Source organism: Pelobates fuscus, chromosome 6 (assembly GCF_036172605.1).
Source record: "Pelobates fuscus isolate aPelFus1 chromosome 6, aPelFus1.pri, whole genome shotgun sequence".
NCBI lineage: Eukaryota > Metazoa > Chordata > Amphibia > Anura > Pelobatidae > Pelobates > Pelobates fuscus.
Genome location: NC_086322.1, coordinates 36,294,033 through 36,366,121, shown reverse-complemented (window position 1 = coordinate 36,366,121; position 72,089 = coordinate 36,294,033). Strand labels below are relative to the sequence as shown.

The 72,089-nt window shown below is 36.7% G+C and overlaps 1 protein-coding gene across 2 annotated transcripts; it reads right to left on the bottom strand.

Annotated features, from left to right (window-relative positions):
• Window positions 1-22,799: 22,799 nt before the first annotated feature.
• On the bottom strand, window positions 22,800-44,942 carry PANK2 (pantothenate kinase 2). 2 transcript variants are annotated; one of them, XM_063457604.1, is made up of 7 exons: window positions 44,716-44,942; window positions 36,332-36,678; window positions 32,786-33,039; window positions 32,182-32,358; window positions 28,209-28,332; window positions 26,102-26,227; window positions 22,800-24,904 (listed from the first exon to the last, which is right to left on the bottom strand). In XM_063457604.1, the coding sequence occupies exons 1-7, from the start codon at window positions 44,891-44,893 to the stop codon at window positions 24,854-24,856; spliced, it is 1,257 nt and encodes a 418-aa protein (XP_063313674.1). In that variant the 5' UTR covers window positions 44,894-44,942; the 3' UTR covers window positions 22,800-24,853. The 2 variants fall into 2 exon arrangements, with proteins under 2 accessions (XP_063313674.1, XP_063313676.1); XM_063457606.1 differs by having other exon boundaries at window positions 36,332-36,614; window positions 44,716-44,793.
• Between the last annotated feature and the right edge of the window lie 27,147 nt (window positions 44,943-72,089).

Genomic DNA, 72,089 nt, shown 5'->3' with positions numbered 1-72,089 from the left:
AAGGTCTTATTGACCTCTTCAGGTTTTAAAACAATTCAATATAGCCTAGGCCGTATGATTTGCAATAATTACTGTTTAGATGGGAATCAGCCTTACAGGTGATACTCAAAAAATTTGAATATTGTGCAAAAGTTCATTTATTTCAGTAATGCAACGTAAAAGGGGAAACTAATATGAGACACATTACATGCAAAGCAAGATTGTTCAAGCCATGATTTGTCATAAGTGCGATGATTATGGCTTACAGCTCATGAAAACCCCAAATCCACAATCTCAGTAAATTAGAATATTGTGAAAAGGTGCAATATTCTAGGCTCACAGTGTCCCACTCTAATCAGCTAAGTAAGTCATAACACCTGCAAAGGGTTTCTGAGCCTTTAAATGGTCTCTCAGTCTGGTTCAGTAGGAATCACAATCATGGGGAAGACTGCTGACCTGACAGTTGTGCAGAAAACCATCATTGATACCCTCTATAAGGAGGGAAAGCCTTAAAAGGTAATTGCGAAGGAAGTTGGATGTTCCCAAAGTGCTGTATCAAAGCACATTAATAAGAAGTTATGTGGAAGGGAAAAGTATAGAAGAAGAATGTGCACAAGCAGCAGGGATGACCGCAGCCTGGAGAGGATTGTAAGGAAAAGGCCATTCAAATGTGTTGGGGACTTTCACAAGGAGTGGACTGAGACTGGAGTCAGTGCATCAAGAGCCACCACACACAGACAGATCCTGGACATGGGCTTCAGATGTCGTATTCCTCTTGTCAAGCTGCTCCTGAACAACAAACAACGTCAGAAGCGTCTTACCGGGGCTAAAAAAAAACAGACTTTGTCTGTTGCTCAGTGGTCCAAAGTCCTCTTTTCTGATGAGAGCAACTTTTGCATCTCATTTGGAAACCAAGGACCCAGAGTCTGGAGGAAGAATGGAGAGGCACACACTGCAAGATGCTTGAAGTCCAGTGTGAAGTTTCCACAGTCTGTGTTGATTTGGGGAGCCATGTCATCTGCTGGTGTTGGTCCACTGTGCTTCATTAAGTCCAGGGTCAACGCAGCCGTCTACCAGGAGATTTTGGAGCACTTCATGCTTCCTTCCACAGATGAGCTTTATGGGGATGCTGACTTCATTTTCCAGCAGGACTTGGCACCTGCCCACACTGCCAAAAGCACCAAAGCCTGGTTCAATGACCGTGGGATTACTGTGCTTGATTGGCCTGCAAACTCGCCTGACCTGAACCCCATAGAGAATCTATGGGGCATTGCCAAGAGAAAGAGTGAGTAAGGTGGGCTGTGTGTATGTGTGTGAGGGCGGTGTGTGTTTGTGTGTGAAAGTTGCATAGGGTCTATGCTGTGTGTAGGTGGGTGAAATGTGAAAATATAGTATAATGGCTCTCTCCCTTCTTCTTACCTTTTACCAGGGAGATGGGACATATTTCTGCAAGCCCTGGTGGCCAAGTTGTGGCATGTTTACTTTAGCCTGCAGCTCCTCCGGCTGCAGGCTGACTCTCCTGTCCTCTTGTGAGTACAGCACTGTATCGGAGCATTGCAATGGTAATATGCTGCAACACTCTGACCAGCCTGCTCGCGGGAGGAACACAAAGTCTCCCAGGTCCTTCCCTCCCTCTGCTGGAAGTGCCAGCGGGCTATTGAGGGAGATATTTGATCTCCTCACCAGCTTGAGAGGGCTTACAGCAAGGCTAACTATGCATGGACTGGCAGGGGAGATGAAAGGATCTCCCCTGCTGGCCTTGGCCCACAGCCATCGAGGCTCACCGGACATTTTCCGTAGAACCCACCACCACTCACCTGAAATCCCAAACCGCCCTGGTGGGCGGTAGGGACCAGGTTGACTACTCCTGCTCTAGAACATGGAAATAATTATACACGGATAAGGGTACTATATAAAAAGAGTAAAATAAACAAATACACATTTCCAATACATTTTAAAAACAATAAAGTCCGGAAACTGCCAACACGTCATAATAATCATTTGTAAATTTATGGAAGATTTTTTTTTTTTTATGTTATGAAACTTACTTGAAAGATAAAATGAAGCGGCTGATATGGACTTCCCGCTGTCTGGATCATTATCAAGTTGAGGTGTGACCAGGGCTGGTGCAAGGATTTTTGGGTACACAGGCAAAGATGGTTTTTGCGCCCCCCCTTCCCCCAAAAGCATCTTCACCTGTGTTCCCCATAATCCGCCTTTTGCTTCTTATCCCCTTTTTTAAATGTCTTAACCCCTTTAGTGAATCTTATCCCCTATTTTTCACCATTGTGTCTTACACCTCCCTTGTGTATCTCTTACAACCCCCCTTTGTGTGTCTTACTCCCCCCAGCCCGTTTGTACGTCTCCTTGTCTCCCAGCCACTTAGTGTCTTTTACTCTTACCAGCTCCTTGGTGTGTTTCTCTTTAACCACCAGCCAGTCTATCTCCCCCTGTCCCTCTGTGTCTCTTTTTCCTTTTCACCAGCCCCTCTGTGTCTCTTTCACCCCAACCCCTTTGTATTTCCACCCCAAGGCCCTTCTGTGTGTTGCTTTCATCCCCAGCCCCTCTGTGAACTTTCTCACCTCCAGGCCCATCTGTGTGTCTTTCTCCCCATTCAGGCCCGCAGTGTGCCACTCTCCCCTCCATGTCCCTTAGTGTTCCTCTCTTCTCCCCTCCATGTCCATAAGTGGTCCTCCCCCACCACCCCCCCTCTGTTCATTAGTGGTACTATTCCCTGTCCCTTAGTGTTCCTCTCCCCTTCATGCCCTCTAGTGTTCCTCTCCTCTCCCTTCCCTGTCCTTTAGTGTTCATTTTACCCCCCATTCCTCTTAATGTTCCTCCCACCCCTTCTTAGTGTTCCTCTCCCTTCTCTTTTAGTGGTTCCCCCACCCCATTGTTCCTTTTCCCTTCCCTCCCCTGTACCTTAGTGCCCTCTCTTCATTTTCCACCCCGTCCCATGTAACATAGTGTTCTTTGCCCCCTCCCCTGTCCCATAGTGTTCTTCCCCCCCTTCCCTGTCCCATAGTGTTCTTTCCCTCTTTTCCTGTTCCATAGTGTTATTTCCTCCCTGTCCCCTGTCCCATAGTGTTCTTTCCTTCCTCCCCTGTCCCATAGTGTTCTTTCCTCCCCTCCCCAATCCCATAGTGTTTTTCCTCCCCCACCCCTGTCCTATAGTGTTCTTTCCCTCCTCCCCTCCCCTATCCCATAGTGTTCTTTCTTTCCCTTCCCTGTCCTGTAGTCTTCTTTCCCCCTTCCCTGTCCCGCAGTGTTCTTCGCCCCATCCCTGTCCCATAGTGTTCTTTCCCACCCCTCCCATCTTATAGTATTATCCCCCCGACCCCGAGTGTTCTTTCCCCACCCTCCACTGTCCCATAGTGTTCTTTCCACCCCCTACCCTGTCCCATAGTGTTCTTTGCCCCCCTCCCCTGTCTCATAGTATTCTTTCCCACACCATCCCATCCCATAGTGTTATTTCCCACCCCTTCCCTGTCTTATAGTGTTCTCCCCCCTCCCATGTCCCAGAGTGTTCTTCCCCCTCTCCCCTGTCCCCTAGTGTTATTTCCACCCCCTCCCCTGTCCCATAGTGTTCTTTCATCACCCCTCCCCTGTCCCATAGTGTTCTTTCCCCTCCATAACCTGTCCCATAGTGTTCTCACCCCCCCATCCCATAGTATTCTTAACCCCACCCTCGCCTGTCCCATAGTGTTCCGTCCCCCTGTCTCTTAGTGCCCCTCTCTCCCCCTCTTGGCCCCCGGTGTGTCTCCTACCTTTCTGGTAGCGTGGTCGAGTGGAGCAGTGCGCACCGCAGTACAGGAGCTTCAGTTTCCTGTACCCGGCCAGACTGACAGGAAGTGCTCTCTCAGTGAGCACTTCTTTTCAGTCTGGCCAGGTACAGGAAACATAAATTCCTGTACCGCGGTGCGCTCTGCTCGGTCTGCCCTGGGCCAGTGCGCCCTAAGGTGGACGCTTGTGCCGCCTTATGGAAGCTCCCGCCCTGGGTGTGACATCTAGGGCTTAAACAGTTCCAAGTGTCAAGGAGCCAAATTTTATTGTCTGCTGGCATCACATGATCTTACTAGCTTTTTATTCATTAGCAACCATCTTAAAGGCTCAGAATAGTGATGCAATTCAAAGATGGCTACCTTCATTTCTTAAATGTAAATATTTATAATAATTGTTAATTTTGATTCAATAGTTTATCTTGGTAATATGGTGTAAATGGGTTATTGGGACTGTTTGGGACATTTCTTTATATTGTTAAGGGTTTTAATATTTGGAATGTCTTTGGAAATGTCCAACAAGTAGAAGCCAAAAACAAAAAATCAGAACATGTCGGCTTAGCAAACAAGATCGATATACAGTATTCAACACACAATATTCTGAGCATGAAAGACATCTCTTTTTCATGTTTCATGGCAAACTCAAGCAAGGTAATCATAATATCAATGACTATGCCAGGTTTTAGAAAAATAGGGTAAGGCTAACGAGATACAGGCTAATCAAGAGACAATATTTCTCTTGACTAGAAATATCAACCAACTCCCTCAGTATGCCGAGTATGTGGAAGTCTGCAGGGGAGGGCATCAGGAGGGTGTCAAGTTGGGTTCTCGCTTCTATAACAGGTTTGGTCAGATCCACAATACGAACCCAAAATTGGACACAAAGTTCTGCTCATTAGTTTCCTTGGCTTACTCTGTCTCTTTGCTGTTGCGGCAGGCGGGGTGTGACGCCTTGCTCTTGGGGCAGATGAAATGCGGCAGATACGTTGCCAGTCTCCTCTGTTTCTTTGAAGACAAACCGTGCTAATCAGACAATGTGATGTCTCATCAGCTGAAATGGCATCTGCTTTTAGTATGAGCTATCCTCTTTAATGAGGAAAATGATACTTGAACACAATAGTGTTAGCTTAATAGGAGACATGCCCATCATTAGAACATGGCCTGTCGTATTTTGTAAATCATAGCTAAAATACACTGACCAGATGCTTTGTATCTGACAGGCTTTTATTAGGTTCTTATAATTATTTTCTGAGACTTTATTTTCCATGCTGCCAAAATGTAAAATAATAATGCTTCATGGGTTCCAATATTGAACAGAAAAGATTAGGATGGCTAGTTTTTTAGTTTATTCAAAATCAACTAGTCTAGATTGCTGCCACAACTAACACTTTATCAGTGGTTGGTTCCTTGGCCGCCAAAACTGCATTTACCAGCATTCGTTCTGCTTATGAGTGCTTTGGGTGTTAACCAGTCCCTGAAAATATACATTACATGTATCCCAAAACATACTTTTTTACATGATGATTACATTTATAAATTTAAATTAGTTTGTCTTTTCTGTTTTGTCTATGGTCCCTTTGGAAAAGGCACGCCACCTATTATTTACAACCATAACAGAATGTTGTAATTGGTTGTAAAATTATGCACAAAAAATACCCACCTCTATGTCGTCTGGCAACTTGCCATACTCTCTTGAACTAGACCAAAAAAAAAAAAAAAAAATTGACACAAGTTGTCTGTGTGGTGGTCAGGAAATTCAATATTCACAAATGCATCCACTCCGAGGCCGCTCTAACATAGATAGAAATACTAAATGTTTCTTTTTTCTTTTTCAGAATTGGAAAATAGACATCAATGCACTGGACATCTTTGTATGTATTAAAGGACAAATGGCATTTGAATATACTAATTGGTAGCTTAATAAACAGGCATGGATAAGGAAATGTCATTGTAAACAAGGTTACATCTTAGAGAACATATTTTTTTGTACATATTTTTGTGCATTTTTGGATTAAATAGCTGAATTAGATTAATTCATTGCTGCTATTTCACAGGTAGATGGGCTAATAGAGCGCTGGTTCTATATGTTCAGTTCACCCTCTATTTTCTAATGGAAACAGCCAAGAATGTCAAGAAGAAATGACTTAAATGAACAGAGAACTTTACCAGAACCTATATACTGTACTTCCCTGATCCAGACATGTAAATCTTCTGGGAAACATTGAGAAAGAGTTTTAACCTTGGGATGAATCGTGTGAATTCACTACCTGTGATAAAGAACTTACCTGGAATGTGATCATGTCATATTATTTTCTAAAGCTTGTCTTTTAAAATGACTATCAAAACGGTAAATGCCTCAGTAAATAAGTACGTACAGACCTGGCACCTTTGAGGTTTTAATTGGGTTAGTCTGCTACAAATCCTTGCAACTACTTGAATGTCTGTGTTCCGTTGCACTGGTATCTCCTGTTAGTTTCGCCCCTTGATTCTACTCAGGTAGCTCTGTGCTCCTGAGGAGAAATATCAGAAAGAAGCCCATGGTTTGATTGATTTACCTTTTGTCACTGATCCCTGCCTGTACAGAACCAGGATGCTGGAAAAGAAAGACCAGCAGAGAGATCCTGGCCTAGTGTCACCACGGGTCAAAAGTCACCATTCACTGATGTGTGTAGAGCTTCACCCATATTCCCCTCTAATATCATGTGTATGCTTCCATTCAGGAAGCATTGCAAGCATCTGTTGAAGATATCTTACGAGAAATGGCCGAACTGACAGTTTTACAACCAAACAGAATAAACAGGCAGTATCTACCTCCATGGAAGATCTAATGCATCGCATATCCAGAACTTGTTTCAAATCCATTGAGTCTTATCCAGTGGACAGTACACCAAGCCAAGATCCTCACTTCCTGAACTGGCCAGTAGGAGACACCTGTATTACCAAAACCTGGATATGTGACAACATTTAACTACTGTGTCCTGAGAATGATTCTGGTATATTATTAGCCTGCCATTCTCAGTGGCCACTGGTACCTTCTTCAATTGTGTACAGGTGGAAAGTAATTAGTCCCCTCTTTTCAATACAGGTTCTCGTGAGCTACACAAAAACAGGAAAACCATGTCCTCACTAATAACCAGTAATATTTTTAATGGTACAGCTGCCACGCCACACAGTCCCATGTCTGCAAAACTGGTTGCTCATCAATGCTGAACACCTGATAAGACTGCTATTTTATTGACAGTGAGGGTTAAAGAATGTAAAACATGAAAATCACAGTGTATTTAGCAGCAAAACTTTCTCATGGGGATCTATAGATGAATAACGCTATATGACACTTGAAATCTTAACATTTACAAGTAGATCTGGCCACTACACCTCAACAGAAGTATGCGCACTCAGGTTTTCAACACTTTTTTTTCTTCTCAATTCTTTATTTTTGGTCGCAAAATAGCATAACAGTGGTACAAAATTCAGAATTCTAATCATTAGTGACAACACTAGTGATAAGGTAATGTTATAGAATACCAATCGCAACTTCTGGTGTAAGAATCATAGTCGTTTTATCTATGTATTTCTCTATGTGAGCTGTTTTATCCACTTTGTTGAATATTCACATAACGAAAACAATTTATTTTAAGATAGGAAAGAATAAAGATTGAAAGAATCCATTGACTCAGGCCATAGATATTATATTGCCCATTGACTCTGGCCATTCAACATATTTTAACTAACTTGTGGATTATATGTGGAACCTATTCCCTTTGCATATCAAAGTGAACCCACTCGCAGTCCTGTCAACACAAGAGATAAATCAACTTCAGATAGTTGTTTCAGCCCTCTTTGGGCATCATCAGTGATGTGTAGCTGGAACCCATCTAGTGTTTAGTTTACTTGTTTTGACCCTACTTATATGCAAATAAGCCATAACAGAGTGAAAGAGAATGGACAAAACTCAATTATTACCAACTCGATCTCAGCCATGTCCTATGTAATGACAATAGTAAAGCTGGTAATGTAGTTGTTCCTGGAAGTTGCAGGTTTTCGCTAATGTGGGTGTGCTGACCTTCAAGTTGATAAACACACTATTCTTGCTTGCAAAATTAGGTAATGTTTATTGTAATGGAAAAAAACAGAAGTGAGAGGGCATGACAGAGGGCTCTCTGCACACAGTGTGATGAGCTGATAGTCATCCTCTGAGCCCATGAAGATTTTGCAATGAGGTGGCGGTGAGGCAGAAATCATGTGTTATATACAGTTCTTTGCTAATTATTCTCTAAACACAGTTGCAGTAAACTGAAAACAGAATTGCGAAATCGGCACGTCTAAGAACTAATTTAGGAATATCTCCTGGTGGATGCCGGGATATGACAACTTGTGGTATCCTGGCGGCTTGTACGTTTGTTCATTGTGAGGAACAACAATGTGATGTCGTTCCTCTCAGCTACCCAGCAAATTTAAGATATCTACATGATCTGGTAAGACAGCCTCTTTTGGCAGTAAACACGTTTATTGTTCTTAATGTAAAGAACCCTTTACAAGGGGTCTCAATAGATGACCTTATCTGTTGCATATTCCGTACAATGATTACCAGATAATGGCTTATACTGGCCCTGTAAATATGTGTAAAGTTGCCTTTCTTCTTAACTAATGTCTTCCACTCTCAATATTCATTTTAGCCCACATCTGCACTTTTTCTAGTACTGTCCTTCTTTAAAACGGTTGACCAAAAAATCCACATACTCAAGGTCTTACCATTGATTTATATAAAAGCAAAATGATATATTGATCACATAAATTCATACACCATTTTAAGTATAAAAGCACCTTTCTAGCATTTTCCAACATAGCATATAGGTGCATAGTTTATTACAGTTCCCAAATCCTGTTCAGATAATGTTACCTCTAACTCAACCCTGTTTTCTGGGGCACTAAAAACAAGTAGACTGTTTCATTTCAATTCTAACCTTAAAATGGAACACATTGCAGGTTTAAAAACCCCTCTGATGGCTATCTTCCTGACAGCTACCAGAGGATCTTCCTGTGCAATAACCAAGTCAAATGTGGATATCCAAATACTTTTCACAGGGAGAAATTGCCTTCTCGTATGTTGTTGGTTTCAAGAAGAAAATATAAAAATAATAAAGGGGTCATGAAAAATAAAATCAAAATGGGCTGCTTCACACTGAGACTTAGTGACTATAAGAAATCAAGAAATATAAAATAGAGTGTGAGCGCTCCTAAATAAACATAATAAATGAATGAAATCAGTACAATCTGTACAAGATATACATTTTAATAGAACACAATGTAAAAAAACACAAACTGCTCCAAAGAATTTAAAACATAGTATGCAACACTGATACAAATCGCAACACTCAAGGTAGCAATGCCCTTTAAACAACTACATCCCAGAGTGTTACTTTGTAGAAAAAAAAAGCTATCAGAGTAGCATAGATACGTACACAACTAATAGTTACAAAGTGTGTGATCCTAGCTGCAAGTCAGAAAATCTGACGATAATAAAAAAATAGAAAGGAGGTATATCAATAACACTATGAACTACAAAATGTGTAAAAACATCCTTAAAAACAATGTATAAAACATAAAAAACACAGCAACAAATGCATTAAAAACCCTGTGTGGCTATAGATAAATGAAATAATCCTGTAAAAGTACTTATCGGGGGTGGGGCGGGGGCTCTACGGATCTGGACACAGTGAACACAGGAGATCAATGAATGATCCTAAGATGCCCAGCAAGCTAGACCCCAGATGATCTAGGTAGGATGGCAAAGATGCGCTCAGTTCACAGAAATGGTAAACTGTGCCAACAGTCAGACACGTAACAAGCTGGGAGTGCGTGGAAAAAGCCGCAACCGGCAACTTCGAAAACGGTCGTGGCGGAGTTAAAGGAACAGTGTTGAGGTATAAAGACGTGGACCAGTACATCTACTTCCTCAAGACAACGGTCCTCATCCACATGATAACTTTATATACCCCTTGATAGAGGGCAAATAGGAAAACTAGTCAATTAGACAAATTAGGCATATGAGGGGAATAAAACTAACATAACATATCAAATACATTTATTTAATTCAATAACGAATTATAATTACTAAACATTAAAAAAAACAATATAAATAATTATGCAAAACAAACATATCCTGTATATACAAAGCTGATATATGATACATAATAAGATACTGCTTTCATTACTGATATATAGTTATAAAAAAAAAGGGGAGGAGTTGGAATGACTAGGGCAAAACACACATATTTGTGGTAAAGGCTAAAGATGAAGATGGATGAAAATGACCAGATAATGAAGATGGATATAAACACAATATTAAGACCATATTTCAATACTATAGATAACCAATTCTTCATTAAGCCCATGAGGGCTTAAGGTATTTAATTTATATGTCCATTTTGACTCCGCGCCTATAAGGGCTCTTTTACATTTAGCGACATCCCCCATTGTGGGTATCAGTTCAATACCCATAACTGAGAGCTCAAGGGGATTACTATTAAATACAGATGAGAAATGTCTAGCCACCAATGATTTCTTGTCTTTGTGTAAAATGGCATATCTGTGTTCCCTAAAACTGACTTTCAAAGACCTTGAAGTTTGGACAACGTATTGTAAGCCGCATGTGCAGGCAAGAAGGTGGACCACAAAAGAAGAATTACACGTAATCCTATCATTGATGGGAACTTAATTTCCTCTCATTGCTGGCCCAAAATGGGTGGTCTTATGGCACATTGAAATGCATGTGAGACAGAAAATTCCGTGTTAGAGGATCCTTCTTTGACTGGATAGTATCCTCAAGGCTATATTTCACTGATATGTACTTTTACAGGATTATTTCAGTTATCTATATCCACACAGGGTTTTTTATGCATTTATTGCTGTGGTGTTTTTTTCATGTTTTAGACATTGTTTTTAAGGATGTTTTTACACATTTTGTAGTTCATAGTGTTATTGATATACCTCCTTTCTATTTTTTATTCTCGTCAGATTTTCTGACTTGCAGCTAGGATCACACACTTTGTAACAAATAATTGTGTACATATCTATGCTACTCTGATAGCTTTTTTCTACATAGTAACACTCTGGGTTGTACTTGTTTAACCCCTTAAGGACCAAACTTCTGGAATAAAAGGGAATCATGACATGTCACACATGCCATGTGTATAGCTTGGTTGCTCCATCTAAGCGTTGCTTCTAAGTGTGTGTGTGGTTGGAGATATTCTGGAGAGTTTTACAGAAGCTTCAACTGTCTAAGAGCTGTGCTAAGAGTTTTCTTTTTTACTGTTACAGGTAAGATTCATCTGTAGGGAAAGGTTACTGATTGCACAAGGTTTGATTTCCTGTTGGTAATTATAAGGCATTTGATTTGATTAGGTAGCTACTTGCTATTGATTGCTGTGTAAATTAGCTATTGTTTGCTAATAAGCAGAGGCCTACCCAGGTGTTAAACATTCCTAGTGGGAGGTGATTTTAGGAGTATATAAGGGTAGTTGTCATTAGCTTGGCTAATATAGCTTGGTTGCTCTATCTAAGTGTTGCTTCTAAGTGTGTGTGTGGTTGGAGATATTCTGGAGAGTGTTGCTTCTAAGTGTGTGTGTGGTTGGAGATATTCTGGAGAGTGTTGCTTCTAAGTGTGTGTGTGGTTGGAGATATTCTGGAGATAAACTGGAGGTAATCTGAGGTATTCAGGAGGATAAATAAAAAGTTGAGGTTTGTTTGATTTAAATTATTCACCTCATTGGAATGGCAGACTTAGTTCAGTGTAATAGTTGCTTTGCATTTGTTTCACGTTCCACTTTTTGGAGGTTTGGTTGTTGTCTAATCTGTAGACAGTTCTCTATCTTGCGGCAGGAGATTGTATTTTTGAAGTCTGAGATTTGTAAATTATCTGGTAAGCAAACTCAAGCTGGAACTGCTGCAAAGCCACTGCCGCAGAGACATACTAGGAATGGCAGATGGATTACTGTAGGATCTGGTAGACTTGGAGTTGTGGATAAAAGGCATATTGCACAGTCTGTTGCTCTACATAATTCATTTTCTGCACTTTCAGAGTGTAGTGGTGTCATGGAGAGAGGCACTGAGGCTAGTGGTGTTGTGCAGAGAGGCACTGAGGCTAGTGGTGTTGTGAAGAGAGGCACTGAGGCTAGTGGTGTTGTGCAGAGAGGCACTGAGGCTAGTGGTGTTGTGCAGAGAGGCACTGAGGCTAGTGGTATTGTGGAGAGATGCACTGAGGCTAGTGGTGTTGTGGAGAGAGGCACTGAGGCTAGTGGTGTTGTGCAGAGAGGCACTGAGGCTAGTGGTGTTGTGCAGAGAGGCACTGAGGCTAGAGGTGTTGTGCAGAGAGGCTTGAAGACTATGGTGAGGCCTAATAGAAAGCAGTTGTTGTTGGGGGATACCATCATAAGAGGTGTGGAGATGGACAATGGTGGTCTTGTGAGGTGTCTTCCTGGAGCTACTGCTCACAGAGACAGGAGGCGTATCTGTAATATTGTTAAGCAAGCAAAGCAGGAAGGGGAATTGGATGTACTTGTCCATTTAGGGACAAATGACTTGGCTTGCAATGAGGTATCAGAGGTTAAGGAAGTTTTTAGTGTTTTTGCCAATGATATACGGCAGGTTGCTTCCACACTGTCATTCTCTGAAGTTCTGCCTGTGCATAACACTCAGAACGACAGGCGGATGCGTATTAGGGACTTTAACTTGTGGCTTGGTGAATGGTGTCGGGAGCAAGGATTTGGCTTTATTGCTCATGGTAGCTCTGTTTGGAATGGAAATAAACTGTACAAGAAAGATGGTTTGCATCTTTCTCAAAAGGGAACAAATGTTCTCAGTGAGCAGTTCAGAGGTTTTGCTAGGATGTATTTAAACTAGGAGGGGTGGGCAAAAGGGTGATAAAACATCAATCCAATTGTCCCCCAAAACAAGGACAGAAGGTGCCTGTAGCAAGTGTGTTAAAAAATGATAAGCTTAGAGTCATGTCTACAAATGCTCGCAGGTTAGGGAATAAGATCCATGAACTTGTGGCAATAATGGCAACTGATAGTGTAGATTTAGTCGCTGTTACTGAGACATGGTATAATGAGAAAAATGACTGGGTCATAGCAATACCAGGGTACTCTTTATATAGAAAAGACAGGGAAGGCAAGAAAGGGGGAGGGGTGGCCCTGTACGTAAAGGATAGCATAAAATCTAGCCTAATAAAGGTTAGTGAGGCGAACATAGAGTCCGTTTGGGTTACGTTAGAATTTGGTAATCACACAGTAACTCGTGTAGGTGTGATTTATAGGCCCCCAGGACAAATTGAAGAGTTACTAGTTGAAGAAATAGCTAAAATGACAATGAAGGGGGTAGTTATCATCATGGGTGACTTTAATCTTCCTGATGTGAATTGGAAAACAAAAATAGCTACTTGTGCCAGGAGCACACATATTCTAAACTCCCTACTGGGATTGTCTCTAAAACAAGTCGTTGAGGAGCCAACTCGTAAAGAGGCCATACTAGATTTAGTGTTAACAAATGGAGATTTGGTATCAGATATTACTGTAGGTGAAAGTTTAGGATCCAGTGATCATCAGTCAGTGTGGTAAAATATAAGAACAGTGACTGAGTCACACCACACAAAAACAAAAGTTTTAGACTTTAGAAAAACAGACTTTTCTAAAATTAGAATATGTGTAAAGGAGTCATTATCAGACTGGAGCTATTTAAATGGAGTCCAAAAGAAATGGGATTATTTAAAAGTTGCACTACTGAAGGCAACAGAAAATTGCATTAGGCTTCTCAGTAAAAGCAAAAAATTCAAGAAACCACTGTGGTACTCCGCAGATGTGGCCAAAATAGTAAAAAACAAAAAGTTAGCATTTAGTAATTATAAAAAAACCCAGAGTGAGGAAGACAGAATGACCTATAAGATTAGGCAGAAAGAGGCTAAGCAAGTTATAAGAGCTTCCAAATCACACACAGAAGAGAAAATAGCACAGTCAGTAAAAAGGGAGACAAAACTTTTTTTAGATACATAAATGAGAAAAGAAAAGTAAAACAAGGATTAGTTAGATTAAAAACAAAAGAAGGAAGGTATGTAGAGGAGGATAAAGGTCTAGTTGACTGCCTCAATGAATATTTTTGTTCGGTATTTACAGATGAAAATGAAGGAAAGGGACCTCAGTTAAGGAAAAGGATAAATGAGTCATTTATTACACGTGAGTTTACAGAGGAAGAGGTTCTATTTCAACTGTCAAAAGTAAAGACAAATAAGTCAATGGGACCTGATGGAATACACCCAAAGCTATTAAAAGAGCTTAGTGGTGTACTAGCAAAGCCATTAACAGATTTATTTAACCAATCATTGATAACAGGAGTAGTCCCAGAAGATTGGAAGTTAGCGAATGTTGTGCCCATTCACAAGAAAGGTAATAGGGAGGAGTCGGGCAACTATAGGCCAGTAAGCCTTACTTCAGTAGTGGGGAAAGTGATGGAAACCATGTTAAAGGATAGGATTGTTGAACATCTAAAAACACATGGATTTCAAGATCAGAGACAACATGGGTTTACTTCAGGGAGATCATGCCAAACTAATCTTATTGATTTTTTTGATTGGGTATCTAAAATTATAGATCAGGGTGGTGCAGTAGACATTGCTTACCTAGATTTCAGTAAGGCTTTTGACACTGTTGCACATAGAAGGCTTATCAATAAACTACAATCTTTGAGTTTGGATTCCAATATTGTTGAATGGGTAAGGCAGTGGCTGACTGACAGGCAACAGAGGGTTGTAGTCAATGTAGTATATTCAAAGCTTGGGCTTGTCACCAGTGGGGTACCTCAGGGATCTGTACTTGGACCCATTCTCTTTAATATTTTTATTAGTGATATTGCAGAAGGTCTTGATGGTAAGGTGTGTCTTTTTGCGGATGATACTAAGATATGTAACAGGGTTGATGTTCAAGGAGGGATAAGCCAAATGGAAAATGATTTAGGTAAACTAGAAAAATGGTCAGAGTTGTGGCAACTGACATTTAATGTGGATAAGTGCAAGATAATGCATCTTGGACGTAAAAACCCAAGGGCAGAGTACAGAATATTTGATAGAGTCCTAACCTCAACATCCGAGGAAAGGGATTTAGGGGTGATTATTTCTGATGACTTAAAGGTAGGCAGACAATGTAATAGAGCAGAAATTCAAACAAAATCACCCGTGAAACAAAGTGATTGAAAAAAACAACTTCTGGGTACACAGCTCCCAAGGTTATTTCCCAGTTGATAACCGTTTAGTAGAATAGTATAAATGATAGGATATTTTAGGGATTCTGCTGGTGTACCTAGAATAGAGGATAAAACATAGTGCATTTGCACTATGTTTTATCCTCTATTCTAGGTACACCAGCAGAATCCCTAAAATATCCTATAATTTATACAATGTAATAGAGCAGCAGGAAATGCTAGCAGAATGCTGGGTTGTATAGGGAGAAGTATTAGCAGTAGAAAGAGGGAAGTGCTCATGCCATTGTACAGAACACTGGTGAGAGCTCACTTGGAGTACTGTACACAGTACTGGAGACCCTATCTTCAGAAGGATATTGATACCTTAGAGAGAGTTCAAAGAAGGGCTACTAAACTGGTTAATGGATTGCAGGATAAAACTTACCAGGAAAAGTTAAAGGATCTTAACATGTATAGCTTGGAGGAAAGACGAGACAGGGGGGATATGATAGAAACATTTAAATACATAAAGTGAATCAACACAGTAAAGGAGGAGACTATATTTAAACGAAGAAAAACTACCACAACAAGAGGACATAGTCTTAAATTAGAGGGACAAAGGTTTAAAAATAATATCAGAAAGTATTACTTTACTGAGAGGGTAATGGATGCATGGAATAGCCTTCCAGCTGAAGTGGTAGAGGTTAACACAGTAAAGGAGTTTAAGCATGCGTGGGATAGGCATAAGGCTATCCTAACTATAAGATAAGGCCAGGGACTAATGAAAGTATTTAGAAAACTGGGCAGACTAGATGGGCCGAATGGTTCTTATCTGCCGTCACATTCTATGTTTCTATGTTTCTATGTGTCCTTAAGGGGTTAAAGGGCATTGCAACCTTAAGAGTTGTGATTTGTATCAGTGTTGCATACTATGTTTGAAATTCTTTGGAGCAGCTTGTGTGTTTTTTACTTTTTGTTCTATTAAATGTATATCTTGTACGGATTGTACTGATTTCATTCATTTATTACAATTTATTTAAGAGCATTCACACAAATTTATATTTCTTGTTGGTTTCAAGATCCACTTTACTCTTAGGATTTCACGAAATTCATAAAGTCATTCTTTGGAAGGGGAAAAAATAAAGTGTAACACGACTTAAAGGGACCTTACATATAAAGATTTTTAGCTTGTGGAGTGTGTTTTGCCGTAGCCGCATCCGGCGTTAAATAGGGGCGGATGCAAGCTATGATTTTGAGATGAAAGCGGCAGGATTTGGCGATCCACTGGACATGAGGGGTGAAGGAGAGGCCGGGGTCAAAGAGAACACCTAGGCAGCAAGCCTGCGAGGTAGAGGTGATGGTGGCACCGTTGACTTGGAAGGAGACAGACACAGGAGTAGCAACACTTGAGAGAGGAAAGACCAGAAGTTCTGTTTTGGACAGGTTTAGTTTAAGGAAGTGAGTAGCCATCCAATTGGAGAGGCAGTCAGAGACATGAGTCAAGATGGGCTGAAAGAGATCAGGAGAGGACAGGTAGATTTGCGTGTCACCTGAATATAAATGATAATGGAAGCCAAAAGGAGCTGATGAGTTTACCAAGGGAGGCAGTATGGATGGAGAACAGTAGGGGACCTTGGGGGATGCCAACAGAAAGTGGTTGGGGGGGGAAGGGGAGGCAGAGCCAGAGAAACACTAAAAAAAAAGTGCTGGGAGAGGTAGGAGGAGCACCAGGAAAGAGCAGAATCTCGTACACCAAGACACGGAGAATGAGAAGAAGCTGTTGATGATCAACAGTGTCAAAGGCAGCAGAAAGATCAAGGAGAATTAGGAGAGAGTAATGGCCGTGAGATTTAGCAGCGATTAAATCGTTGGATACTTTGGTCACAGCTGTTTAAACAGAGTGACGAGCGCAGAATCCAGACTGAAGTGGGTCAAGCAGAGAGTTGGATTCAAGGAAGTCTGTCAATCTCGCATACACAACTCTCTCAAGGATCTTGGAGGCAAACGGTAGTAGCGATATATGGCAGTAGTTGGGGTCGAGGTTGGGCTTTTTCAGAATTGGCGTTATGGTTGCATGCTTGAAGGGTGAAGGAAATGTGCTGTAGGAAAGGGATAGATTGAAAACTTTAGTGAGAGGAAGAGCAAGAGAGGGAGACCGTGCGGATGAAATATGAAGGAATAGGATCGAGGGAACAGGTGGTGGGGCGGGAGGACTGGAGCACAGCGGAAACCTCTTCTGTTGTAGTAGGTGCGAATAAAATAGTGGAATGTGGTTGGGTGATGTATTGGAAGATGTATTGAAAGACGAGGGAGATTGTAAAAATCTCAGTGAAGTGAGTTGCAAAGTTTGAGGCGGACATGGTGGTAGGAGGATGGGGAGCAACAGAGCAAAGGAGAGCATTAAAAGTGTGAAATAGTCATTTTGATTGTGGGGACAGTGTGCTTATGAGGGTGTTGAAGTAATTTACTTTTGCAGAGTAAGGAGCCAAAGTGTAGGAGCGCAGCATCAATTTTTAGTGGATGAAGTCAGGTGAATAGTGAGACTTTCTCCAACAGCGTTCAGCAGTTCTGGAACATTTTTGAATATATCGGGTCAGCTTGGTGTGCCAGGGTTGTAATTGGGAACGCTTGCTGCGTTTAAGTGTAGGAGGTGCTGTGAGGTCTAGTAGACAGGAAAGAGTGCAGTTGTAGAGTGAGGTTGCAGAGTTAGGGCAAGTTAGATTTGAGATGGGTAAAAGGAGAGTTTGGAGTTTGGTGGAGAAATGCTGGAGATCAAGGCTGTGGAGGTTTCTGCGAGATTGGAGAGTTGAGGGTGGTGAGATTTGGGAATGGGATATGCAGATGTCAAAGTTCAGCAAATGGTGGTCAGATAAAGGAAACTGAACAATGAAGAGATGAGAGTTGGTACAGAGATTGGTAAAGATGAGGTCTACAGTGTTTCCTGCTGTATCAACTTGGAACTCACAACAAGGGCGTAGCGTTTTCAGAATATTGTACAGCAAGTGACAGTAGTAGGCAAAGGCTCAAACAGTTGTCTCTTATTCTAAACATAGAGACTGCTCTTTATTCACAAACTCCTATACAGCAGGTTTTATGAGAAAAGCAGTTTGTGCTAGAGGAGAAGTGGAACTGCTCAATAAATTAGTAGCAGCCATACTGCGGCTATTAGTGAGCAGCAACCAACAGAGTTGCCAACTGTGCATACCATGAATGCTCAGTCCAAGTAGTGCCAATGCTCTGGTCCCAATATTAACAAGATTGTACCTAATTTCACAATAATTACCCATTTACAGTAGGCTTTCAATAAAAAAACACAAAGAAAAAAACCAAAAAGAACACCACACAACTTCTTGCAAATGGTTCTTCCCCAATGCTGCTCAACTCACTAGCAACAGGGAATGTTTGGTAGCAGCATCTAGTACACACACAGGTTTGCTTTTTTTAAATTTGATTTTTTTATTGATTATTCATGAGAAAAAGTAAATTGGGTTTACAGAAGGAAAGAAGGGAGGGGGTGACATGACCCTCATGAATGTTATTCCTGGTGTACGCACTTCAAAGCAAGGATCAATTCCTTGGACAAGAGGTTACATGTTATGCAATGTTATACCGTGTACAAGCTATGATTGTTTACACGCCTCATCTTATACATCGAAATTGTTAAATAATACAACAATGTTAACTAAGACAACAATCTAATATCACCTTGGGTTACACTTCTGCGTGACTAATGCTCATTGTGAAATCTTGTCTTATGTATCTCTGTATATCGGTATGCTTCCCCCTAAGCTGTAAGTGAGATTTATGTGAGGTGTGTCATGGTATGGTACATTGTGTCCTCTTAATGGTTCTAAGGCTTCCCCTTTCGTATCTCACTTGTCTAGATGTGAGTTTGAGGCTCAGCTGTCTGATTCTAGAGTTTTGGGCGTCCTGTGAGGGCAAACCATGGTTCCACATCTGTTCGATCCTTTTCGACTTCTCGTGTGAATCTGAAGAGAGCGTTTCATATCTATAATATTGGTATATCTTATCGAACAGCTCTTTGTTTGAGGGGCAGTAAGTAGATTTCCAGTGGAGAGCGAATAGGTTTCTTTCTGCCACTATTACAATTGATGTTACTTTTTTCGCTTTCATCTTCCACGCAGTTGGGAATATCATCAGAAGGCTCACCATTGGAGTGAGAGGTTGGGTGTTTGGTAATGCTGCCGTTATGATTGTTTGTACTTGTTTCCACAGAAGTCTAATCTCACTGAATTCCCACCACAGATGAGTCATTGTTTCTGGTTGGGATCTGCATCTCCAACAGTTAGGATCTGCGTCAGGGTAAATCTGCTGTAGCCATTGTGGGGTAAGGTACCATCGGTATATTATCTTTTTATTTTTATTTTTTTTTTAAATTCTTTATTTTTATTGTGCATGTTTTAACAACGTGCGTGTGTTGCCACAACAGCAGTTACACGCAAAATCAAACATTTTCAAACCTGGCAATTAACATGTCTGCACATTTTTATATATTCTAATACAGAAGTAGTAGGCAAAGCGTGGGTCTGTGAGTGTATGGCATAAAAAAATGTTTGGTCTAAACGGCTAGCACATGGCAAAATATAAGATATGAAACTGTTAGAGATTAGTTGCGCATTTTTTTTTTTTTTTTTTAAATATGTTTGGTCTATCTGTGCTAATACTAGGAGGAGCAGGCAATAGTCGCTTAATGGCTAGTACATTGCAAAATATAAGATGTGGTACTTTTAGAGATTAATCACACAATTTTGTATTTAAGCTCTGAGAATAAGTTTCAACGTAATTAACTTTGCCATGACAGGTTATTACGAATATGAGTATGCATGGGCACATAGTCTGTGTGTGACAAGCCTTAGATTTCTGCGACTGGGTATTTGGTTGTCGTGTGAGCAGTTCGTGCTAAAAAATACCCATATGAGGCAGTGTGATCTACTATGTTCCAGTCGCACGTGTGGATCTCTCCTTCATGAATGTGGATGCTGGCTCCATCGCTCTTCCACATGCTGGTTTGCCTCCCAGTGCGGCGGTGGTTACGGGCAGCTGATGCCACTGTGGGGCGTCTTGTTTCTTTGCTTGGAGGAGGGAGGAAATACCGGAGCCCAGACCTGAGGGTCCAGTGTCAGTGGAGGTGGGTGGCTTGCTGGGGTTCTGGGCTGTTTGCAGGTGGGTGGTTGCAGTCGGATCTGTACCTTCAGTATGTACGGTCCGCTCGTTGTACTGCTACCGTTGGGTACCCTGTGGAGGCTCTGAGCTCGCCTCACCTCCGCCATTTTGGTGACAGTGCCTGGAGCGTGGGTCCTGGCGGCCCTGTAGCTTCGCCTGTCGTGCTTGCGGTCGTCGGGTCCCGAGAGTGGGGACCGGGATCAACCCCCAGTCCAGAGGGGGGGGTACGGGGCCGGTTCCCCGCGGGTCTTATTCAGAGTACTGCATGGCATGCGGCAGGGCAGCGGCCGTCCGCCCCGCTCGCCTCCAGAGTAGGCCTCAAAAGCGTCCCGTAGGATTCCTCCTCCAGGGGACTGAAGCCTGTTTGGCCAGCCTCACCCTGGATCCGGGGCTCTCTGCCCGCCAAGGGCCACCGTTGCCGGTCGGTTTTGTGCCAGATGGCTGTATTTTAACGCCTTTTAGGCCTTGGGTCGCAGGAGCAGGTCCCACTTGCGACCAGCCAGCTCGGCGGTCCGGCCCCGCCCCCATATTATCTTTTTATGTGCTTCTACGTGCCTTGAAGTGCTTTGAGTGCTCAGAGCCATTGTTCGTCTGTAAGTCCCGACAAACCTTCCTTTTCCCATTGGGCCACATATTGGAAAGAGCTGGGTGGTAGGGAGCTCAAGAGGGTTTTGTAGCATAGCGATAAGGATTTAGGCTTAGTGGGGGCAGAGTGACACCTCTCGATAAGTGTCAATGCCGAGATTTCTTGTGGCTTTGGTGTCTGCATGGTTACCGTATCTTGTACATTGCTTTTCAACTGGAAATATTGAAAAATTAGAGTTGGGTAAACTTATATTTTTCTTGTAATTCCGGGTAGGCCAAGATCTTGGACTGAGAGCATATGTCTCTAATGCAGGTGATACCATGAGCTGTCCAAGGTTTTAACGATAGCCACGGTGAGATTCCTTCTATCGCCCTCAAGGGGGCATGTGCACAATATTTTCCTTTGTCTGTCCTAGTGGCTAGCAACCTGTCCCATATTTTTAACGTAAACAGCGTGGTAGGATATAACGACAGCCCCTGTGCCTTGGAGCGTGTAGGCGTAATGTGGATTCAAGAATGGCTGCCTCATAGTATGTGATCATCTTCGGGAGGCCTAAGCCCCCTTCCAACTGGGTGAGTTGGAGCAGGGAGAGACGCAATCGAGAGTTTGTGCCCCCCCCAAACAAAAAAACATGGCGGGATCTGTATGGGCAACATTCGAAAGATATCCAAGATTTTGGGTAACAGCACCATTTTAATTGTGTGGAGTCTGCCTAACCATGACAGTTGAACTTGTCTCCATTTCTACACAGGTTTATTTTAAATATTTTCTGCAAAGGGAAGCACTTTGTAAAGTGCAATAAAGCCTCATGTGCTTAAAACAAATATAAATACTGTCTGGAAACAGAAAATTAATCTAAATTCTGCAAATTGTATAAATCCTTTTCTGTAATAAAAGCAGAATCCACAGCATACCTGTACATATTAGGCCAGTGAGATACCCTTGGGTCGCAGGTTCAAATCCCGGCAGGGTTGAATCAACCCTTCATCCTTATCATTTAGATAAAAGGAGTACTGGATGCTGGGCTAAGGATGTACTTGAAAACCAGAGTAATCTGAATGTACCTTTCCTGGTTATTATTGATTAATATTATAATTATTATATGAAAGGTATCTAAAAAAGCATTTGATTAGTCCTGTGATTGGACTGACCTCTTAAAAGGGACACTCCAATAGCATATTAAATTTAGGGGAGATTATTTTTTATATATACATACATATATTTATATTTCTGCCACACTTCATCAATATGAAGTTGAGGATTGAAATTGAAAGGTGCTTCTGTACGAAGGTTAAAACATAAGGACTATAGATTTTTGAAGAAGCACCTCAGTCGGAAAGCCACTAGATTAACTTCTCTATTTTTCACTTTAGCGTAACCAACTTATTTGCTTTTAAATGTGAAAATGTTAAATATATTACTTGCTTAAAATATGGTAAAGCATTACTAATCACGTTCCCATCCCTATAGTGACACCATCATGACGCTTTATGGGTGTTGAAGAAACAGGAACACCATTCCTACATATCACACCCTCATACCTGATTTGGTCCTACTTGGGACCACTTCCCACCTGGCTGCCAGCTTGACTCCTACCGGGTTGTTCCTTCATGTGCCGAATTCTCTTGAAATAGGAACTTATAGTTTAGGACAGGGGGATCTCCTGTTAACCACTAAAGCAAGCTCAAGTCTGGAGTGTCTTTAACCAAACACATGCATCATCTGAAACATCAAGAACTTTACTTTGAAAATAAACGTAAAAGCATCCCCCTTGCATTATTTAACCGACTTGAAGAATTCAGTTGAGCTCCTTGTCTTGTTCTTAAGCAGTCTGCACAGGGCTGCTCCCCAATAGGAGGGAAGAGTGTTTTCTGTTTATTTTTAATTTATTACAGTGGTGTACTTAAACAAGCTTATGGAAAGCTAGTTTGATATCATGTCTGCATTGTGTATGTTTTCACCTTCATCATGTGGATAACAGTCATAAAATGAAAGAATATATTCTTAGAGAAAAGTATAATCGTATTAAAGCATGTAATTTTATTATAAAATAAATCCAAAAATATATAAATACACAATCATTAAAGCATACATCATTCCCTCCCACGCCACAAGTAAAACACACAAAACACTTTTGAAAAAAACAAAAACACATATTTCAGAATTTTTAGACATTAAGACAAAGGGGATACATTAAAGACCCTTAAGTGTTGCAAAACATGACTTTTTTGTAATGAAAAAGTGCTAGTATTATAGGTGATTAAAAATATGACAATTAAAATTTATTTGGCATATGCCCATACACAGAGGGTTAGGTGGTTGTATGATAAATCAGCATTTAGAAAAACATTAAAAAGGCACTTGCAGCTGTGTCCGAGTTACTGGCTTGCAGTACTGCATCCTGGTAACAAAAGGCAGATGCCGAACACAATAGGACAGGCTGGGTTTAGCAGTGAAGACTATGTCACTGAATTAGACAAACAATTGAATACAGCAGATATTAATTTACATACATTGCCCTCCATTATTTTTAACTCACAAAAGATACTATTATTCCAAATTAATCTGTGCATAAATGATAACATTTGTATCATGTAATATCTTTTTTATTGGACTCAGAATTTTTTTAGTGACAAGCTTTCGTGAGAACGTCCCTTTCGCAAGTCTGAAGCATTTCTGAGCAACACGACACATAGAATTCAAAGTTGAGTTGTGATACAGGGGTTAAAGCAACATGCACAGACACTCTATTAAACACCACAAAGAAAGATCGTACTGCACTTCTGTGGGACACCCCTTTACCCAGCCTGGCCAATGCAGGACCTAAAAATCAAAGTACTGAAAGGGGGTTTTAAAAATACCCAAGAAAGAAAAAAAACTTTTGAAACTAGAATGATCAAATTGTTTAACAGCAAGAATAGAGGACTAAATATTGATTTGGGTTTCCTGTCCCACTTCCAACACTTTACATGAACACTCCCCCACATTATCTTACTGTTCTGTCATATGTATCAACACTTCAAAACACATTCCAATATGTTTACTCTATCAATATACAAGTACTATGTGTAGTCCCATTCTTTCCCATACTCTTATGCATGCATGCTTATATATGTAACTGTGCATTTATATTTCTGTATATGAGTTAATGTGCATGTATGTATAGGTTTATGTGTATGTTTATGTGCATGTATGTGTGTGTGTGTGCGCGCGCGCATCTATAAAGTGTACCATCCTCTGCACTGTCTGCTTGGTTTTTTTTCTCCCTCTCCCCACTCACTCTGATCTTCAGAAATATATTTATGACCCTCTGCAAGAATGGTGTCTACATTCTAACAAACCTGTGTCTTATCTGCACTCATGTCGCTTTAACCCCTGTATCACAATTAAACTTTGAATTCTATTTGTCATCTTGCTCAGACTTGAGAAAGGTAGGTTCTCCCGAAAGCTTGTCATTAAATTCTGTTAGTCTAACAAAAAAAGGTATTACAAGAGTTTTATCTGTTTTTTACATCTGCAATGTCTACGGATAGATAGATAGATATAGATGTGCATACCAATAAGTAGTACAAGCAATATGGAACAGCGGTTTTTCTAAAATTGCAATGCTCACACCTGGCGGTAGTCTTATACCATACAGTAAATACACGAATAAGGGACACAATAGGCACAGAACACAGGTTGTGCGTAAAGACTTTGCTTACATATGGTAGGTCTGTTTCCAGGATAGATATTAAATTGGTTCTTTCAATAAGTGTTGCAGGAGGAAAAAATTAAAACATTGCAGCATTTTATCAGACAATTGAGGAAGGCTTTGCCATATTGTGCCATCTTCCCATTTACAGATATGGCTCAGTAACATACCTTCCATACAGAAATGGACATAACATATGGTGTACAGTGCTTTAGACAAATATAAAGCATAATAAAAACTCACATTGAAAACTGGCCTTATTTATTCGCTCACGTACACATTTAGCTTGTGTCTTTATACAATTTAACCAGACAGGACCTGCCAGACTGTAGTGCATAGTTGTGACAGGATAGGACGTCTCTCATTGGATTTGTGAAATCACTCTTGATTGAGGAAAGATGGTCAGGTTGTGGTCAGTAGCTCCAGAAGTGCACCCACTGCTCCAAAATATCCCTTTAGTAAGAGAGAAGAGGCCCAGTCAGAGCTGGATTACTACTAGTGTGACAAACGTCCTGCTGGCAACGATGACAATATTATGTTGGTGCCCCAGTGTATATTTACAGGGATACTATAGGCATTAAAATATTTAGATTGATTCAATTCATCTATATGAGGAGATGCTGATTGGCCAGGGCTGTATTTGACTTGTGCTGGCTCTGCCCCTGATCTGCCTTCTTGACAGTCTCAGCCAATCATATGGCGAAGCATTGTGATTGGCTCAAACCACTACTGCTTATAATGTCAGCAGGCAGATCAGAGGCAGAGCCAGGAGCTGCAGACTTGAACACAAGTAAGATTTAACTATATTTAGGGAGGCAAGAGGAGGCCCGGGGGGCTAGATGGTGGTATTAACACTATAGGGTCAGGAATACATGTTTGTGTTCCTTTAAGTTTAAAGGGACTCTCCAGTGCAGGTCCCCTCTCCCTCCCACCTCCCATTCCCGGTTGACCCATATAGAAATGTAAGCAGTGCGATTGCAAAGGCATGATCTATTCACCAAAATGGCTTTAAGCCAAGTTGTTTGGTTTTGTTAGTACCACTAATTTAAAAAGCTGGAGGGGAAAATAACAGAGGAAGGAGGGGGGGTGGGAGAAAACAGTTATGTCTGTTGGGTAGAAGGGAATTTAGTACACATGTACATCAATCGTATAATGTTAGCGCAGCCACCCATTTGGCAATTACTGTGAATATACATATACACAGGGCCGGTGCAAGACTAATTTGCGCCACATCGAGGCCAGCTACTTTAAATAATTTTTTTTTTTTTAAATTGCCAACCAATTTTTTTTCTCCCAGCCTCTTTGTGTCTCTTCCCTCTTTGTGTCTCTTCCCTCCATGCACCTTTGTGGGTCTCTTTCTCCAAGCCCTTCCCTTTGTGTATCTTTGTTCCACCAAGCATTCTGTCCATCTCTTTTTATTACAAGCCTTTGTGTGTGTCTTTGCTACCCACTTTCCCCCCAACCAGGTGTGTCTATACTGCCCCTTTTCTTTCCCAGCCAGGTGTGTCTATATTCACCCAAGATCCCCCTCCCCCCCCCCCCCCCCAGCCCTCGTGTACCTCTTCTTCTCTCCACTGGTGGCATTATGTTAGGGGGAAAGTGCTTGGATGAGTTTAGACAACAGTGTAGCATTACATTGACCCTCATTACCTCATGTTCCAGGAAAAATGCTTTCAGTTGTCCCTTTGACCAATATTCCAATGCATATGCTAGGAGCTTCATGGACACTGTATTAATACGGAGGAAATTTCCCACAAACACCACTCTGTTTATGTTCTAATAGAAAGCCAAGAGAACAGTAGTTAGGATTTGTAAAATATATTGCACCAGTGTTTAAATATTTATAGGAGCAAGAGTAGCATTGCAAACCCACATCAATGGAATGTCCAAGAAATAGATTTAAAAGTAAAAGATCCGGTCACTCCTTAGTGTTGAATAAAAGATAAATTCTGTTTAAAATACTAATGCCAACTGCACTGGAATTTCATTGAAAGTCCAATGTAATCCACAGATACCATCCAACAGATTAGGATTGTCTCTTAACAATAGTACTTAGGACAGACCTGAGGCTTACAAGAAGCGGAGAATCGTCATTAACGTTTGAACAATTTCAGTAGTGAGGTTAAGACGCCATCTCGATCAATGTGAGGTGTGATCTTTAGAGGCTCCATAGACCTCAGTGTTGTATTCTTGGTCATCCGCAAGAATACAGCACTGACCCGGCTCCTTGGAAAAAAAGTGACAGGAGCTGAAGAGTGTCTTAAGGATGAAGATGTTGCTGGCCATGAGGGACAGCTTTAGGCATTTATAAGGAAGGTAGTGGTGGGAAAGGGCATGTCTATTAAACAGCAAGCAGCCAGAGGCTTCTCGCTGTCGTAAGAAGACTAGCAACTGGCCAGCCAATGAAGAGGTACCTGGCACAGGTCCCACATGCCCCCATAGTTGAACATCTAATAGATAACCGTTTAGTAGACATGCCCCTACTTGCAGCAGGCAGGTAGGGAAAGGAGGGAGGATTTGACCTCCCTTAATGATACCAAGTACAAGCGGGGTGCCAATACGCCAAGTAGAATGAACAGAGCACTAATACGCTAAGATGAGCAAGCGCTTAGCGCATTTGCAGCAAGTGCAGCACGCATTAGATCTCCCCATCGAAAAACATTGAATCAATGCTTTTCTATGAGAAAAAAATTATAATAAATAATCTCATGCAGAGTGTGAGGACTTCCAGCGTCAGATACCAGAACAAAAGGTCTGTTTTGATCCAGGAAGCCCTCTAGTGGCTGTCTGGTAAACAGCCACTGGAGGCAAACTTGGAACTGCAATGTTTTACATTACAGCACTAAGTGCAAAAGGGAGAGTGCACGAAGACCACTTCAGTGTCCCCCTAAAAGACCAAAATTGCAAAAAGGAAGAGTTTTGTGTAATTTTGGTCTCTCAGATTCATAGATCCTTGTGGGATGTCCTTTAACCCCATTAAGGACCAAACGTCTGGAATAAAATGGAATCATGACATCATCACACGTCATGTGTCCTTAAGGGGTTAATGAGGTTGTCTACATAAAATGTGTAAAAAGGCAAATAGAAAATAGACAAAAGCGATTTCAGCCTGGAGCGATGCTTATGTCTCAGCTCTTTCATAGCCCTGTACAATGCTGCTTGACATAGAAGCTACAAGGCAGCACTGTAAAGAAGCTGAAAGCCCAGAGCAACAGTCAGTGCGTATCAGGCAGCATTCAGTAGGGGAGGCAACATTTAATCATTTTATACAAAGATATATAGGCCCCTTAATCGGTCACTTTATTCATTTTACATTTCTTAAATAGCACGGGTATCCAATGCACGCATGAAACTTTGGTGCCAGTAGAAGCCCGACTAGATTAATATTGGCTACTGGAAAAATAAAATTAAAGGATGAATCAATCACTGGTGGGAAGCAGGAAATAAAAGGGAAGCAATAATTCTTCATACAAGTTGGACTAAGCAGAAAGAGGGAGGAAAAGTGAGCTATGCTTAGACAGGGGGTATTATGGAGGCTTGACAAAAGGTAAATATGTCCGATCAGTAGAAGGGCAAACAAATGGACGCCAGGAGGATGCTTTAACCCCTTAAGGACACATAACATGTGTGACATGTCATGATTCCCTTTTATTCCAGAAGTTTGGTCCTTAAGGGGTTAAATAAGCCACACCAACTGCAGGAAGACATGTCACAGCTTGTATAGAACGGGTTAAAGTTTTGCCTACTTCTGACTCACCTCGTTGACTGCACACATACGTGCTATGGAACCAATGTTATTGGTTATTGTGATCAAAGTCGCTCTTGCCAAGTCTTCTTTACTAACAGAATCTCTCTTTTCCTTGCTCATCATGTTCCCAAAACTAAAAGGAAAACACATAAAGTAAATGCAAAACAGAGTATGGAATCACACACTTTTGCACCTGTAATTGTAAATATGTAGCCATACGGAAAGAATTGGATAGGCGGATATCGGCAAGAAGGCGGGGCCAAACACCACCTTGGTCAATCAGCACCTCCTCAATCAATGCATCTCTAGGAGGAAAGTTCAGTAGCCACAGGAGGTGTTCCATGGGGCAATGTAAACACTGCATTTTCCTCTAAAAAGGCAGTGTTTACATTGCCTCCTGCATGAAAATGCCTACAAGGAAGGATTGTAACCCCTTCAGGATACATGACGGAAATATTCCGTCATGATTCCTTTTTATTTCAGAAGTTGTGTCCTTAAGGGGATACTCACCAGAACAACTACACTAAGCTGTAGTTGTTCTGGTAAACATAGTGCCCCCCTCTAAATTGGTCAGCTTTCTCGTAAAGATGCAGAAAACCCAAATGCCTACTTTAACCCCTTAACGACAGAGCTTCAGAAGCTTGTCTTTCACTTAATGACAACGGCATTTTTTGCTGTTTGCGTTCAACTGCGTTCAATTTATTGCACCGACGCATATTATATACAGTTTTTTAAAGGACAGAAAGGGCTTTAATTTGTACATACATACATACATACATGCTTATTTATTATAAAAAAATACAGAAAAATGCAAAAAAAAGGAAACATTGTGAGGTTTTTTTTTTTTTTTTTTACAGTTTTTGCAATAATAATGTGTGCACAATTAGTGCAGGTTAAGGAAAGTAATTAAAAATAAATTCATTTAGTTGTTCTGATTTACAGAATATATAATGTGTCTGGGATTTTAAGTTTTTTTTGGTAGTTACAGGTCACAAAGCACAAGGAGTAAAATAAACTTTTAATGTGGAGCGATTTTAGAATTTGGTATGTTTGTTTGTCTTGTAATCTTAATAGCCATAAAAGAAATCAAAATTGCCACACAAAAGTATATATTTATATAAAGTAGACACCACAGGCTATTTACCTAAGGTTGTTTTGACACTTTCTACGTAGCCATTTCACCGCCAACATCTGCTAAATATTGGAGTAAAATTGTGTTTTTTGGGGGTTTTGGCACACAAACTTATAACAAAGAACTTCTCATGTGTATTTTGTAAAGTTGGTGTGTGCTATTCCTGTACAAAGTTTTATTTTGTATTCAGTTACATCTGCTGAGTAAAATGACACCCCCATTGTATGTCTTTGCACTATTTTGTGAAGCTACAGTGCAATATAGGAGACCTGTCCTTTTCAATATTCCCAGTCGAATGTTGAGAGACGGATTTAATGAGCCTATGCTTCCATTTGGGGTATTATAGTAGTTTGTCTGTTCGAAAATAAAAAAAACACAAAGGCCTACCATTTGTAAAAGTAGACACTCCAGGGTATCTCATAAGGTGCATATTGTGCCTTAACATGCCCCCATTATTTCACCAATATATGCCAAAGTATGTGGTAAAAAATTATTTTGTGCATTTTTTTTTTACATACGGATTGCATTTTTGCTGGGCATTTTGTATATTTCATATGTGCCACTAAGTTCAAAACCCCAAAATTATGCTCAGCTAAGTCTTCTGAGTAAAAAGACACCCCCAATGAATGTCTTTGGCACTATTTCGTGAAGCTACAGTGCCATATAGGAGACCAAGCCATATCAGTTTTTACAGAACTTTGAATTTTGACGCTGGGCCCATGTGCAATTTCCAAGCATCTTTGCAGGTTTTAAATTCAAACTACCCCACAAAGGCCTACCATTTCTTAAAGTAGACACCCCAGGGTATTTCAAAAGGCATATTTTGAACCTTAGCGTGGGATCATTTTTCCGCTAGCTTGTACCAGGTGTAGTGGTAATAAGCGTTTTTTCTGCCTTTTTGACTCACAAAGTGAGTTTGCACGGTATATTTTGCAAACCTTATGTGTGCTACTACTGTATAATACTTCATATGTTGCTCAGCTATGTGGTCTGAGTACAGCAATACCCCCGTATGTACCTTTGGCAGGTATATGTGGATGTTGAAGGGGCACATTTGAGACGCAGCCATTCAGTTTTTTCTAACTTTGAAGTTTTATGCGTTGTCCATGTTCCAATTTGGAGTAGTTTTGATGGTTGGTTATTGAAAATTCCCCACAAACACATACTATTTATTGAAGAATACACCCATGTGTAATTCAAATGGCATATTTTGAACCTTGGCATGGGATCAATTTTTTCTCTAGTTTGTTCCAGGTGTAGTGGTAATGAGCGTTTTTAAATGTATTTTTTAACTTTTTAAACTTTTGTTTTGCTTATGAAATTTTTTTAAAGTTTCCTAAACTTTTTTTTTTTTTACAGATTTAACAATTTTCTAAGTTTTTTTTTTTTTTACAGTTAACCCCCAACTAGCAGTAAGCAGCGCTAACAGTAAATTCCCCATTTTCCCATAACTCCCACCAACCCCAGCTAGCAAAATATTTAATTATACAATATTTAAATTAGTTAATTAAATAAATTTATCCCCTGAGGGTTAAAAAATAAATAAAAGTTAATCGTCAGGGGTTAAAAAAAAATTAGATCACAGTATAATACTGTGATCTGTATTTTGATCACTGTAGGCAGTGATCGACTGGCAGGGAAGGGTTTAATTTTTATTTGGACTGGGTAATGGGTTTTTATTTTCTACTTAAACGTTATTAAAACTTTTTTTTCCTTAATTTTTTAACTTTTTAAAGCTTATTTTAAAACTTCTTTTTAACGTTAACCCCTAGTTAGCCTAACACTAAATCCCCCAATTCCCCACTAACTTCCACCCTCCCCAGCAAGCTAAATTTATCATTTTAAAAATATTTAAATTAATTAATAAAATAAATTTAACCCCTGAGGGTTTAAAAAAAAAAAAAAAAAAAAAAATCAGATCATAGTAAAATGTAATCCCTGCCAATTGATCACTGTAGTCAGTGATCAATTGGCAGGGAAGGGGTTAATTTTTTATTAAAATGGGTAAAGGGGGGTGGGATTTTAATTAAACTTTATTTTTTTTGACAGGGGGGCAGGATCACTGATGATCCGTCTCCCTGCACTTCACAGTGAACCCGGAAGTGCAGGGAGGCGGAAGGTAAGTATACACCGCACATGTGCTCGCTCTGACATGCTGTCAGAGCGGGCACATGTGCTGGGACAGCGCGAGTTGGTGCTCCCGGTCTGCCTCTAATACAGAGGCAGAACGGAGCACCATTAACCCCGCGATTGCGGCGATCTGGGGTTAATTTTAACGGGTGACGGACGAGGTCCGTCACTCGTCGTTAAGGGGTTAAAATTCTGCACTTTATATGTTAAGGGGAGACGGATAAACAAATAAAAATTAGCTAATGCCATACCAATGCCAATATGTATTGTCTCTCTAGCTAGTACCTACTCAACTTCACTCTAGCAATTGTTAACTTATGTTTTATTAACTCCTTTAAAATGTGCACGTATTATCTGAATGTCCCAAATGTGTTTCAATGCATGGTAGGATCTCTAGCACGTCAATTGCTTTTGGGGCATGACAAGCGTATATGTAATGAGGATATGCAAAAAAAAAAAAAAAAGAAAAAAAAAGCACACCACACAATCATGTGGAGGGAGTAAATTATGCTAAATAGCCTACTACCCACAAAGTTTCAAAGCAATAACTACAAAAGTTGATCCTCCTGACTCAAAATGTTCTGCGTGGCAGTTAAATATAGGAAAAAGCCCATTTACACTACCCCATAAATCCCAAACGAAAAAGGAGTTTCAAGTGTAACACTTGTGCATTGAAAAACAATGCAGAGAAACAGTTTTGCAGTTTATTTATACTCTTACCTGGAGGCCACAGCATAGCCTGGCAAACCAAATCTTTCATAATCGCCTCCATATATGTCACGAACAAGTTTATCCACCTTCGTACTGTCTCCAAGTGAAGCCATTTCCAAAGCCTCCTCAAAGGTAGAACATCCTGTAAGAAGGCAGCAGAGTCCAAAGAATGTTCCTCCTCCGAGGCTGTTAGATTCACAGGTATAAAGAAAATCTGTTTCACCTAGTCTACCATATCCAAGAGCTATTACCATTGAAACATTTCATTTTTATATGATGGTACAAACAGGAATGTATTAGCCTTGCAAAATGTTGTCCAATTCCTACTTTTAAGTGGGACACATTGGTACACCTCTTTAGTACCATGACAAGGAGAATAATGGAAAGAACCAGAACATTTTACTTTTACAGTTTAAAGGCTATATGGAACGAAGAGACTAAATTTGATTTGTCTCTAAAAGCTATAGCTTTAGATTAAGGAAGATCAGATACATAAATATAACAGGGTTCCACAGATCCTCGTTATCCCTTTCGGTACCATAGGGGTTGTATAATATCTTCTTTTAAGTGACACTTAGACAGTCTAAACACCAAATTCACTTTAGAGACATACCTGGTGCCAGTTACTCGTTTATAGTTATCCTTGGAGTAGACTGCCAAGATGCTCACACCTGACCCTATGTTAACCAGAAGAAGAGGATATGGGTTCTCCAGGTTGTAAGGAATTTTCTGGCATCTCTCAGGATCTTTGGGATTTTCGAAATAAAAGCACTGTGATTGTCCATTAAAGCCAACCGAATCTATGAAAAGGACACCCTTGATGAGGCAGTCCAGTTCATCCAGTTTCCAGAGCTCAAGCCCTCCAACCTACAATTATGAAGTGAGAAATAGGTCAACACACAAATATAGAGAGTTTGAAACTGCAGCATCAACTTGCTGGTAATTATAGCAACAATCATCTAGTATTGCATTTAAAAAAAATGACCACATAATTGCTTGTGTATGATGCAGTGCTCAGGATCTATCTGAAGACATACGACTCGCTTCCTTTTGTGGTATTTTAATGTGAACCTGGTCAATTGTATCTTTCCCAATCTATATTCTATTATCCGCTGCATTTTCACCCACTTTTTTTTGTGCAATAGCTTGCAAACACAGACTCATAGGCGTGCGCACGGGGTGTGCCGGGTGTGCCTGGGCACACCCTAATCCCCGCGGCACGCCTATGGATTGAGTCCTGCAGGAACGGAGTTCCTGCACTTTTTTTGTGCAGGAACGCTGTTCCTGCAGGCACTCAGCGCCCCCCTTCCTCCCCCCATGTCCCCCCTGTCATGGATGGGAGGGGGGGGGGGGCAAGAGGTTATGACCCCCCCCCCCCAGTCGGCTCTCTCAATATCAGCCGCGGCGAGGGAGCTGTGAGCTTTCTGCTCCCTCTCGCCGCGCGCTGCTTGCTGATGCTGGGAGCCGGAATATGATGTCATATTCCGGCTCCCAGCTACAGCAGACAGCCCACGCGGCGAGAGGGAGCAGAGAGCTCACAGCTCCCTCGCCGCGTCTGAGATGGACACAGGCATCCGACCCACTGGACCCCAGGGACAAGTCCACGCCAGCACTCCAGGTAGGGAGGCTGGACGGACATTTTTTTAATTAAAAAAATAATCATTTGTGTGTGTGTGTGTGTGTGTGTCTGTGAATATGTGTGTGTGTGTGTGTGTGTGTCTGTGAATATGTGTGTGTGTGTGTGTGTGTGTCTGTGAATATGTGTGTGTGTGTGTGTGTGTCCGTGAATGTATGTGTGTGTGTGTGTGTGTATCCGTGAATGTATGTGTGTGAGTGTATCCGTGAATGTATGTGTGTGAGTGTATCCGTGAATGTATGTGTGTGAGTGTATCCGTGAATGTATGTGTGTGAGTGTATCCGTGAATGTATGTGTGTGAGTGTATCCGTGAATGTATGTGTGTGAGTGTGTCCGTGAATGTATGTGTGTGAGTGTATCCGTGAATGTATGTGTGTGAGTGTGTCTGTGAATGTATGTGTGTGAGTGTGTCTGTATATGTATGTGTGTGAGTGTGTCTGTATATGTATGTGTGTGAGTGTGTCTGTATATGTATGTGTGTGAGTGTGTCTGTATATGTATGTGTGTGAGTGTGTCTGTATATGTATGTGTGTGAGTGTGTCTGTATATGTATGTGTGTGAGTGTGTCTGTATATATATATATATATATATATATATATATATATATATATATATATACACACACACACACACACACACACACACACACACACACACACATACACACATACACACACTGGAGTGTATATTATTTTTTGGGGGGGGGGGTGGGAATCTTGGTTCCCACACTTTATTCCCCAGGACTTTATTCTCCCCTGTCGGCTCACGCAGAACCGGCGCTGAGTGTCGGCTCTGCTCTAAGCCTCCATGGGCCGGCGGGGAGATCAAAGATCTACCTCACCGGCCCACAGCAGCATGAAGGGAGGCAGGAGAGGACCCGGGGAGCTCTAGACAGCAGCTCCGCCAGGTTCCTCTGGCGAGATCTGAGCGTTGCCGCGGCAACGCTCAGATCTCACGAGAGTTAACTCTAGCCCCGCAGGCTAGAGTTCACTCTCCACTGGACCACTAGGGATGGCACATGGCAGCAAGGATCCCCCCTCCCTACATAAGGTAAGAAGGGAGGGGGGATATTTACTAATCTGCCCCCACCTCCACAATCTGTCCAAACATACAGCACCCACACACACACACATACAGTACCCACACATAAAAAGCACCTACAGACATACAGCACTCTCACACAAACAGCACACACACAGCACCCTCACACACACAGCACCCACACACATACAGTACACATACAGCACCCTCACACACACACAGTACACATACAGCACCCTCACACACAGTACACTAACCGCACCCTCACAAACACACACAGCACCTTTACAAACACACAACACCCTCACACACAGCACACTAACAACACCCTTGCAAACACACACACACACAAACAGCACCCTCAGAAATACACGACACCCACACACATCACACAAACAGCACCCTCACACACACACACACACATCACACAAACAGCACCCTCACACACACACAAACACCCTCACACACAAACAGCACCCTCACACACAAACAGCACCCTCACACACACAAACACCCTCACCCACATAGCACACTACCAGCACCCTCACACACACACACACACACACAGCAGCACCCTTACACAGCACACTAACAGCACACACACAGCAGTGTATGTATATATATATATATATATATATATATATATATATATATATATATACACACACACATATACATGCGGCGTGTGTTTGTGCTTTAGGGTGCACACCCTAATGCAATAGGCTGCGCACGCCTATGCACAGACTTGTGCAATTCCTTTTGTTATGCATTCAATCAAAAAAAAAAATATGTTAAGTTTATGTTTGTTATTAAACAGTTTAGATATATAAGCACCCGGAAGCAAGTGGCAATAAAAACCACCATAAAGGTAGAGTTTCTAAATGTAATGGGGACCCATCATCCTAACCTTAAGTACCTTCAGGCTAGTGCCTCCACATGCTCAGCTCTGTGGATTTTACAGTGGTGTAAATGCACTTCTGGTACCATCCACACTTTGATTTGCCCTTCTCTGGGACAATTCCCCAAGCAGAACAATCCTCCACAACACCCATTCACTCAATTTGATCCTATACTCCATAGTTAGTTCCAGAAATGCATGCTAAGGAACAACCGCAGGACATGCAAACACTCACACAAACACAGTGATTGCTGAGCTGAAGGATGGTTCTCCTGTTTTCTTCATCAGTAAATTTTTCAGCATAGAAATCTATGCAGACTATTAAATACTGATTCACAGCTGAGGAAGGGATGCATTTTAAAATTAACTTTTGTTTATTTATTTTTACTAAATAGTATTTAGAAATAAAGATAAGTATAGCTAATGTTTAACAGCTCCCCATTCAAATCAGATTGACTCCTTACAATGCATGGGTACCAGGGCACTCCAAGCAGCTTAACAACTACAGTGTTCTGCAGTGGTTATGGCGCTTAGAGTATTCCATTAAGGCAAACACCCACATAATCCGATAATAAAATGCTTACAGTCAAAAAATCGTCTTCAAACTTGTACGCTCCACCACCAGTGGCACATAAGAATGTGTGAAGGCTTGAGAAATGTTTATCATGGGCCATTTGAATGAATACTGGCAAATCATGTGTTGGAAATCGTATAAAGTGGAGGTTGCCTTTTCGGCCACACATCGTGAGGTCCTTCAGTTCCAGGTGAACATCGCGAATGCCCGTTTGTCCATAGGCCACATTGGAGGTCAGGTATTTGCGGATACTCTTGAGGTTTTCCACTTCCTCCTCTTCAGCCGTGATATCTCTGGGTTCAAAATAGACAAGTTTGACCAGCGTCCCACCAATATCCAAGCCAAACCAAGGAAAGGCTAGGACAAAAGACACACATGTTATAGACCCCAATAAGCCTTGAGAATAGACTGTATCTAATGCCTTTTCAGGTTTGTGTTCAGCAACTTGCTGCAGGGGCTCAAGACAAAAATCTGCGGTTTTGACCTGTAACATCTTTTGTTAACTTTATTATGGGGTGCATTTGATGCCTAGACTAGAGCTTGAAAACCAGTAGCCAAGACTCTTATATCGAGTTATTACTGCTGTCAGCCAATTGACATTTTTATATTTGAGTCATAAAAAAAAAAAAAAAAAAAAAAAAAAGTCTATGAGGAACACACATTTATCGCAGTAAGCATGTTTACACAGGCCTTGTTGAATACAGTAGGTCAATACACTGATGGAAAAAATATTAAAGGAATCCTCAAATACAAGAGCTGTCCACATAACTAAATGAACAACAACAAAAGAAAAAGTAAAATGTGGAACTGTAAACTAGATGTAGCCTTGTTTGTTTGTTTTTTTTCTCTCTGATAAACATATATTGAGGAAATTTAGTATTTACATATATCCATGTTTAGGTCACCTGCTACAGTCCTGCAGAATTACTTAACGTTAGTTAAAACCTCAATATCTGAGTAATTTCAGCACTTATTAAATGGTCATAGGAGTTAACGTGTATTTGCAAATATGAATGTGTGTTTCTTCAAAACATTTATCAAAGAAGAAAAATAATTTATGTTTTAGCAATTACAGTGCCCATTTATTTTTTTATTCACCCCTTCTGGCTTTTTGCAGTAAGCACGGTCTTTTCAGAGAAAATGCAGTGTTTACATTACAGCCTAGGGATAACTCCACTGGCCATTCCTCAGATGGCTACAAGAGGTGCATCCTGGAGCAGTGCTGCACACGTAGGGAATCAACCAATATTGATTTTTTTTAAATCTGATAATCTGTAAACTTTCAGGCCGATAGCTTACCGATATTCTGTACATTTACAGTTGAGTTTTTTTTTGCAAATCTTTTTTATTAAGTGGTAAATCCAGAAAATATACATGCCAGTCAGATTTTTTCTAATGTTTTCAAGAATATTTATGTGTGTGTAGTGGATGCAGTGAGAGTATTTGATTAGTAAATGCAGTGTCGGTAGTGGATGCAGTGTGCTTGTGTGTAAATATGTGCGTAACGAACAACCCAACCCCCCTTCCACTTAAATGTTCCTCTACCTTATCTTTTAGTCCCCCCCCCTCACCACCCCAGTGTTCCTTTTCCTTTCCCTGTACCTTAGTGCCCTCCCTTAATGTCCCACTCTCTCCCCCGTCTCAGAGTGTTCTCCCCTCCCTGTTCCATAGTGTTCTTTCCTCCCTCCCTCTCCCCTGTCCCATAGCGTTCTTTTCTCCCTCCCCTATCCCATAAGCGTTTTTTCCTCCCTCCTTCCCCCGTCCCATAGCGTTCTTTCCTCCCCCTCTCCCAAAGTGTAACTTCCCCCTGTCTTGTCTCTTGTACACGACCGGACGTAGTCTATTAGTGAGCACTTCTGTTCAGCCCAGCCGAAAACAGAAACTATAAGTTTCAGGCAGGAGGGAGCGCTGTGTCACTCCAATCTAGGTCCCCCTCCCCCAAGATGCTGATTGGCCAGGGCTGTGTAGGCTCTGCCCCTGATTTGCCTCATTGACAGTCTCAGCCAATCCTATGGGAAAGGACTGGCTCAGAGAATCACTTCTGATGATGTCGGCCAGGCAGTCAGATCAGAGGCACAGGTAGCAGCTGCAAATTTGAATAGTACAAGTAAGATTTTACTGTAATTAGGGAGGCAAGGGGGAGGAGGGGTGGTGCTAGAGAGTGGTTTTAACACTAAAGGATCAGGAATAAAGGTCTTTAACATTAAGGTTAAACAAATGTTTTGCAGGCCAGACCTTAAGGGCACACAACACAAACACTTTACTTTATTCAAGGTTAAAAATCATACAAATATAATATCCATATTATGGAGCATCTGCAAATTGTCAATGTTTAATACAAGACTTTATTAAAGCCAAACTATATAGCAGCTACAAAAGTCTGACAATTTCTATACAAACCACTAAGGGGCAGTCTTGTCATATAGTTATATAACTAACATATGCAATCCGTATTTGAAAATAAAAATGACACGTTTGAGAGACAGACATTCTAAATACAATTCAAAATGAAAAAAAACTGGAATTTATCCAATCAAAAAATACTAGGGTTATTAGGAATAACCAAAAATGGATAGGAGGGGAGGAAAACAAAACGTATTACCATGGATATTCATTGACCATGGCATTGTGCATTACATTGGCTGTGAGTGGCAGCTTCCCAGTGACTGAAAAAAAAGTTCACTCATTTTCCAGCAGACTAAATCAGCTTTCAAAATGTCTTTCTAGCCAATGTGGTCTCCCAGACGTCCTGCCGCAAAACATCCTCAAATTTACGATACGTTCTATTTTGTCTATTAGAAACATGCTCCTCAAAATGGATAGAGTTTTACATACAAACAAAATCCAATATTTGTTTTTCTGGACACTAGGGCAGCACATACAATTAGTGTTTGCTCTGCCCCCCGCACCCCTTCCTTTTAACTAGAGCATCTATGCAAGTCTTATGAATTAACTTTAAGAATTGTATAAAACAGGGCTACTAATGGCTGTGGGTTGGATGCCTGTATACTACAGTCAGGGCAAGTGTGTCTTAAAGGTAATTAAATCTGCATAAAAAACACCTGGCCAGATAGTGATTGTTAGCCCACAAGGCACAAGATAAGTGGCATTCATATACTGCAACTGCAGAAATGTTTAATATAAGCATTTCAGAAAGATTTTATGTTTTTGACTACATTGGCATTTCATGGAAACAGCAACACGGGGGGTGGGGCCGGCTACCAAGCGAGCAGGACGCAGGCTGAGGGAGCTCCTCAACTTAGTCTGTGATTTAAACTCAGAACTCGTGAAATTCTTGAAAATAGCAGCTGCACACGTTTTAAGCTTTAAAGAGGGACCCTGGGCACCTTCTAAACCGACTTCAGGGGACCTATCAGTCACTTACAGGGTCCTGATGTTCTCTGCTACCTGCTGTTTATACCAGGGTGGGAGAAGGGGCCGATCTCCTGCTTTGATGGTAAACAGATAATTACCTGAGTCGCGATTCTCTCCCCCCCACCCCCTCCCACTTGGGCCGGTGGGGGTTATCTCAGTCCCCGCAGGACCACACATCCATAATCTGGCACAGCAACGCAGCTCATTCCAGAACACCCAAACCGCACAGCCGAACAGAATGAGCAGCTAGATGGCAGACACATAAGGCCCAGTAACACAGGGGTTAGCGCCGAACCTGCCCTGTGTCGCTGGGCCATAAGCTTGCCTCTATCCACTACGGCGAAACTACAGGCGTTATTTTACTCCTTCTTGGCGAAGTTGAAGGGTCGCGGTCAGCCTAAGGCACCTGATTCTCTGTATAAAGAAAAAGAGAGGTGGGGTCACGAGGGTACCCTCCCGGGCACAGCACCCACCGAAGCGACTAGTTCTGCCAGCAGCTGCCAATCTGGGCTCAGAGTCATCCGTGGCATGACCCCCAGTACACCATCCACGCAGACTGAGGGACATGAGATAGCACCAAAGGCGGCGGATCAAGAACTCACACAGTCTCCCACCGGTAAGGAAACTCAAGCTTCTCGAGTTTACAAGCTTGTGGACACATGGTACCTGCTTTTGGATGGGCCTGGGGCTGGAGGGACACGCTACCCTGGCTCCGTTATACAGTCCTCCCAAATGATCGTGGCTACTACCCACTCACTATATCCTCTGAGGGAGTTGGTTGAATTTTTAGCTATTTTTCAAAGTAAAAAGTGGCCTACCTGCGAGACGCTGAGCCCTTGCTTTAACAGCAGCTACCACTTTCATGCATATCATACCTGGCAAAATGGTTCTGGTGCTAGCGGTATAAGCATGTGTCAATTGAGCATGCATCTCATATAGCTGATCTTTCTATTAATTGTCTACATTGAGAATGTCTCATTTAAGCCGGTGTTATTAGACTATTAGTCCTCCTGTCTAGTGATTTTAAATCGGCATACCATTTTCACTCCTGTCACACATTTAGACAGAGAATTTAGCTTGACTTTCATAAACTTAAAAATGGTGCATTATAATCCAATGCCACAAGACTGTTATACTGTGTACGTTGATATGCTTGTTCCTGCTGTTGGGGCATTGCAGGCCTGTATTGTATCACTATGTACTACAGAAATAAAGAATCATTTATTTATTTTTAAATGGCAAAACAGTTAGAAGAATTAAGACAAAGTAGTGGGAAAAAGTACCAGATTAGTCACTACCCATTGTATTGTCTGCATTAAAGGGATACTGTATGCACAAAAACAACCTTGGCCTAATAAAGTAGTTTTGGTGTATAGTTTATGCAGTCATGTTAGGTAGAGGCAGGTGCAAGTTATATTTTAGAGCACTCCACCCATGGGCTGCAAGCCAATCAATGCATTTCTAACACAGCTAATGACACGCTCACTGCACTCTATGAGGACTTCTAATACCAGGGAACATACCTAGCATTCTGAATTTTCCACTGTCCCACCAAACTTGGGCCTGTTGTGAGGCAAGTGAATGGTTCCCTTTGCACCTCTATTATAAAATATTACATAAGCTGAGTGAGCTATAATGTACCTTCATCAGGTTTATGGGAATTTTAAATGGCATTGGTGTCTCTGCAAGCCATAATGTAAATGAACATAGCATACCGCCTTCCCAATGTTAGGATGCTCTATGTCAAATGAACAGTATGCTCAAAGTGAGAGCTGTATATATAGTTATTTATAGCTCTTTAAGGGGACACTATTGTGACAGAACACTTGTGTCCATACCAAGAGCTACTGGATATATACTTGCAAAAAACAGAATATTCAAGGATATAATCTTTCAATGTAGGGTAATAACTGCTTGATCCAAGGATAAATCTGACTGTCATTCTGGGGTCAAGAAGGAATTTTTTTCCTAGCTTGTTGCAAAATTGGAAGTGCTTCAAACTGGGTTTTTTTGCCTTTTGGATCAACAGCAAAAAACATATGTGAGGAAGGCTGTTTTGATGGACGCAAGTCTCTTTTCAGCTATGTAACTAAAAAAAAAATAAAAAAAAAAAAAATAAAGGAGCAGCCCACACCTTAACCCCAAAAAGACACACGGCGAGCATGTTTATCCAGTTTTATCCCCCATCTTCTCACTAAGAGACCTGGCTCTCATAACCTACTCCTTCATGCTAACCACCTGAAGGCAACTCTCCTCATGGTCAGCCAGCAGTCCTGTGAGCCGTGAGGACTGTAACAAGACTTGGTCGCAATTCTACGCAACTCTGGTTCAGCCGCACCTACTCACATTCCCCTGCCAACTTCACCCTCCTGACCATCCAGGAGAGCTAATTGGAGGGGAGGTACAATAGACTGAGATGAACAATCACTCCCGAAGAGCCTGCTTTAGTGGCAATCTGGCAGACAGCCAATACAGGCAGTCTTAACCCTGCAATATAAGCGTTGCAGTTTCTCTAAAACTACAATGTTTTACATAATAATATAAAGTGCCAACAAATTCTGTAGTGCTGTACAATAGGTGGACTATTGCAACAATATGTATTGGACACACAAAGAGTTAATTGGACAGTGCCACCAGACCACTTCAAATAGAATGCGTGCGCTGTGGTTGCTATGAAAACTCCCTAGCCCTTGCTTCTATAACCGGCTAGGGAGTGTAGGAACGGAATGAAGTCACTTAAATCTGAAGCCAGCATGCCAACATCACTGACCAGATTTGCCCCAGGCGGGTCTCAAGCAGGGCAAATCAAAGATGAACAGAGGTGGAGTGGAGTGTGGCCAGGAGGTGTGTGTTATATGAAAAGTTACACCCATTAAAGCGGCACTATCATGGCCGAATCCAGTTTTTTGTTTTTTTTAACCCCCCTCCTTATAAATCCTTGCCCCGCCCTGCAATTAGGCTAAGAACACTCTGATTGGTGGGCTTGGAATCTAACCAGAGTGCTCTTTGTCATTTTACACCAGAGTGCTTTGTGTCATTTTACACAGCATGGGAAAGTGCTTTGTAATTTTCCCACTCTGTGTAATTTGAGTCATAACACTCTGATTGGTGGGCTTGGAATCTAACCAGAGTGCTCTTTGTCATTTTACACAGCTTTATGGCCCCCACCCACCGCTCAAGGGTGGGGGCCAGGGGGGGTGGGAGGACAGTAGGCCCCCCCCCATTGTAATTTATGGCCCCCACCCACCGCGCAGGGGTGGGGGCAGGGGAGGACAGTAGGTCTCCCCCCCCATTGTAATTTATGGCCCCCACCCACCGCGCAGGGGTGGGGGCCAGTAGGCCCCCCCCCATTATCTTTATGGCCCCCACCCACCGCTCAAGGCTGGGGCGGGGAGGGGGACAGTAGGTCCCCCAGATTGTCATTAATGGCCCCCACCCACCGCACAGGTGTGGGGGCTGGGGGGAGAACAGTAGGCCCCCCCCCCCCCCAATTGTCCATTATGGCCCCCACCGCTCAGGTGTGGAGCCCAATAGGTTTTTTGTTTTTTTTACAGTGAGCAGCCACTTATCATTGTTTTATCATAAGTTTTGGAGTAATAAAATAGAACAAGAAAAAAAAAAAATGTGATACTGCCCCAAACAGAATATAGGCCATTTAAATGAAGTTATGAACAGTTGATCGATTACTATAAGTGCTATATCATAAAAGCTCCTTTTGACATCAAATCGGTTTTCCTCTCATCTCATCTCATCATCCTTCTGAGATCACTCCACCAAGGGCCCCTTCAGCACCCTACCTGTGGGGTCCTCTGCTGCCCCCACCTTTGATACTTGTTCAGCCCCCTCCCTTGGTATCTATGGGGTCCCCTGCTGCCTCCTCCCTTCCCTTGGTACCTGTGTGGTCCCCTGCTGCTCCCCTCCTTTGGTAGCTGTAAAGCCCCCTGCTCCACTCCCTTGGTACCTGTGGGGTTTCCTGTCTCCCCCCCACCCCCCCGTCCCAGCTCTGTTCCTGTCCCCCCCCCCTCCCAGCTCTGTTCCTGTCTCCCCCCCCCTCCCAGCTCTGTTCCTGTCTCCCCCCCCCCTCCCAGCTCTGTTCCTGTCTCCCCCCCCCTCCCAGCTCTGTTCCTGTCTCCCCCCCCCTCCCAGCTCTGTTCCTGTCCCCCCCCCCCTCCCAGCTCTGTTCCTGTCCCCCCCCCTCCCAGCTCTGTTCCTGTCTCCCCCCCCCAGCTCTGTTCCTGTCCCCCCCCCCTCCCCGCTCTGTTCCTGTCCCCCCCCCTCCCAGCTCTGTTCCTGTCTCCCCCCCCTCCCAGCTCTGTTCCTGTCTCCCCCCCCTCCCAGCTCTGTTCCTGTCTCCCCCCCCCTCCCAGCTCTGTTCCTGTCTCCCCCCCCCTCCCAGCTCTGTTCCTGTCTCCCCCCCCTCCCAGCTCTGTTCCTGTCTCCCCCCCCCCTCCCAGCTCTGTTCCTGTCTCCCCCCCCCCTCCCAGCTCTGTTCCTGTCTCCCCCCCCCCTCCCAGCTCTGTTCCTGTCTCCCCCCCCCCTCCCAGCTCTGTTCCTGTCTCCCCCCCCCCTCCCAGCTCTGTTCCTGTCTCCCCCCCCCCTCCCAGCTCTGTTCCTGTCTCCCCCCCCCTCCCAGCTCTGTTCCTGTCTCCCCCCCCCCTCCCAGCTCTGTTCCTGTCTCCCCCCCCCTCCCAGCTCTGTTCCTGTCTCCCCCCCCTCCCAGCTCTGTTCCTGTCTCCCCCCCCCCCCCCGGTCCCAGCTCTGTTCCTGTCCCCCCCCCCCCCCCCCCGGTCCCAGCTCTGTTCCTGTCTCCCCCCCCCCCGTCCCAGCTCTGTTCCTGTCTCCCCCCCCCCCCGTCCCAGCTCTGTTCCTGTCTCCCCCCCCCCCCCCCCCGGTCCCAGCTCTGTTCCTGTCTCCTCTCCCCCCCCTCCGTCCCAGCTCTGTACCTGTCTCTCCCCCCCCCCCCGGTCCCAGCTCTATTCCTGTCCCCCGGTCCCAGCTCTATTCCTGTCTCCTACTCACGGGGCCGGTTTCTCAGTGAGTCCAGGCGCGGCCGAGCCCGCTGAGCCGAGTTCAGTCTCTCCCGAGGAGCCCCGGCCGAGGCGGACGGTGTCTCTGAAGAGCTGCTGCTGCAGCGCCCGGCTGCCGTCTCCTGCGGTCCTCCATCCTCACTCGGCCCCACAGGGCCATTCTGCGCCATCACACCCCACCGGCTCCCTGCAGCAGCCTTCTGATCCCCCAACGCGCATGCGCAGCGTATCCGAGCGGAACAGCCAGCCAATCATCTCCGGCGAAACCCGTGACTGACGGCAGGCTCAACCAATGGCCGCAGCCGAGCCCACTGAAGAAGAACAAAATAGAAGGGCGGGGCCGTGCGGTGAGTGACAGCTCTGAGGGTATCCATGGTAACGGCGGAAGATGTCAGTCAGGCACCCTGAGGGGGGGCAGGAGGAGGGGGTGAAGGGCTATTTTTGGAAGCAGAGAGCAGTGTGCATGGAGCTGAGCCTTACATTAAATCAGCATCCTCATTGTTACCAGGCAAAAAAAAAACAATAAAAACACAACCTCTGCCTCCAGGCTTCACAGAATCACAGCATCCTATAAATTGTATTATTAATCAAAATTATAATAAAAAATGCCAGCCCTCCTCCACAGTCCAATGGATTGGTAACCCTTCAAACACGCAGTATACATTGATATTAAATTTATTTATAAATAATAATAATATCCGTACCGGCGCTTATTAACCCTCCAAGCATGCAGTATACATTGATATTAAATATATTTATTAATAATAATATTCGTACCGGTGCTTATTATCCCTCCAAGCATGCAGTATACATTTATATTAAATATATTTATTATTAATAATATCCGTACCGGCGCTTATTATCCCTCCAAGCATGCAGTATACATTTATATTAAATATTTTTATTATTAATAATATTCGTACCAGTGCTTATTATCCCTCCAAGCATGCAGTATACATTTATATTAAATATATTTATTATTAATAATATCCGTACCGGTGCTTATTATCCCTCCAAGCATGCAGTATACATTTATATTAAATATATTTATTATTAATAATATCCGTACCGGCGCTTATTATCCCTCCAAGCATGCAGTATACATTTATATTAAATATATTTATTATTAATAATATCCGTACCGGCGCTTATTATCCCTCCAAGCATGCAGTATACATTTATATTAAATATTTTTATTATTAATAATATTCGTACCAGTGCTTATTATCCCTCCAAGCATGCAGTATACATTTATATTAAATATATTTATTATTAATAATATTCGTACCGGTGTTTATTAACCCTCCAAGCATGCCGTATACATTGATATTAAATATATTTATTAATAATAATATTCGTACCGGTGCTTATTATCCCTCCAAGCATGCAGTATACATTTATATTACATATATTTATTATTAATAATATTCGTACCGGTGCTTATTATCCCTCCAAGCATGCAGTATACATTTATATTACATATATTTATTATTAATAATATTCGTACCGGTGCTTATTATCCCTCCAAGCATGCAGTATACATTGATATTAAATATATTTATTAATAATAATATTCGTACCGGTGCTTATTATCCCTCCAAGCATGCAGTATACATTGATATTAAATATATTTATTAATAATAATATTCATACCGGTGCTTATTATCCCTCCAAGCATGCAGTATACATTTATATTAAATATATTTATTATTAATAATATTCGTACCGGTGCTTATTATCCCTCCAAGCATGCCGTATACATTGATATTAAATATATTTATTAATAATAATATCCATACCGGTGCTTATTAACCCTCCAAGCATGCAGTATACATTTATATTACATATATTTATTAATAATAATAATATCCGTACCGGTGCTTATTAACCCTTCTAGCATGCCGTATACATTTATATTAAATATATTTATTATTAATAATATCCGTACCGGTGCTTATTAACTCTCCAAGCATGCAGTATACATTTATATTAAATATATTTATTATTAATAATATTCGTACCGGTGCTTATTAACCCTTCTAGCATGCAGTATACATTTATATTAAATATATTTATTATTAATAATATTCGTACCTGTGCTTATTAACCCTTCTAGCATGCAGTATACATTGATATTAAATATATTTATTATTAATAATATTCGTATCGGTGCTTATTAACCCTTCTAGCATGCAGTATACATTTATATTAAATATATTTATTAATAATAATATTCGTACCGGCGCTTATAAACCTTCCAAGCATGCAGCATACATTGATATTAAATATATTTATTAATCATAATAATATCCATACTGGTGCTTATTAACCCTCCAAGCATGCTGTATACATTTATATTAAATATATTTATTATTAATAATATTCGTACCGGTGCTTATTAACCCTCCAAGCATGCCGTATACATTGATATTAAATATATTTATTAATAATAATATTCGTACCGGTGCTTATTATCCCTCCAAGCATGCAGTATACATTTATATTACATATATTTATTATTAATAATATTCGTACCGGTGCTTATTATCCCTCCAAGCATGCAGTATACATTTATATTACATATATTTATTATTAATAATATTCGTACCGGTGCTTATTATCCCTCCAAGCATGCAGTATACATTGATATTAAATATATTTATTAATAATAATATTCGTACCGGTGCTTATTATCCCTCCAAGCATGCAGTATACATTGATATTAAATATATTTATTAATAATAATATTCATACCGGTGCTTATTATCCCTCCAAGCATGCAGTATACATTTATATTAAATATATTTATTATTAATAATATTCGTACCGGTGCTTATTATCCCTCCAAGCATGCCGTATACATTGATATTAAATATATTTATTAATAATAATATCCATACCGGTGCTTATTAACCCTCCAAGCATGCAGTATACATTTATATTACATATATTTATTAATAATAATAATATTCGTACCGGTGCTTATTATCCCTCCAAGCATGCAGTATACATTTATATTAAATATATTTATTATTAATAATATCCGTACCGGCGCTTATTATCCCTCCAAGCATGCAGTATACATTTATATTAAATATTTTTATTATTAATAATATTCGTACCAGTGCTTATTATCCCTCCAAGCATGCCGTATACATTGATATTAAATATATTTATTAATAATAATATTCGTACCGGTGCTTATTATCCCTCCAAGCATGCAGTATACATTTATATTACATATATTTATTATTAATAATATTCGTACCGGTGCTTATTATCCCTCCAAGCATGCAGTATACATTTATATTACATATATTTATTATTAATAATATTCGTACCGGTGCTTATTATCCCTCCAAGCATGCAGTATACATTGATATTAAATATATTTATTAATAATAATATTCGTACCGGTGCTTATTATCCCTCCAAGCATGCAGTATACATTGATATTAAATATATTTATTAATAATAATATTCATACCGGTGCTTATTATCCCTCCAAGCATGCAGTATACATTTATATTAAATATATTTATTATTAATAATATTCGTACCGGTGCTTATTATCCCTCCAAGCATGCCGTATACATTGATATTAAATATATTTATTAATAATAATATCCATACCGGTGCTTATTAACCCTCCAAGCATGCAGTATACATTGATATTAAATATATTTATTAATAATAATATTCGTACCGGTGCTTATTATCCCTCCAAGCATGCAGTATACATTTATATTAAATATATTTATTATTAATAATATCCGTACCGGCGCTTATTATCCCTCCAAGCATGCAGTATACATTTATATTAAATATTTTTATTATTAATAATATTCGTACCAGTGCTTATTATCCCTCCAAGCATGCAGTATACATTTATATTAAATATATTTATTATTAATAATATCCGTACCGGTGCTTATTATCCCTCCAAGCATGCAGTATACATTTATATTAAATATATTTATTATTAATAATATCCGTACCGGCGCTTATTATCCCTCCAAGCATGCAGTATACATTTATATTAAATATATTTATTATTAATAATATCCGTACCGGCGCTTATTATCCCTCCAAGCATGCAGTATACATTTATATTAAATATTTTTATTATTAATAATATTCGTACCAGTGCTTATTATCCCTCCAAGCATGCAGTATACATTTATATTAAATATATTTATTATTAATAATATTCGTACCGGTGTTTATTAACCCTCCAAGCATGCCGTATACATTGATATTAAATATATTTATTAATAATAATATTCGTACCGGTGCTTATTATCCCTCCAAGCATGCAGTATACATTTATATTACATATATTTATTATTAATAATATTCGTACCGGTGCTTATTATCCCTCCAAGCATGCAGTATACATTTATATTACATATATTTATTATTAATAATATTCGTACCGGTGCTTATTATCCCTCCAAGCATGCAGTATACATTGATATTAAATATATTTATTAATAATAATATTCGTACCGGTGCTTATTATCCCTCCAAGCATGCAGTATACATTGATATTAAATATATTTATTAATAATAATATTCATACCGGTGCTTATTATCCCTCCAAGCATGCAGTATACATTTATATTAAATATATTTATTATTAATAATATTCGTACCGGTGCTTATTATCCCTCCAAGCATGCCGTATACATTGATATTAAATATATTTATTAATAATAATATCCATACCGGTGCTTATTAACCCTCCAAGCATGCAGTATACATTTATATTACATATATTTATTAATAATAATAATATCCGTACCGGTGCTTATTAACCCTTCTAGCATGCCGTATACATTTATATTAAATATATTTATTATTAATAATATCCGTACCGGTGCTTATTAACTCTCCAAGCATGCAGTATACATTTATATTAAATATATTTATTATTAATAATATTCGTACCGGTGCTTATTAACCCTTCTAGCATGCAGTATACATTTATATTAAATATATTTATTATTAATAATATTCGTACCGGTGCTTATTAACCCTTCTAGCATGCAGTATACATTGATATTAAATATATTTATTATTAATAATATTCGTATCGGTGCTTATTAACCCTTCTAGCATGCAGTATACATTTATATTAAATATATTTATTAATAATAATATTCGTACCGGCGCTTATAAACCTTCCAAGCATGCAGCATACATTGATATTAAATATATTTATTAATCATAATAATATCCATACTGGTGCTTATTAACCCTCCAAGCATGCTGTATACATTTATATTAAATATATTTATTATTAATAATATTCGTACCGGTGCTTATTAACCCTCCAAGCATGCCGTATACATTGATATTAAATATATTTATTAATAATAATATTCGTACCGGTGCTTATTATCCCTCCAAGCATGCAGTATACATTTATATTACATATATTTATTATTAATAATATTCGTACCGGTGCTTATTATCCCTCCAAGCATGCAGTATACATTGATATTAAATATATTTATTAATAATAATATTCATACCGGTGCTTATTATCCCTCCAAGCATGCAGTATACATTTATATTAAATATATTTATTATTAATAATATTCGTACCGGTGCTTATTATCCCTCCAAGCATGCCGTATACATTGATATTAAATATATTTATTAATAATAATATCCATACCGGTGCTTATTAACCCTCCAAGCATGCAGTATACATTTATATTACATATATTTATTAATAATAATAATATCCGTACCGGTGCTTATTAACCCTTCTAGCATGCCGTATACATTTATATTAAATATATTTATTATTAATAATATCCGTACCGGTGCTTATTAACTCTCCAAGCATGCAGTATACATTTATATTAAATATATTTATTATTAATAATATTCGTACCGGTGCTTATTAACCCTTCTAGCATGCAGTATACATTTATATTAAATATATTTATTATTAATAATATTCGTACCTGTGCTTATTAACCCTTCTAGCATGCAGTATACATTGATATTAAATATATTTATTATTAATAATATTCGTATCGGTGCTTATTAACCCTTCTAGCATGCAGTATACATTTATATTAAATATATTTATTAATAATAATATTCGTACCGGCGCTTATAAACCTTCCAAGCATGCAGCATACATTGATATTAAATATATTTATTAATCATAATAATATCCATACTGGTGCTTATTAACCCTCCAAGCATGCTGTATACATTTATATTAAATATATTTATTATTAATAATATTCGTACCGGTGCTTATTAACCCTCCAAGCATGCCGTATACATTGATATTAAATATATTTATTAATAATAATATTCGTACCGGTGCTTATTATCCCTCCAAGCATGCAGTATACATTTATATTACATATATTTATTATTAATAATATTCGTACCGGTGCTTATTATCCCTCCAAGCATGCAGTATACATTTATATTACATATATTTATTATTAATAATATTCGTACCGGTGCTTATTATCCCTCCAAGCATGCAGTATACATTGATATTAAATATATTTATTAATAATAATATTCGTACCGGTGCTTATTATCCCTCCAAGCATGCAGTATACATTGATATTAAATATATTTATTAATAATAATATTCATACCGGTGCTTATTATCCCTCCAAGCATGCAGTATACATTTATATTAAATATATTTATTATTAATAATATTCGTACCGGTGCTTATTATCCCTCCAAGCATGCCGTATACATTGATATTAAATATATTTATTAATAATAATATCCATACCGGTGCTTATTAACCCTCCAAGCATGCAGTATACATTTATATTACATATATTTATTAATAATAATAATATTCGTACCGGTGCTTATTATCCCTCCAAGCATGCAGTATACATTTATATTAAATATATTTATTATTAATAATATCCGTACCGGCGCTTATTATCCCTCCAAGCATGCAGTATACATTTATATTAAATATTTTTATTATTAATAATATTCGTACCAGTGCTTATTATCCCTCCAAGCATGCCGTATACATTGATATTAAATATATTTATTAATAATAATATTCGTACCGGTGCTTATTATCCCTCCAAGCATGCAGTATACATTTATATTACATATATTTATTATTAATAATATTCGTACCGGTGCTTATTATCCCTCCAAGCATGCAGTATACATTTATATTACATATATTTATTATTAATAATATTCGTACCGGTGCTTATTATCCCTCCAAGCATGCAGTATACATTGATATTAAATATATTTATTAATAATAATATTCGTACCGGTGCTTATTATCCCTCCAAGCATGCAGTATACATTGATATTAAATATATTTATTAATAATAATATTCATACCGGTGCTTATTATCCCTCCAAGCATGCAGTATACATTTATATTAAATATATTTATTATTAATAATATTCGTACCGGTGCTTATTATCCCTCCAAGCATGCCGTATACATTGATATTAAATATATTTATTAATAATAATATCCATACCGGTGCTTATTAACCCTCCAAGCATGCAGTATACATTGATATTAAATATATTTATTAATAATAATATTCGTACCGGTGCTTATTATCCCTCCAAGCATGCAGTATACATTTATATTAAATATATTTATTATTAATAATATCCGTACCGGCGCTTATTATCCCTCCAAGCATGCAGTATACATTTATATTAAATATTTTTATTATTAATAATATTCGTACCAGTGCTTATTATCCCTCCAAGCATGCAGTATACATTTATATTAAATATATTTATTATTAATAATATCCGTACCGGTGCTTATTATCCCTCCAAGCATGCAGTATACATTTATATTAAATATATTTATTATTAATAATATCCGTACCGGCGCTTTTTATCCCTCCAAGCATGCAGTATACATTTATATTAAATATATTTATTATTAATAATATCCGTACCGGCGCTTATTATCCCTCCAAGCATGCAGTATACATTTATATTAAATATTTTTATTATTAATAATATTCGTACCAGTGCTTATTATCCCTCCAAGCATGCAGTATACATTTATATTAAATATATTTATTATTAATAATATTCGTACCGGTGTTTATTAACCCTCCAAGCATGCCGTATACATTGATATTAAATATATTTATTAATAATAATATTCGTACCGGTGCTTATTATCCCTCCAAGCATGCAGTATACATTTATATTACATATATTTATTATTAATAATATTCGTACCGGTGCTTATTATCCCTCCAAGCATGCAGTATACATTTATATTACATATATTTATTATTAATAATATTCGTACCGGTGCTTATTATCCCTCCAAGCATGCAGTATACATTGATATTAAATATATTTATTAATAATAATATTCGTACCGGTGCTTATTATCCCTCCAAGCATGCAGTATACATTGATATTAAATATATTTATTAATAATAATATTCATACCGGTGCTTATTATCCCTCCAAGCATGCAGTATACATTTATATTAAATATATTTATTATTAATAATATTCGTACCGGTGCTTATTATCCCTCCAAGCATGCCGTATACATTGATATTAAATATATTTATTAATAATAATATCCATACCGGTGCTTATTAACCCTCCAAGCATGCAGTATACATTTATATTACATATATTTATTAATAATAATAATATCCGTACCGGTGCTTATTAACCCTTCTAGCATGCCGTATACATTTATATTAAATATATTTATTATTAATAATATCCGTACCGGTGCTTATTAACTCTCCAAGCATGCAGTATACATTTATATTAAATATATTTATTATTAATAATATTCGTACCGGTGCTTATTAACCCTTCTAGCATGCAGTATACATTTATATTAAATATATTTATTATTAATAATATTCGTACCGGTGCTTATTAACCCTTCTAGCATGCAGTATACATTGATATTAAATATATTTATTATTAATAATATTCGTATCGGTGCTTATTAACCCTTCTAGCATGCAGTATACATTTATATTAAATATATTTATTAATAATAATATTCGTACCGGCGCTTATAAACCTTCCAAGCATGCAGCATACATTGATATTAAATATATTTATTAATCATAATAATATCCATACTGGTGCTTATTAACCCTCCAAGCATGCTGTATACATTTATATTAAATATATTTATTATTAATAATATTCGTACCGGTGCTTATTAACCCTCCAAGCATGCCGTATACATTGATATTAAATATATTTATTAATAATAATATTCGTACCGGTGCTTATTATCCCTCCAAGCATGCAGTATACATTTATATTACATATATTTATTATTAATAATATTCGTACCGGTGCTTATTATCCCTCCAAGCATGCAGTATACATTTATATTACATATATTTATTATTAATAATATTCGTACCGGTGCTTATTATCCCTCCAAGCATGCAGTATACATTGATATTAAATAAATTTATTAATAATAATATTCGTACCGGTGCTTATTATCCCTCCAAGCATGCAGTATACATTGATATTAAATATATTTATTAATAATAATATTCATACCGGTGCTTATTATCCCTCCAAGCATGCAGTATACATTTATATTAAATATATTTATTATTAATAATATTCGTACCGGTGCTTATTATCCCTCCAAGCATGCCGTATACATTGATATTAAATATATTTATTAATAATAATATCCATACCGGTGCTTATTAACCCTCCAAGCATGCAGTATACATTTATATTACATATATTTATTAATAATAATAATATTCGTACCGGTGCTTATTATCCCTCCAAGCATGCAGTATACATTTATATTAAATATATTTATTATTAATAATATCCGTACCGGCGCTTATTATCCCTCCAAGCATGCAGTATACATTTATATTAAATATTTTTATTATTAATAATATTCGTACCAGTGCTTATTATCCCTCCAAGCATGCAGTATACATTTATATTAAATATATTTATTATTAATAATATTCGTACCGGTGCTTATTATCCCTCCAAGCATGCAGTATACATTTATATTAAATATATTTATTATTAATAATATCCGTACCGGCGCTTATTATCCCTCCAAGCATGCAGTATACATTTATATTAAATATATTTATTATTAATAATATCCGTACCGGCGCTTATTATCCCTCCAAGCATGCAGTATACATTTATATTAAATATTTTTATTATTAATAATATTCGTACCAGTGCTTATTATCCCTCCAAGCATGCAGTATACATTTATATTAAATATATTTATTATTAATAATATTCGTACCGGTGCTTATTAACCCTCCAAGCATGCCGTATACATTGATATTAAATATATTTATTAATAATAATATTTGTACCGGTGCTTATTATCCCTCCAAGCATGCAGTATACATTTATATTACATATATTTATTATTAATAATATTCGTACCGGTGCTTATTATCCCTCCAAGCATGCAGTATACATTTATATTACATATATTTATTATTAATAATATTCGTACCGGTGCTTATTATCCCTCCAAGCATGCAGTATACATTGATATTAAATATATTTATTAATAATAATATTCGTACCGGTGCTTATTATCCCTCCAAGCATGCAGTATACATTGATATTAAATATATTTATTAATAATAATATTCATACCGGTGCTTATTATCCCTCCAAGCATGCAGTATACATTTATATTAAATATATTTATTATTAATAATATTCGTACCGGTGCTTATTATCCCTCCAAGCATGCCGTATACATTGATATTAAATATATTTATTAATAATAATATCCATACCGGTGCTTATTAACCCTCCAAGCATGCAGTATACATTTATATTACATATATTTATTAATAATAATAATATTCGTACCGGTGCTTATTATCCCTCCAAGCATGCAGTATACATTTATATTAAATATATTTATTATTAATAATATCCGTACCGGCGCTTATTATCCCTCCAAGCATGCAGTATACATTTATATTAAATATTTTTATTATTAATAATATTCGTACCAGTGCTTATTATCCCTCCAAGCATGCAGTATACATTTATATTAAATATATTTATTATTAATAATATTCGTACCGGTGCTTATTATCCCTCCAAGCATGCAGTATACATTTATATTAAATATATTTATTATTAATAATATCCGTACCGGCGCTTATTATCCCTCCAAGCATGCAGTATACATTTATATTAAATATATTTATTATTAATAATATCCGTACCGGCGCTTATTATCCCTCCAAGCATGCAGTATACATTTATATTAAATATTTTTATTATTAATAATATTCGTACCAGTGCTTATTATCCCTCCAAGCATGCAGTATACATTTATATTAAATATATTTATTATTAATAATATTCGTACCGGTGTTTATTAACCCTCCAAGCATGCCGTATACATTGATATTAAATATATTTATTAATAATAATATTCGTACCGGTGCTTATTATCCCTCCAAGCATGCAGTATACATTTATATTACATATATTTATTATTAATAATATTCGTACCGGTGCTTATTATCCCTCCAAGCATGCAGTATACATTTATATTACATATATTTATTATTAATAATATTCGTACCGGTGCTTATTATCCCTCCAAGCATGCAGTATACATTGATATTAAATATATTTATTAATAATAATATTCGTACCGGTGCTTATTATCCCTCCAAGCATGCAGTATACATTGATATTAAATATATTTATTAATAATAATATTCATACCGGTGCTTATTATCCCTCCAAGCATGCAGTATACATTTATATTAAATATATTTATTATTAATAATATTCGTACCGGTGCTTATTATCCCTCCAAGCATGCCGTATACATTGATATTAAATATATTTATTAATAATAATATCCATACCGGTGCTTATTAACCCTCCAAGCATGCAGTATACATTTATATTACATATATTTATTAATAATAATAATATCCGTACCGGTGCTTATTAACCCTTCTAGCATGCCGTATACATTTATATTAAATATATTTATTATTAATAATATCCGTACCGGTGCTTATTAACTCTCCAAGCATGCAGTATACATTTATATTAAATATATTTATTATTAATAATATTCGTACCGGTGCTTATTAACCCTTCTAGCATGCAGTATACATTTATATTAAATATATTTATTATTAATAATATTCGTACCGGTGCTTATTAACCCTTCTAGCATGCAGTATACATTGATATTAAATATATTTATTATTAATAATATTCGTATCGGTGCTTATTAACCCTTCTAGCATGCAGTATACATTTATATTAAATATATTTATTAATAATAATATTCGTACCGGCGCTTATAAACCTTCCAAGCATGCAGCATACATTGATATTAAATATATTTATTAATCATAATAATATCCATACTGGTGCTTATTAACCCTCCAAGCATGCTGTATACATTTATATTAAATATATTTATTATTAATAATATTCGTACCGGTGCTTATTAACCCTCCAAGCATGCCGTATACATTGATATTAAATATATTTATTAATAATAATATTCGTACCGGTGCTTATTATCCCTCCAAGCATGCAGTATACATTTATATTACATATATTTATTATTAATAATATTCGTACCGGTGCTTATTATCCCTCCAAGCATGCAGTATACATTTATATTACATATATTTATTATTAATAATATTCGTACCGGTGCTTATTATCCCTCCAAGCATGCAGTATACATTGATATTAAATATATTTATTAATAATAATATTCGTACCGGTGCTTATTATCCCTCCAAGCATGCAGTATACATTGATATTAAATATATTTATTAATAATAATATTCATACCGGTGCTTATTATCCCTCCAAGCATGCAGTATACATTTATATTAAATATATTTATTATTAATAATATTCGTACCGGTGCTTATTATCCCTCCAAGCATGCCGTATACATTGATATTAAATATATTTATTAATAATAATATCCATACCGGTGCTTATTAACCCTCCAAGCATGCAGTATACATTTATATTACATATATTTATTAATAATAATAATATTCGTACCGGTGCTTATTATCCCTCCAAGCATGCAGTATACATTTATATTAAATATATTTATTATTAATAATATCCGTACCGGCGCTTATTATCCCTCCAAGCATGCAGTATACATTTATATTAAATATTTTTATTATTAATAATATTCGTACCAGTGCTTATTATCCCTCCAAGCATGCAGTATACATTTATATTAAATATATTTATTATTAATAATATTCGTACCGGTGCTTATTATCCCTCCAAGCATGCAGTATACATTTATATTAAATATATTTATTATTAATAATATCCGTACCGGCGCTTATTATCCCTCCAAGCATGCAGTATACATTTATATTAAATATATTTATTATTAATAATATCCGTACCGGCGCTTATTATCCCTCCAAGCATGCAGTATACATTTATATTAAATATTTTTATTATTAATAATATTCGTACCAGTGCTTATTATCCCTCCAAGCATGCAGTATACATTTATATTAAATATATTTATTATTAATAATATTCGTACCGGTGCTTATTAACCCTCCAAGCATGCCGTATACATTGATATTAAATATATTTATTAATAATAATATTTGTACCGGTGCTTATTATCCCTCCAAGCATGCAGTATACATTTATATTACATATATTTATTATTAATAATATTCGTACCGGTGCTTATTATCCCTCCAAGCATGCAGTATACATTTATATTACATATATTTATTATTAATAATATTCGTACCGGTGCTTATTATCCCTCCAAGCATGCAGTATACATTGATATTAAATATATTTATTAATAATAATATTCGTACCGGTGCTTATTATCCCTCCAAGCATGCAGTATACATTGATATTAAATATATTTATTAATAATAATATTCATACCGGTGCTTATTATCCCTCCAAGCATGCAGTATACATTTATATTAAATATATTTATTATTAATAATATTCGTACCGGTGCTTATTATCCCTCCAAGCATGCCGTATACATTGATATTAAATATATTTATTAATAATAATATCCATACCGGTGCTTATTAACCCTCCAAGCATGCAGTATACATTTATATTACATATATTTATTAATAATAATAATATTCGTACCGGTGCTTATTATCCCTCCAAGCATGCAGTATACATTTATATTAAATATATTTATTATTAATAATATCCGTACCGGCGCTTATTATCCCTCCAAGCATGCAGTATACATTTATATTAAATATTTTTATTATTAATAATATTCGTACCAGTGCTTATTATCCCTCCAAGCATGCAGTATACATTTATATTAAATATATTTATTATTAATAATATTCGTACCGGTGCTTATTATCCCTCCAAGCATGCAGTATACATTTATATTAAATATATTTATTATTAATAATATCCGTACCGGCGCTTATTATCCCTCCAAGCATGCAGTATACATTTATATTAAATATATTTATTATTAATAATATCCGTACCGGCGCTTATTATCCCTCCAAGCATGCAGTATACATTTATATTAAATATTTTTATTATTAATAATATTCGTACCAGTGCTTATTATCCCTCCAAGCATGCAGTATACATTTATATTAAATATATTTATTATTAATAATATTCGTACCGGTGTTTATTAACCCTCCAAGCATGCCGTATACATTGATATTAAATATATTTATTAATAATAATATTCGTACCGGTGCTTATTATCCCTCCAAGCATGCAGTATACATTTATATTACATATATTTATTATTAATAATATTCGTACCGGTGCTTATTATCCCTCCAAGCATGCAGTATACATTTATATTACATATATTTATTATTAATAATATTCGTACCGGTGCTTATTATCCCTCCAAGCATGCAGTATACATTGATATTAAATATATTTATTAATAATAATATTCGTACCGGTGCTTATTATCCCTCCAAGCATGCAGTATACATTGATATTAAATATATTTATTAATAATAATATTCATACCGGTGCTTATTATCCCTCCAAGCATGCAGTATACATTTATATTAAATATATTTATTATTAATAATATTCGTACCGGTGCTTATTATCCCTCCAAGCATGCCGTATACATTGATATTAAATATATTTATTAATAATAATATCCATACCGGTGCTTATTAACCCTCCAAGCATGCAGTATACATTTATATTACATATATTTATTAATAATAATAATATCCGTACCGGTGCTTATTAACCCTTCTAGCATGCCGTATACATTTATATTAAATATATTTATTATTAATAATATCCGTACCGGTGCTTATTAACTCTCCAAGCATGCAGTATACATTTATATTAAATATATTTATTATTAATAATATTCGTACCGGTGCTTATTAACCCTTCTAGCATGCAGTATACATTTATATTAAATATATTTATTATTAATAATATTCGTACCGGTGCTTATTAACCCTTCTAGCATGCAGTATACATTGATATTAAATATATTTATTATTAATAATATTCGTATCGGTGCTTATTAACCCTTCTAGCACGCAGTATACATTTATATTAAATATATTTATTAATAATAATATTCGTACCGGCGCTTATAAACCTTCCAAGCATGCAGCATACATTGATATTAAATATATTTATTAATCATAATAATATCCATACTGGTGCTTATTAACCCTCCAAGCATGCTGTATACATTTATATTAAATATATTTATTATTAATAATATTCGTACCGGTGCTTATTAACCCTCCAAGCATGCCGTATACATTGATATTAAATATATTTATTAATAATAATATTCGTACCGGTGCTTATTATCCCTCCAAGCATGCAGTATACATTTATATTACATATATTTATTATTAATAATATTCGTACCGGTGCTTATTATCCCTCCAAGCATGCAGTATACATTTATATTACATATATTTATTATTAATAATATTCGTACCGGTGCTTATTATCCCTCCAAGCATGCAGTATACATTGATATTAAATATATTTATTAATAATAATATTCGTACCGGTGCTTATTATCCCTCCAAGCATGCAGTATACATTGATATTAAATATATTTATTAATAATAATATTCATACCGGTGCTTATTATCCCTCCAAGCATGCAGTATACATTTATATTAAATATATTTATTATTAATAATATTCGTACCGGTGCTTATTATCCCTCCAAGCATGCCGTATACATTGATATTAAATATATTTATTAATAATAATATCCATACCGGTGCTTATTAACCCTCCAAGCATGCAGTATACATTTATATTACATATATTTATTAATAATAATAATATTCGTACCGGTGCTTATTATCCCTCCAAGCATGCAGTATACATTTATATTAAATATATTTATTATTAATAATATCCGTACCGGCGCTTATTATCCCTCCAAGCATGCAGTATACATTTATATTAAATATTTTTATTATTAATAATATTCGTACCAGTGCTTATTATCCCTCCAAGCATGCAGTATACATTTATATTAAATATATTTATTATTAATAATATTCGTACCGGTGCTTATTATCCCTCCAAGCATGCAGTATACATTTATATTAAATATATTTATTATTAATAATATCCGTACCGGCGCTTATTATCCCTCCAAGCATGCAGTATACATTTATATTAAATATATTTATTATTAATAATATCCGTACCGGCGCTTATTATCCCTCCAAGCATGCAGTATACATTTATATTAAATATTTTTATTATTAATAATATTCGTACCAGTGCTTATTATCCCTCCAAGCATGCAGTATACATTTATATTAAATATATTTATTATTAATAATATTCGTACCGGTGCTTATTAACCCTCCAAGCATGCCGTATACATTGATATTAAATATATTTATTAATAATAATATTCGTACCGGTGCTTATTATCCCTCCAAGCATGCAGTATACATTTATATTACATATATTTATTATTAATAATATTCGTACCGGTGCTTATTATCCCTCCAAGCATGCAGTATACATTTATATTACATATATTTATTATTAATAATATTCGTACCGGTGCTTATTATCCCTCCAAGCATGCAGTATACATTGATATTAAATATATTTATTAATAATAATATTCGTACCGGTGCTTATTATCCCTCCAAGCATGCAGTATACATTGATATTAAATATATTTATTAATAATAATATTCATACCGGTGCTTATTATCCCTCCAAGCATGCAGTATACATTTATATTAAATATATTTATTATTAATAATATTCGTACCGGTGCTTATTATCCCTCCAAGCATGCCGTATACATTGATATTAAATATATTTATTAATAATAATATCCATACCGGTGCTTATTAACCCTCCAAGCATGCAGTATACATTTATATTACATATATTTATTAATAATAATAATATTCGTACCGGTGCTTATTATCCCTCCAAGCATGCAGTATACATTTATATTAAATATATTTATTATTAATAATATCCGTACCGGCGCTTATTATCCCTCCAAGCATGCAGTATACATTTATATTAAATATTTTTATTATTAATAATATTCGTACCAGTGCTTATTATCCCTCCAAGCATGCAGTATACATTTATATTAAATATATTTATTATTAATAATATTCGTACCGGTGCTTATTATCCCTCCAAGCATGCAGTATACATTTATATTAAATATATTTATTATTAATAATATCCGTACCGGCGCTTATTATCCCTCCAAGCATGCAGTATACATTTATATTAAATATATTTATTATTAATAATATCCGTACCGGCGCTTATTATCCCTCCAAGCATGCAGTATACATTTATATTAAATATTTTTATTATTAATAATATTCGTACCAGTGCTTATTATCCCTCCAAGCATGCAGTATACATTTATATTAAATATATTTATTATTAATAATATTCGTACCGGTGTTTATTAACCCTCCAAGCATGCCGTATACATTGATATTAAATATATTTATTAATAATAATATTCGTACCGGTGCTTATTATCCCTCCAAGCATGCAGTATACATTTATATTACATATATTTATTATTAATAATATTCGTACCGGTGCTTATTATCCCTCCAAGCATGCAGTATACATTTATATTACATATATTTATTATTAATAATATTCGTACCGGTGCTTATTATCCCTCCAAGCATGCAGTATACATTGATATTAAATATATTTATTAATAATAATATTCGTACCGGTGCTTATTATCCCTCCAAGCATGCAGTATACATTGATATTAAATATATTTATTAATAATAATATTCATACCGGTGCTTATTATCCCTCCAAGCATGCAGTATACATTTATATTAAATATATTTATTATTAATAATATTCGTACCGGTGCTTATTATCCCTCCAAGCATGCCGTATACATTGATATTAAATATATTTATTAATAATAATATCCATACCGGTGCTTATTAACCCTCCAAGCATGCAGTATACATTTATATTACATATATTTATTAATAATAATAATATCCGTACCGGTGCTTATTAACCCTTCTAGCATGCCGTATACATTTATATTAAATATATTTATTATTAATAATATCCGTACCGGTGCTTATTAACTCTCCAAGCATGCAGTATACATTTATATTAAATATATTTATTATTAATAATATTCGTACCGGTGCTTATTAACCCTTCTAGCATGCAGTATACATTTATATTAAATATATTTATTATTAATAATATTCGTACCGGTGCTTATTAACCCTTCTAGCATGCAGTATACATTGATATTAAATATATTTATTATTAATAATATTCGTATCGGTGCTTATTAACCCTTCTAGCATGCAGTATACATTTATATTAAATATATTTATTAATAATAATATTCGTACCGGCGCTTATAAACCTTCCAAGCATGCAGCATACATTGATATTAAATATATTTATTAATCATAATAATATCCATACTGGTGCTTATTAACCCTCCAAGCATGCTGTATACATTTATATTAAATATATTTATTATTAATAATATTCGTACCGGTGCTTATTATCCCTCCAAGCATGCAGTATACATTTATATTACATATATTTATTATTAATAATATTCGTACCGGTGCTTATTATCCCTCCAAGCATGCAGTATACATTTATATTACATATATTTATTATTAATAATATTCGTACCGGTGCTTATTATCCCTCCAAGCATGCAGTATACATTGATATTAAATATATTTATTAATAATAATATTCGTACCGGTGCTTATTATCCCTCCAAGCATGCAGTATACATTGATATTAAATATATTTATTAATAATAATATTCATACCGGTGCTTATTATCCCTCCAAGCATGCAGTATACATTTATATTAAATATATTTATTATTAATAATATTCGTACCGGTGCTTATTATCCCTCCAAGCATGCCGTATACATTGATATTAAATATATTTATTAATAATAATATCCATACCGGTGCTTATTAACCCTCCAAGCATGCAGTATACATTTATATTACATATATTTATTAATAATAATAATATTCGTACCGGTGCTTATTATCCCTCCAAGCATGCAGTATACATTTATATTAAATATATTTATTATTAATAATATCCGTACCGGCGCTTATTATCCCTCCAAGCATGCAGTATACATTTATATTAAATATTTTTATTATTAATAATATTCGTACCAGTGCTTATTATCCCTCCAAGCATGCAGTATACATTTATATTAAATATATTTATTATTAATAATATTCGTACCGGTGCTTATTATCCCTCCAAGCATGCAGTATACTTTTATATTAAATATATTTATTATTAATAATATCCGTACCGGCGCTTATTATCCCTCCAAGCATGCAGTATACATTTATATTAAATATATTTATTATTAATAATATCCGTACCGGCGCTTATTATCCCTCCAAGCATGCAGTATACATTTATATTAAATATTTTTATTATTAATAATATTCGTACCAGTGCTTATTATCCCTCCAAGCATGCAGTATACATTTATATTAAATATATTTATTATTAATAATATTCGTACCGGTGCTTATTAACCCTCCAAGCATGCCGTATACATTGATATTAAATATATTTATTAATAATAATATTCGTACCGGTGCTTATTATCCCTCCAAGCATGCAGTATACATTTATATTACATATATTTATTATTAATAATATTCGTACCGGTGCTTATTATCCCTCCAAGCATGCAGTATACATTTATATTACATATATTTATTATTAATAATATTCGTACCGGTGCTTATTATCCCTCCAAGCATGCAGTATACATTGATATTAAATATATTTATTAATAATAATATTCGTACCGGTGCTTATTATCCCTCCAAGCATGCAGTATACATTGATATTAAATATATTTATTAATAATAATATTCATACCGGTGCTTATTATCCCTCCAAGCATGCAGTATACATTTATATTAAATATATTTATTATTAATAATATTCGTACCGGTGCTTATTATCCCTCCAAGCATGCCGTATACATTGATATTAAATATATTTATTAATAATAATATCCATACCGGTGCTTATTAACCCTCCAAGCATGCAGTATACATTTATATTACATATATTTATTAATAATAATAATATCCGTACCGGTGCTTATTAACCCTTCTAGCATGCCGTATACATTTATATTAAATATATTTATTATTAATAATATCCGTACCGGTGCTTATTAACTCTCCAAGCATGCAGTATACATTTATATTAAATATATTTATTATTAATAATATTCGTACCGGTGCTTATTAACCCTTCTAGCATGCAGTATACATTTATATTAAATATATTTATTATTAATAATATTCGTACCGGTGCTTATTAACCCTTCTAGCATGCAGTATACATTGATATTAAATATATTTATTATTAATAATATTCGTATCGGTGCTTATTAACCCTTCTAGCATGCAGTATACATTTATATTAAATATATTTATTAATAATAATATTCGTACCGGCGCTTATAAACCTTCCAAGCATGCAGCATACATTGATATTAAATATATTTATTAATCATAATAATATCCATACTGGTGCTTATTAACCCTCCAAGCATGCTGTATACATTTATATTAAATATATTTATTATTAATAATATTCGTACCGGTGCTTATTAACCCTCCAAGCATGCCGTATACATTGATATTAAATATATTTATTAATAATAATATTCGTACCGGTGCTTATTATCCCTCCAAGCATGCAGTATACATTTATATTACATATATTTATTATTAATAATATTCGTACCGGTGCTTATTATCCCTCCAAGCATGCAGTATACATTTATATTACATATATTTATTATTAATAATATTCGTACCGGTGCTTATTATCCCTCCAAGCATGCAGTATACATTGATATTAAATATATTTATTAATAATAATATTCGTACCGGTGCTTATTATCCCTCCAAGCATGCCGTATACATTGATATTAAATATATTTATTAATAATAATATCCATACCGGTGCTTATTAACCCTCCAAGCATGCAGTATACATTTATATTACATATATTTATTAATAATAATAATATTCGTACCGGTGCTTATTATCCCTCCAAGCATGCAGTATACATTTATATTAAATATATTTATTATTAATAATATCCGTACCGGCGCTTATTATCCCTCCAAGCATGCAGTATACATTTATATTAAATATTTTTATTATTAATAATATTCGTACCAGTGCTTATTATCCCTCCAAGCATGCAGTATACATTTATATTAAATATATTTATTATTAATAATATTCGTACCGGTGCTTATTATCCCTCCAAGCATGCAGTATACATTTATATTAAATATATTTATTATTAATAATATCCGTACCGGCGCTTATTATCCCTCCAAGCATGCAGTATACATTTATATTAAATATATTTATTATTAATAATATCCGTACCGGCGCTTATTATCCCTCCAAGCATGCAGTATACATTTATATTAAATATTTTTATTATTAATAATATTCGTACCAGTGCTTATTATCCCTCCAAGCATGCAGTATACATTTATATTAAATATATTTATTATTAATAATATTCGTACCGGTGCTTATTAACCCTCCAAGCATGCCGTATACATTGATATTAAATATATTTATTAATAATAATATTCGTACCGGTGCTTATTATCCCTCCAAGCATGCAGTATACATTTATATTACATATATTTATTATTAATAATATTCGTACCGGTGCTTATTATCCCTCCAAGCATGCAGTATACATTTATATTACATATATTTATTATTAATAATATTCGTACCGGTGCTTATTATCCCTCCAAGCATGCAGTATACATTGATATTAAATATATTTATTAATAATAATATTCGTACCGGTGCTTATTATCCCTCCAAGCATGCAGTATACATTGATATTAAATATATTTATTAATAATAATATTCATACCGGTGCTTATTATCCCTCCAAGCATGCAGTATACATTTATATTAAATATATTTATTATTAATAATATTCGTACCGGTGCTTATTATCTCTCCAAGCATGCCGTATACATTGATATTAAATATATTTATTAATAATAATATCCATACCGGTGCTTATTAACCCTCCAAGCATGCAGTATACATTTATATTACATATATTTATTAATAATAATAATATCCGTACCGGTGCTTATTAACCCTTCTAGCATGCCGTATACATTTATATTAAATATATTTATTATTAATAATATCCGTACCGGTGCTTATTAACTCTCCAAGCATGCAGTATACATTTATATTAAATATATTTATTATTAATAATATTCGTACCGGTGCTTATTAACCCTTCTAGCATGCAGTATACATTTATATTAAATATATTTATTATTAATAATATTCGTACCGGTGCTTATTAACCCTTCTAGCATGCAGTATACATTGATATTAAATATATTTATTATTAATAATATTCGTATCGGTGCTTATTAACCCTTCTAGCATGCAGTATACATTTATATTAAATATATTTATTAATAATAATATTCGTACCGGCGCTTATAAACCTTCCAAGCATGCAGCATACATTGATATTAAATATATTTATTAATCATAATAATATCCATACTGGTGCTTATTAACCCTCCAAGCATGCTGTATACATTTATATTAAATATATTTATTATTAATAATATTCGTACCGGTGCTTATTAACCCTCCAAGCATGCCGTATACATTGATATTAAATATATTTATTAATAATAATATTCGTACCGGTGCTTATTATCCCTCCAAGCATGCAGTATACATTTATATTACATATATGTATTATTAATAATATTCGTACCGGTGCTTATTATCCCTCCAAGCATGCAGTATACATTTATATTACATATATTTATTATTAATAATATTCGTACCGGTGCTTATTATCCCTCCAAGCATGCAGTATACATTGATATTAAATATATTTATTAATAATAATATTCGTACCGGTGCTTATTATCCCTCCAAGCATGCAGTATACATTGATATTAAATATATTTATTAATAATAATATTCATACCGGTGCTTATTATCCCTCCAAGCATGCAGTATACATTTATATTAAATATATTTATTATTAATAATATTCGTACCGGTGCTTATTATCCCTCCAAGCATGCCGTATACATTGATATTAAATATATTTATTAATAATAATATCCATACCGGTGCTTATTAACCCTCCAAGCATGCAGTATACATTTATATTACATATATTTATTAATAATAATAATATCCGTACCGGTGCTTATTAACCCTTCTAGCATGCCGTATACATTTATATTAAATATATTTATTATTAATAATATCCGTACCGGTGCTTATTAACTCTCCAAGCATGCAGTATACATTTATATTAAATATATTTATTATTAATAATATTCGTACCGGTGCTTATTAACCCTTCTAGCATGCAGTATACATTTATATTAAATATATTTATTATTAATAATATTCGTACCGGTGCTTATTAACCCTTCTAGCATGCAGTATACATTGATATTAAATATATTTATTATTAATAATATTCGTATCGGTGCTTATTAACCCTCCAAGCATGCTGTATACATTTATATTAAATATATTTATTATTAATAATATTCGTACCGGTGCTTATTAACCCTCCAAGCATGCTGTATACATTTATATTAAATATATTTATTAATAATAATATTCGTACCGGTGCTTATTAACCCTCCAAGCATGCCGTATACATTGATATTAAATATATTTATTAATAATAATATTTGTACCGGCGCTTATAAACCTTCCAAGCATGCAGCATACATTGATATTAAATATATTTATTAATAATAATAATATCCATACTGGTGCTTATTAACCCTCCAAGCATGCTGTATACATTTATATTAAATATATTTATTAATAATAATATTCGTACCGGTGCTTATTAACCCTCCAAGCATGCCGTATACATTGATATTAAATATATTTATTAATATTAATATTCGTACCGGTGCTTATTAACCCTCCAAGCATGCAGTATACATTTATATTAAATATATTTATTAAAAATAATATCCGTACCGGTGCTTATTATCCCTCCAAGCATGCTGTATACATTGATATTAAATATATTTATTAATAATAATATTCGTACCGGTGCTTATTAACCCTCCAAGCATGCAGTATACATTTATATTAAATATATTTATTTTTAATAATATTCTTACCGGTGCTTATTATCCCTCCAAGCATGCCGTATACATTGATATTAAATATATTTATTAATAATAATATTCGTACCGGTGCTTATTAACCCTCCAAGCATGCAGTGTACATTTATATTAAATATATTTATTAAAAATAATATCTGTACCGGTGCTTATTATCCCTCCAAGCATACAGTATACATTGATATTAAATATATTTATTAATAATAATATTCGTACCGGTGCTTATTAACCCTCCAAGCATGCCGTATACATTGATATTAAATATATTTATTAATAATAATATTCGTACCGGTGCTTATTATCCCTCCAAGCATGCAGTATACATTTATATTACATATATTTATTATTAATAATATTCGTACCGGTGCTTATTATCCCTCCAAGCATGCAGTATACATTTATATTACATATATTTATTATTAATAATATTCGTACCGGTGCTTATTATCCCTCCAAGCATGCAGTATACATTGATATTAAATATATTTATTAATAATAATATTCCTACCGGTGCTTATTATCGCTCCAAGCATGCAGTATACATTGATATTAAATATATTTATTAATAATAATATTCATACCGGTGCTTATTATCCCTCCAAGCATGCAGTATACATTTATATTAAATATATTTATTATTAATAATATTCGTACCGGTGCTTATTATCCCTCCAAGCATGCCGTATACATTGATATTAAATATATTTATTAATAATAATATCCATACCGGTGCTTATTAACCCTCCAAGCATGCAGTATACATTTATATTACATATATTTATTAATAATAATAATATTCGTACCGGTGCTTATTATCCCTCCAAGCATGCAGTATACATTTATATTAAATATATTTATTATTAATAATATCCGTACCGGCGCTTATTATCCCTCCAAGCATGCAGTATACATTTATATTAAATATTTTTATTATTAATAATATTCGTACCAGTGCTTATTATCCCTCCAAGCATGCAGTATACATTTATATTAAATATATTTATTATTAATAATATTCGTACCGGTGCTTATTATCCCTCCAAGCATGCAGTATACATTTATATTAAATATATTTATTATTAATAATATCCGTACCGGCGCTTATTATCCCTCCAAGCATGCAGTATACATTTATATTAAATATATTTATTATTAATAATATCCGTACCGGCGCTTATTATCCCTCCAAGCATGCAGTATACATTTATATTAAATATTTTTATTATTAATAATATTCGTACCAGTGCTTATTATCCCTCCAAGCATGCAGTATACATTTATATTAAATATATTTATTATTAATAATATTCGTACCGGTGTTTATTAACCCTCCAAGCATGCCGTATACATTGATATTAAATATATTTATTAATAATAATATTCGTACCGGTGCTTATTATCCCTCCAAGCATGCAGTATACATTTATATTACATATATTTATTATTAATAATATTCGTACCGGTGCTTATTATCCCTCCAAGCATGCAGTATACATTTATATTACATATATTTATTATTAATAATATTCGTACCGGTGCTTATTATCCCTCCAAGCATGCAGTATACATTGATATTAAATATATTTATTAATAATAATATTCGTACCGGTGCTTATTATCCCTCCAAGCATGCAGTATACATTGATATTAAATATATTTATTAATAATAATATTCATACCGGTGCTTATTATCCCTCCAAGCATGCAGTATACATTTATATTAAATATATTTATTATTAATAATATTCGTACCGGTGCTTATTATCCCTCCAAGCATGCCGTATACATTGATATTAAATATATTTATTAATAATAATATCCATACCGGTGCTTATTAACCCTCCAAGCATGCAGTATACATTTATATTACATATATTTATTAATAATAATAATATCCGTACCGGTGCTTATTAACCCTTCTAGCATGCCGTATACATTTATATTAAATATATTTATTATTAATAATATCCGTACCGGTGCTTATTAACTCTCCAAGCATGCAGTATACATTTATATTAAATATATTTATTATTAATAATATTCGTACCGGTGCTTATTAACCCTTCTAGCATGCAGTATACATTTATATTAAATATATTTATTATTAATAATATTCGTACCGGTGCTTATTAACCCTTCTAGCATGCAGTATACATTGATATTAAATATATTTATTATTAATAATATTCGTATCGGTGCTTATTAACCATTCTAGCATGCAGTATACATTTATATTAAATATATTTATTAATAATAATATTCGTACCGGCGCTTATAAACCTTCCAAGCATGCAGCATACATTGATATTAAATATATTTATTAATCATAATAATATCCATACTGGTGCTTATTAACCCTCCAAGCATGCTGTATACATTTATATTAAATATATTTATTATTAATAATATTCGTACCGGTGCTTATTAACCCTCCAAGCATGCCGTATACATTGATATTAAATATATTTATTAATAATAATATTCGTACCGGTGCTTATTATCCCTCCAAGCATGCAGTATACATTTATATTACATATATTTATTATTAATAA

Coding starts and splice junctions, on each gene's coding strand:
- PANK2 (XM_063457604.1), bottom strand. CDS start 44,893: ATGGCGCAGAATGGCCCTGTGGGGCCGAGTGAGGATGGAGGACCGCAG. Junction 32,359..32,785: donor AAACGAGTAACTGGCACCAG/GTATGTCTCTAA, acceptor TGAATCTAACAG/CCTCGGAGGAGGAACATTCT. Junction 24,905..26,101: donor CATTTTTCCTGGAACATGAG/GTAATGAGGGTC, acceptor CTCTTACTAAAG/GGATATTTTGGAGCAGTGGG.